Below are 72,089 nucleotides of genomic sequence, written 5' to 3'. Positions count from 1 at the left end.
GGCTTCTTCAATTAAATATGAGATAAAAAATTATTTAATATTATTTTAACTGTGCTTTTAACAATCTACACTATATCCCCTCAAAAAAAAAATCTACACTATATCATCTTGACGCATATAATTTCACTGATCAGATCTAGCAAGGATAGGAGATCCTCATATGCCCCTCAAAGGGGATAGTTATGATGGAATATATAGAATTGAAAAATGTTGGCAAGTAGCAGGACAATAGGTAAATAGATATGTGATATTTTTTGATGACTTAGTAAACTCAGAAATAGTAAACATTACAAATGTCCCAAAATCATAGGCAATTACTCTAATACTCGTCTGTTTTGCTGGTAAAATCTTTGATTCATTTTATGATTACTTAGAGGCTGATACACTTGTTTGTTGTTTTAATATTTCGTATTACCCATTTTTGGCCGACTTACACTCAGTTTTTATGTAATTTTCCCCCTTTTATAATAATATATATGAGCAATTGATAATAGATTAGAGTAGGGTACCAACTTCATTGGACACTATTCTTTTTTATGTCATTTTTCTCATGACTTATAAAAAAAAATGATTTTTGTTTGATACAAATTTTGTAATTTATTAATTTAACCATTTATTAAATTTAGAAGATAATAATACCGAAAGAACAAGTTGATTTGTAGCTATTGCTAGACTCTATGTTTACCAAAGCTCAAATTCAATAGGTCTAATATATGCTTATTGCAAGACTCTAAGTTCACCAAAGCACAAATTCAATAAGTCTAAAATATGTCTAAACTCAAAACCGTCAATCATGCCACCTTTACAAATTATCATGTCAATCCATAATATAATTGGCTATCTATGCAGATGAACAATCTTGATCTGTAGAAGTAACATCTGTCTTTAGACGAGTGCATCCAAGACCTATCTCATTACATAAAGTTGTTCATTTTATCAAACAACAAACTATTATCAGGAGATTATTTATTTTCTTCTTTCTCAGATTCCCATAGAATGAGAAGCTTTTGTTGAAACGCATCCATTGGTGTCAGTGTATCCATTGGTGTCGGCGTCTCCATTGGTGTCGAATCTACACTCAGTGGAGGCCTCTCTACAAGTGAACGCTTCTTTTGAGAGATTTTGATGTTCCATTTATATGTATTACCATAATGAAGCGTTCAGTTGTAGAGAGGCCTCTACCGAGTGTGGATCTGACACCATTGGATACAGTGACACCAATGGATTAGTTTCAACAAATGCTTCTCAATATATGGGAATATGAGAGAGAAGAAAATAAATCATCTCCGACCTAAATTTTGTTGTTTGATAAAATGAACAACTTTATATCAAGCAATGAGATAGGTCTTGCATGCATTCGTCTAAAGACAAATGTTACTTCTATAGATCAAGATGGTTCACCGGCATAGATAGCCAATTATATTATGGATTGACATGATAGTTTGTTAGGGTGACATGATTGAGGGTTTTGAGTTTAGACATATAAACATAGTTTACACTTATTGAATTTCTGCTTTGGTGAACTTAGAGTCTTGCAATAAACATATTTTAAACTTATTGAATTTGAGCTTTGGTAAACTTAGAGTCTAGCAATAGCTACAACTGAACTCGTTCTTTTGTATTATTATCTTCTAAATTTAATAAATGGTGTAAATAATAAATTACAAAATGCGTATCAAACAAAAATCATTTTTTTTATAAGTCAAGAGTAAAATGACATAAAAAAGAATAGTGCCCAATGAAGTTGGTACCCTACTCTAATCTATTATCAATTGCTCATATATATTACTAAAAAAAAGGGAAAAAACTACATAAAAACTAAGTGTAAGTCGACCCCAAATGGGTAATACGAAAAATTTAAACAACACACAAGTGTATCAGCCTCTAACTAATCATAAAACTAATTAAAGGTCTTCGATGCGGTGATTAAACCCTCTGTCAACACGTAATCGGTTCATGTAGCATCAACTACCTGCAACATTGACAACAAGCTAAATGACTGACGACAGGTCATCTTACGTTATTCTTATTATGTTTTTCAGTCTTTTTTAGTAGGTTTTATCAGCAAAACATAGGAGTATTAGAGCAATTGACTATGATTTTGGGACATTTGTAATGTTTTCTATATTTGACAACAAGTAAATATGGACTTTGTAGAAATTTAATGGGTAGTGAATAAATTTCATTACATAAATTTGTTTAATTATGAATCTGAGGGTTTTGGCCTTGTCCTCCATCTTGTACATATTATTTTCTCCTTTTTTAATAATATTTATAGAGTAGAAGGTAGAGGTGACAGTTGGGTGCTAACTTGGTTGGGATTTTTCTGTCTCATCTTGATACCCTCCCTACTTCTTTGCCTATCAAATTTTTTTTAATAATATTTGAACTACTATTATTTATAATGGAAAAATGAAAAATTTATTATAATTTTACGATGTATTAAAAAAATAGATATTAAATAAATTTTATCTCAAAAATATATTTCTTAAATAAATTTTTAGCCTATAAAAAGATATAAACTTTTATGTAGTTTGAAAATATTTATTATTGAATATGAACAAATAAAATAATTTAAAGCTAATTTGGAAAGTATTTATTAGTCGAAGAAAATTCAAAGAATATTGATTATATTGCATTAAATAATTTAATTTCTTTTAAAAGAAAATATTAAATAATTATTATAATTTATAATTAATTAGGGAAAATTATTATTTAATTACATTAAAATAATATTTATTTATTATATAAATCATTATTCAAACAAGTAAGTATGACCATTGTAGCTCAACTCCATTTTCATCATATCTCTCTCACTCTTATTCCCTATTTCTCCAGCTATGGGCCAACAATTTCCGTGTGACATAGATGGTAACTGTTTGGCATGCCAGACTCATCCTAGAGAAGAAGAGAAGCTACAATGTGTTAAGTGCGTCACCTTGTGGCATATGTCGTGTCTCTCCGTGGACCTGCCAACGACTCTAGATGACACAATGAATTGGATCTGCTCTGATTGTTTAAACATGGGGAGATCGTTTGTGCATCAAGTACATAACAATGTCAACGCAGATCCGAAGGACGCAATGTTGGTGTCGGAGAAAGGAAGTAATACTAATATTGCTGAGACTAACATGTTCTTGTCTAACACTCTCACCAGAGATCTCCAATGTTTCAGATGCTTTGAAATATATGAGAGGTCTATCACAGTATCATCTTCTACTTTGTATCTCAAAAACATGTCCTTTTTTTCAATCCATTTCTTTCTCTCCTTCTATAATCCTTTCATATAAATTATTTGGTTTTTTTATTTATCTATTTAGTTTGATTAATGTAATAAAAATTAATGTTAACTTTGTGAGTGTTTCATTTTCTTTAACAATACACAGTGGTGCTGAGGATCTTCATGGAAACAAACGCACGAACAAGAAACAATCTTCTGACCAAGAGTTTGAAGATTACAATCTTGCCCTTGGAGTTAGCTGTCTGGAGGGTTATCCATTTCGAGTTTTCAGGTATGGTATATTCCTCTTACAATATTGGCATGCTTATTTCTCAACCTAATCACAAGTTGTTTATTTAATTTACTCCATTGGACAACAAAATCATGTGCATGCCAATTAATTAAACTTATATATGGTATAGCTTGAAGGTAATATTCGAATGCAAAAGATTTAGAAGTAGTTGTTAAATTGCTAATGTGAATGTAACTACATGTTAATTTCTGATGGATAAGGTAGCAGATTTACTATCAGATTAAGATTGAGGCCTTGGAAAAATCCACTATATCATATGATTGGCTTCTTCAATTAAATATGAGATAAAAAATTATTTAATATTATTTTAACTGTGCTTTTAACAATCTACACTATATCCCCTCAAAAAAAAATCTACACTATATCATCTTGACGCATATAATTTCACTGATCAGATCTAGCAAGGATAAGAGATCCTCACATGCCCCTCAAAGGGGATAGTTATGATGGAATATATAGAATTGAAAAATGTTGGCAAGTAGCAGGACAATAGGTAAATAGATATGTGATATTTTTAGATGACTTAGTAAACTCAGAAATAGTAAACATTACAAATGTCCCAAAATCATAGGCAATTACTCTAATACTCGTCTGTTTTGCTGGTAAAATCTTTGATTCATTTTATGATTACTTAGAGGCTGATACACTTGTTTGTTGTTTTAATATTTCGTATTACCCATTTTTGGCCGACTTACACTCAGTTTTTATGTAATTTTCGCCCTTTTATAATAATATATATGAGCAATTGATAATAGATTAGAGTAGGGTACCAACTTCATTGGACACTATTCTTTTTTATGTCATTTTTCTCATGACTTATAAAAAAAAATGATTTTTGTTTGATACAAATTTTGTAATTTATTAATTTAACCATTTATTAAATTTAGAAGATAATAATACCGAAAGAACAAGTTGATTTGTAGCTATTGCTAGACTCTATGTTTACCAAAGCTCAAATTCAATAGGTCTAATATATGCTTATTGCAAGACTCTAAGTTCACCAAAGCACAAATTCAATAAGTCTAAAATATGTCTAAACTCAAAACCGTCAATCATGCCACCTTTACAAATTATCATGTCAATCCATAATATAATTGGCTATCTATGCAGATGAACAATCTTGATCTGTAGAAGTAACATATGTCTTTAGACGAGTGCATCCAAGACCTATCTCATTACATAAAGTTGTTCATTTTATCAAACAACAAACTATTATCAGGAGATTATTTATTTTCTTCTTTCTCAGATTCCCATAGAATGAGAAGCTTTTGTTGAAACGCATCCATTGGTGTCAGTGTATCCATTGGTGTCGGCGTCTCCATTGGTGTCGAATCTACACTCAGTGGAGGCCTCTCTACAAGTGAACGCTTCTTTTGAGAGATTTTGATGTTCCATTTATTTGTATTACCATAATGAAGCGTTCAGTTGTAGAGAGGCCTCTACCGAGTGTGGATCTGACACCATTGGATACAGTGACACCAATGGATTAGTTTCAACAAATGCTTCTCAATATATGGGAATATGAGAGAGAAGAAAATAAATCATCTCCGAACTAAATTTTGTTGTTTGGTAAAATGAACAACTTTATATCAAGCAATGAGATAGGTCTTGCATGCATTCGTCTAAAGACAAATGTTACTTCTATAGATCAAGATGGTTCACCGGCATAGATAGCCAATTATATTATGGATTGACATGATAGTTTGTTAGGGTGACATGATTGAGGGTTTTGAGTTTAGACATATAAACATAGTTTACACTTATTGAATTTCTGCTTTGGTGAACTTAGAGTCTTGCAATAAACATATTTTAAACTTATTGAATTTGAGCTTTGGTAAACTTAGAGTCTAGCAATAGCTACAACTGAACTCGTTCTTTTGTATTATTATCTTCTAAATTTAATAAATGGTGTAAATAATAAATTACAAAATGCGTATCAAACAAAAATATTTTTTTTTATAAGTCAAGAGTAAAATGACATAAAAAAGAATAGTGCCCAATGAAGTTGGTACCCTACTCTAATCTATTATCAATTGCTCATATATATTACTAAAAAAAAGGGAAAAAACTACATAAAAACTAAGTGTAAGTCGACCCCAAATGGGTAATACGAAAAATTTAAACAACACACAAGTGTATCAGCCTCTAACTAATCATAAAACTAATTAAAGGTCTTCGATGCGGTGATTAAACCCTCTGTCAACACGTAAGCGGTTCATGTAGCATCAACTACCTGCAACATTGACAACAAGCTAAATGACTGACGACAGGTCATCTTACGTTATTCTTATTATGTTTTTCAGTCTTTTTTAGTAGGTTTTATCAGCAAAACATAGGAGTATTAGAGCAATTGACTATGATTTTGGGACATTTGTAATGTTTTCTATATTTGACAACAAGTAAATATGGACTTTGTAGAAATTTAATGGGTAGTGAATAAATTTCATTACATAAATTTGTTTAATTATGAATCTGAGGGTTTTGGCCTTGTCCTCCATCTTGTACATATTATTTTCTCCTTTTTTAATAATATTTATAGAGTAGAAGGTAGAGGTGACAGTTGGGTGCTAACTTGGTTGGGATTTTTCTGTCTCATCTTGATACCCTCCCTACTTCTTTGCCTATCAAATTTTTTTTAATAATATTTGAACTACTATTATTTATAATGGAAAAATGAAAAATTTATTATAATTTTACGATGTATTAAAAAAATAGATATTAAATAAATTTTATCTCAAAAATATATTTCTTAAATAAATTTTTAGCCTATAAAAAGATATAAACTTTTATGTAGTTTGAAAATATTTATTATTGAATATGAACAAATAAAATAATTTAAAGCTAATTTGGAAAGTATTTATTAGTCGAAGAAAATTCAAAGAATATTGATTATATTGCATTAAATAATTTAATTTCTTTTAAAAGAAAATATTAAATAATTATTATAATTTATAATTAATTAGGGAAAATTATTATTTAATTACATTAAAATAATATTTATTTATTATATAAATCATTATTCAAACAAGTAAGTATGACCATTGTAGCTCAACTCCATTTTCATCATATCTCTCTCACTCTTATTCCCTATTTCTCCAGCTATGGCCCAACAATTTCCATGTGACATAGATGGTAACTGTTTGGCATGCCAGACTCATCCTAGAGAAGAAGAGAAGCTACAATGTGTTAAGTGCGTCACCTTGTGGCATATGTCGTGTCTCTCCGTGGACCTGCCAACGACTCTAGATGACACAATGAATTGGATCTGCTCTGATTGTTTAAACATGGGGAGATCGTTTGTGCATCAAGTACATAACAATGTCAACGCAGATCCGAAGGACGCAATGTTGGTGTCGGAGAAAGGAAGTAATACTAACATTGCTGAGACTAACATGTTCTTGTCTAACACTCTCACCAGAGATCTCCAATGTTTCAGATGCTTTGAAATATATGAGAGGTCTATCACAGTATCATCTTCTACTTTGTATCTCAAAAACATGTCCTTTTTTTCAATCCATTTCTTTCTCTCCTTCTATAATCCTTTCATATAAATTATTTGGTTTTTTTTAATTATCTATTTAGTTTGATTAATGTAATAAAAATTAATGTTAACTTTGTGAGTGTTTCATTTTCTTTAACAATACACAGTGGTGCTGAGGATCTTCATGGAAACAAACGCACGAACAAGAAACAATCTTCTGACCAAGAGTTTGAAGATTACAATCTTGCCCTTGGAGTTAGCTGTCTGGAGGGTTATCCATTTCGAGTTTTCAGGTATGGTATATTCCTCTTACAATATTGGCATGCTTATTTCTCAACCTAATCACAAGTTGTTTATTTAATTTACTCCATTGGACAACAAAATCATGTGCATGCCAATTAATTAAACTTATATATGGTATAGCTTGAAGGTAATATTCGAATGCAAAAGATTTAGAAGTAGTTGTTAAATTGCTAATGTGAATGTAACTACATGTTAATTTCTGATGGATAAGGTAGCAGATTTACTATCAGATTAAGATTGAGGCCTTGGAAAAATCCACTATATCATATGATTGGCTTCTTCAATTAAATATGAGATAAAAAATTATTTAATATTATTTTAACTGTGCTTTTAACAATGTACACTATATCCCCTCAAAAAAAAATCTACACTATATCATCTTGACGCATATAATTTCACTGATCAGATCTAGCAAGGATAAGAGATCCTCATATGCCCCTCAAAGGGGATAGTTATGATGGAATATATAGAATTGAAAAATGTTGGCAAGTAGCAGGACAATAGGTAAATAGATATGTGATATTTTTAGATGACTTAGTAAACTCAGAAATAGTAAACATTACAAATGTCCCAAAATCATAGGCAATTACTCTAATACTCGTCTGTTTTGCTGGTAAAATCTTTGATTCATTTTATGATTACTTAGAGGCTGATACACTTGTTTGTTGTTTTAATATTTCGTATTACCCATTTTTGGCCGACTTACACTCAGTTTTTATGTAATTTTCCCCCTTTTATAATAATATATATGAGCAATTGATAATAGATTAGAGTAGGGTACCAACTTCATTGGACACTATTCTTTTTTATGTCATTTTTCTCATGACTTATAAAAAAAAATGATTTTTGTTTGATACAAATTTTGTAATTTATTAATTTAACCATTTATTAAATTTAGAAGATAATAATACCGAAAGAACAAGTTGATTTGTAGCTATTGCTAGACTCTATGTTTACCAAAGCTCAAATTCAATAGGTCTAATATATGCTTATTGCAAGACTCTAAGTTCACCAAAGCACAAATTCAATAAGTCTAAAATATGTCTAAACTCAAAACCGTCAATCATGCCACCTTTACAAATTATCATGTCAATCCATAATATAATTGGCTATCTATGCAGATGAACAATCTTGATCTGTAGAAGTAACATCTGTCTTTAGACGAGTGCATCCAAGACCTATCTCATTACATAAAGTTGTTCATATTATCAAACAACAAACTATTATCAGGAGATTATTTATTTTCTTCTTTCTCAGATTCCCATAGAATGAGAAGCTTTTGTTGAAACGCATCCATTGGTGTCAGTGTATCCATTGGTGTCGGCGTCTCCATTGGTGTCGAATCTACACTCAGTGGAGGCCTCTCTACAAGTGAACGCTTCTTTTGAGAGATTTTGATGTTCCATTTATTTGTATTACCATAATGAAGCGTTCAGTTGTAGAGAGGCCTCTACCGAGTGTGGATCTGACACCATTTTATACAGTGACACCAATGGATTAGTTTCAACAAATGCTTCTCAATATATGGGAATATGAGAGAGAAGAAAATAAATCATCTCCGAGCTAAATTTTGTTGTTTGATAAAATGAACAACTTTATATCAAGCAATGAGATAGGTCTTGCATGCATTCGTCTAAAGACAAATGTTACTTCTATAGATCAAGATGGTTCACCGGCATAGATAGCCAATTATATTATGGATTGACATGATAGTTTGTTAGGGTGACATGATTGAGGGTTTTGAGTTTAGACATATAAACATAGTTTACACTTATTGAATTTCTGCTTTGGTGAACTTAGAGTCTTGCAATAAACATATTTTAAACTTATTGAATTTGAGCTTTGGTAAACTTAGAGTCTAGCAATAGCTACAACTGAACTCGTTCTTTTGTATTATTATCTTCTAAATTTAATAAATGGTGTAAATAATAAATTACAAAATGCGTATCAAACAAAAATAATTTTTTTTATAAGTCAAGAGTAAAATGACATAAAAAAGAATAGTGCCCAATGAAGTTGGTACCCTACTCTAATCTATTATCAATTGCTCATATATATTACTAAAAAAAAGGGAAAAAACTACATAAAAACTAAGTGTAAGTCGACCCCAAATGGGTAATACGAAAAATTTAAACAACACACAAGTGTATCAGCCTCTAACTAATCATAAAACTAATTAAAGGTCTTCGATGCGGTGATTAAACCCTCTGTCAACACGTAATCGGTTCATGTAGCATCAACTACCTGCAACATTGACAACAAGCTAAATGACTGACGACAGGTCATCTTACGTTATTCTTATTATGTTTTTCAGTCTTTTTTAGTAGGTTTTATCAGCAAAACATAGGAGTATTAGAGCAATTGACTATGATTTTGGGACATTTGTAATGTTTTCTATATTTGACAACAAGTAAATATGGACTTTGTAGAAATTTAATGGGTAGTGAATAAATTTCATTACATAAATTTGTTTAATTATGAATCTGAGGGTTTTGGCCTTGTCCTCCATCTTGTACATATTATTTTCTCCTTTTTTAATAATATTTATAGAGTAGAAGGTAGAGGTGACAGTTGGGTGCTAACTTGGTTGGGATTTTTCTGTCTCATCTTGATACCTTCCCTACTTCTTTGCCTATCAAATTTTTTTTAATAATATTTGAACTACTATTATTTATAATGGAAAAATGAAAAATTTATTATAATTTTACGATGTATTACAAAAATAGATATTAAATAAATTTTATCTCAAAAATATATTTCTTAAATAAATTTTTAGCCTATAAAAAGATATAAACTTTTATGTAGTTTGAAAATATTTATTATTGAATATGAACAAATAAAATAATTTAAAGCTAATTTGGAAAGTATTTATTAGTCGAAGAAAATTCAAAGAATATTGATTATATTCCATTAAATAATTTAATTTTTTTTTTAAGCAAAGTAGATTACAGCGGCTGCTGCAACCCCAAAATATATATATATAGGAAAAAGAAAGATACAAAACAAGAAAGAGGGGGGACAAAAAACCAAAACCCTCAAGGTTAAGCAATTCTAAAGTTAGGTAAACCTAGCTTATTAGTCACTAAGTCTGCCCTAATATTATCAGGAGGTTGAGAAAACCAAACATGAGAAGCAGTAGATAGACCAATGTTTGCAAGTATGTCAGCACATTTGTTTCCTTCCCTATAAATATGAGTGACAAAGAAATGCATGGAAGAGATGAGATGAATACAATTGTTCCATCTGTTTTTTAAATGCCAAGGGACCACTTTGGAAGACTTGAAAGCCGAGGAAACTAACATTGAATCAGTTTCTAACCAAAGATACCGCCAATTCATCTTGTGAGCTATCTCAATGGCCAACATAGCACCTATAAGTTCTGAGCATAAAGCATTAGAGATTCCAAGATTAACTGCAAAAGCTCCTAGAAAGTCTGAATTGGAGTTTCTAAAAACTCCTCCACAGGCCGCAGCTCCAGGACAACCTATAGATGCACCATCTGAGTTACACTTCACCCAGTTTGCAATAGGGGGGCCCAAATTACTTCTTTGATGATTTGAGGTTTAGGAGGTTTAACTTTAACATCAAAATGCTTTAGAATGACAAATTCAGACATGGAGGCTCGTGAAGAAAGAGTAGTAAGATTACCAGCCATGTTCGTGCTAGATATAATCAAATTCTTTGCGGTTCTGATGTTGATGATCTTGTCTTGATATCTTTTTTGGTTTCTGCAGAACCAAATGGTGTTGTAACAACTGATAATGGCCGCTAGAATGACCACCTTGCATTGAGGGGACCAATTTCTATCAATAGCTTTCATAGGATCCAAAAAAGAGGTAAGGTTGAAGTTGATATTCAGAATGGATCTCAACCAATTCCAAATTTGCTGAGCAAAGTTACATTCCAGAAAAAGATGAACTGAAGATTCTAAAGCCAAGGCACACATACTGCAGATAGAGGGAATTTGACATCCTCTTTGAATGAGATGCTCGTCCGTTGGCATTTTTTCATGAAGAATTCTCCAAGTAAGGAGAGATTTTGATGGTGGAATAGCGACATTCCAAATAATTTTAGACCAGCTGGGATGTTGATGATTGGAAGCACTCTGAAATAGATAAGCATCTTTGAATGATAAATTCCCATCATGAGATTTCTGCCAAATGAGCTTGTCCTCTTTTTGAATCAAAGGTATAGTGACCAAGTTTAGACTTTGTTGCAGATTAGGGAAAACCTGAAGGATATCTTGAGGGACACACCAATTGTTGTTGTTGATGAATTGAGAAACTGTTGACTGTAAAGAACTGTGAAGAAGTGGTGGAATATTGAATAAATCAACGAAAGGGATCTTACACCAATTGTCGCACCAAAAATTTATCGATTCCCCATTGCCTAGCTGCCAAGATGTGTTGTTGAGAATGGTGGGCAGCTTGTGTTTAGCACTACTCCAAATTGAGGAAGATATATGATATCTAATAGGATTCTTATTTCGAAGGACCCTGCTTCTAACAAAAGATGCCCAAGGCAAGCCAGATTGAACAATTTCCCAACACAATTTGAGATTACCTGCTTCATTAATATCAGAGAGATTCCTGATTCCAAGACCTCCCTCCTTCAGAGGTTTGCAAGATTTGTGCCAAGCAACAGTTACTAACTTCTTTTTATTGATGTCACCACTCCAAAGGAAATTTCTCATCCATTTTTCCATATCTTTAATCAGACTGACAGGCCAAGAATAGATAGATAAACAATGAAGGAGCATGCTCTGAGCAACACTCTTAATTAGTTGCACTCTACCTGCCATGGAGAGGAGAGAGGCTTTCCAAGCTGCAAGCTTCAATTTTACTTTATCAGCAATTGGTTGAAAATATGATTTTTTAGGTTTGCCTTTGAAGATTGGAACTCCTAAATATGTAAATGGGAAGGAGCCAATTTTAAAACCACTAATATTAGCAATATGATTCAGCCTATGATTGGAAATAGAGCCACCATAAATTGAAGACTTCTGAGGATTAACCATCTGTCCAGATGTTTCAGCATAAGCAAGAAAAATGTTCTTCAGGCAGTTAAGGTTTGAAGTAGTACCTTTGCAAAATATCATCATGTCATCAGCATAAAGGATGTGAGAAGGAATTGCACTGTCTCTAGTACCTTGCATCAGTTTCAGCTTGCCATTCACAACATGTCTAGTCAAACTTCTGCTAATAACTTCTTCAGCAAGGCAGAAGAGAAGAGGGGATAAGGGATCTCCTTGTCTCACTCCTCTAGAGCAAGAGAAGTAACCATGTAATTTACCATTGACAGAGACTGAAAGTTTTGCGGATAAGAGAATGGAATGGATCCATTTGCAGAATCTCTCATTAAAACCAAACTTCTTTAGAACATTAAGAAGGAAGTTCCAATCAAGAGTATCAAAGGCCTTAGCAATATCTATTTTCATAGCCAAATTGCCTCCATGGGATCTTTTGTTCAGTAAGTTGATGGCTTCAGATGTGAGACAGATGCAATCTTTAATAGATCTCCCTTTGATAAAACCTCTCTGTTGAATAGATGTAATTGCTGGCATAATCTTTGCAAGCCTGTCTGCAATGATTTTAGAGATGATTTTGAACTTGAAATTAGCAATTGCAATTGGTCTATAATCACCTACAGAAGCTGCATTGTTAGTTTTAGGAATAAGCACAATGTTGTTAGCATTAAAATTTGGCAAAATCCAACCAGTTGTAAAAAATTGTAAAATAGCCTTTGAAACATCATTTTTGACAATGTTCCAAAAAGTTTGAAAAAATAGTGCTCCAAATCCATCAGGACCAGGGGCACTATCTTTATTTAATGAAAAAACTGCTTGATGGATTTCCTCATCAGAGGGAATAAGAGTAAGCATGTTGTTAATTCTATCTGTGATCAAAGATGGGATCACTTCATTCACTAAACCATTATCTATAGTATGTGTAGTATTGTTGAAGATGGAAGAGAAGTGATTGACAATATGCTCAGAGATATCTTTAGGGTCAGTTAACACAGTATCACCATTGGAAATGGAGGTAATAAGGCTGGAGGCATTTTTGATCTTGGCCACTCTATGGAAGTATGCTGTATTACGGTCACCTTCACTATGCCATTTGATTTTGGATTTTTGTTGCCAAAATATCTCTTCAATATTCAAAGCTTGCTCTAAACCAATCTGCGCATTCTTTTCAGCAAGCATGAGATCATCAGAATGACCTACACTGTCTATTTCTTCTTGAATTTTGTCTACTTTGTCTTTGGCATTCTTCACTTGATTGTGCACATTTCCAAAAGTGTTGACATTCCATAACTTTAGAGCTTGTTTCAAGTGTTTGAGTTTTTCAGATAGTATATACATAGGACAACCTACAAAGGGAGTATTCCAACTGTTTTTGACCACATTAATACAATCCTCACGAGCAATCCATATTTTCAAGAATTTGAATTGAGAGACATAATGAATATCATCATTTTTGAATTCAAATAACAGTGGAAAATGATCGGATCTGAGTTTGGTAAGAGTAGAGCAGCTAACCGAATTGCATACATTGAACCATTCTTGATTACAAATGACTCTGTCTAAACGTCTTTGAATATGGTATCTTCCTCTTCTACCATTGGACCAAGTGAATGCTGCACCTCTAGTTTGGATATGGATGAGGTTGTTTAAGTCGGACCAAGTTTGAAAGTCATTGATGGGGGTTGCAAGAGGCCTAAAGTTACTTCTTTGTTCATGAGTGCCTAATATGGTATTGAAATCCCCTATCATGCACCAAGGGAGGGGATGGCTAGTTAGGAGGTGGGTGAGGGTATCCCATAGGATTCTTCTTTTTATGTGACAAGTTGATGCATATATGGCAGCAATAGCAAAAGTTTTACCATTGTGGACAATTTGAAAAGAGACAAGCTGCTCATCAATGTGAATGATAACAGGGTTCAGGTTTATGGAACAAAAACACCAAAGGTTAGGGGAGATATTACCTCTATTGTTGACACTAAACAATTTTTAACCAAGTCTGTGAAGCCAAAAAGTGGAAAATTTTGAAATATCAAGCCAAGGTTCGGACACAAAAATAAAGTCAGGTTTATTAGTAACTATAAGTTTCTTAAGAGCCAACCTAGTTGGGGAGTTGGCAATCCCCCTGAGGTTCCAGTAGAGACACTTCATTTCAAGGATTTGGATGCACCAACCCTTGATCTAATTGGGTAGTTATTCTTAATACCAGAAGCTTTCTGTACTACAGTAACTTTATTCAATTTTTTGGAATTTCTAGATATGACCTGTTGAAAACCAACTGTATCTAACTGTGTATTGGTAGTATGTTCAGCATGGATGTCATTAGGTTCAACATTAGGGTTTAAAATGGGAACAACTTGCCTGTTATCATGAGCTGAAGGTGCAGACTCTTGTAAATCATCATTATCTGCGGTTTCTGCCAAGTTTGCCCAAGAAGCTTTGAGAAATTCCATGTTCTGTTGGACAACCTCTTCAGTGGTTTTTGAACTAGAACCAGCGCTGCTTTCAGAATCAAAGTTTTGTTGCGTGGCCTCCACAAACTCAGAATCATCGCTACTTTGAGATTCATCATCAACACAAGCATTCACGACATTAGTTGCATCCTTGTTCTGTTTTTCAAGCTGTGCTTCTAGTATTCCATTCACTTCAATCTCTAGATCAACATCATCCTTGCTTCTAGTATGTAACTCTCCAGGCACCACTTCTGCCGGTTTAGTCTTCTGAACAAATTCCTGCCGAGGCTTAGAGTTAGACACCAAAGGTTGTTTACCCTTATTATCTTTCAATCTTTTGCAATTTTCCAAGGAGTGGCCAGAGAAATTACAATGTGTACAGAAATCCGGAAGATTCTCATACTCAAAATCCACAAAAAACGCATAACCTTTTCTTTCGACAAGAACCCTGTATCTCAGTTCCTGACTCAGGTCTAAATCAACCAACACACGTGCAAAGTGTCCGAATGATCTCTTCATTCTAGGCTTACTAGTGATTGAGTCCGTGCATATCGGCGTACCTACACTGGATGCAATAGCAAATAGAATTTTTTTCCTCCAGTATTCTTGCGACAAACCGTAAATACGCAACCAAACCTGTGCAGTTGTCTGTTGTTGTAAATTAGGGTTAAACTCTTTTGACCAAGCAAAAAGCTTTAAAATACCTGGATTCAAAGACCAAGAGCCTACTGACCTAACCCTTTTCATGTCCTCAAGGGTTGAAAACGTGAACTCATAAAAACCTTTGCCAATAGATGTGATTCCCCACCTACCAATGGATTTCCACAACACAGACAACTTACTGCGCAAGTTTTCAATGGTGATTGGACTTGACCCTTTTGGCCAGATGATTCTCCCTTGTAAGCCGAATTTGCAGTCTTCAACTCCTGCTAAGTACTCATCTTCAGGGATCTCAATTGCTAGCTGATCGCCCTTCAAACATGGTTGAGGAAGCTGGCTCAGTGGTATATCACAAACATTGGTTAGGGCTTGGGCAAAAGTTTTTTGCTGCATGGTTGTATTGGTGGTGCTGATGGTGGCTTTGGTGATTGGTTTGGGTGAAGGGATATCATATGCTTGCATACAAGGCCAAGGAACAACAAATTTTTGTGGGTTGGGATCAGAATTTGGGGCGGTGGTCATGGTGAGTGGAGGCGGTTTGGTGGTGGTGGGTGGTTTTCTTTGAAAGTGGGTTTCCTAAAGTGAACAGTGTTAAAATTGCATAAAAAATTTCCAGAGCATATTTTCAATCCTCCTCAGCATCGTTTTCATGAAAAATGAATAAATAATTTAATTTCTTTTAAAAGAAAATATTAAATAATTATTATAATTTATAATTAATTAGGGAAAATTATTATTTAATTACATTAAAATAATATTTATTTATTATATAAATCATTATTCAAACAAGTAAGGATGACCATTGTAGCTCAACTCCATTTTCATCATATCTCTCTCACTCTTATTCCCTATTTCTCCAGCTATGGCCCAACAATTTCCATGTGACATAGATGGTAACTGTTTGGCATGCCAGACTCATCCTAGAGAAGAAGAGAAGCTACAATGTGTTAAGTGCGTCACCTTGTGGCATATGTCGTGTCTCTCCGTGGAACTGCCAACGACTCTAGATGACACAATGAATTGAATCTGCTCTGATTGTTTAAACATGGGGAGATCGTTTGTGCATCAAGTACATAACAATGTCAACGCAGATCCGAAAGACGCAATATTGGTGTCGGAGAAAGGAAGTAATACTAACATTGCTGAGACTAACATGTTCTTGTCTAACACTCTCACCAGAGATCTCCAATGTTTCAGATGCTTTGAAATATATGAGAGGTCTGTCACAGTATCATCTTCTACTTTGTATCTCAAAAACATGTCCTTTTTTTCAATCCATTTCTTTCTCTCTTTCTATAATCCTTTCATATAAATTATTTGGTTTTTTTATTTATCTATTTAGTTTGATTAATATAATAAAAATTAATGTTAACTTTGTGAGTGTTTCATTTTCTTTAACAATACACAGTGGTGCTGAGGATCTTCATGGAAACAAACGCACGAACAAGAAACAATCTTCTGACCAAGAGTTTGAAGATTACAATCTTGCCCTTGGAGTTAGCTGTCTGGAGGGTTATCCATTTCGAGTTTTCAGGTATGGTATATTCCTCTTACAATATTGGCATGCTTATTTCTCAACCTAATCACAAGATGTTTATTTAATTTACTCCATTGGACAACAAAATCATGTGCATGCCAATTAATTAAACTTATATATGGTATAGCTTGAAGGTAATATTCGAATGCAAAAGATTTAGAAGTAGTTGTTAAATTGCTAATGTGAATGTAACTACATGTTAATTTCTGATGGATAAGGTAGCAGATTTACTATCAGATTAAGATTGAGGCCTTGGAAAAATCCATTATATCATATGATTGGCTTCTTCAATTAAATATGAGATAAAAAATTATTTAATATTATTTTAACTGTGCTTTTAACAATCTACACTATATCCCCTCAAAAAAAAATCTACACTATATCATCTTGACGCATATAATTTCACTGATCAGATCTAGCAAGGATAAGAGATCCTCATATGCCCCTCAAAGGGGATAGTTATGATGGAATATATAGAATTGAAAAATGTTGGCAAGTAGCAGGACAATAGGTAAATAGATATGTGATATTTTTTGATGACTTAGTAAACTCAGAAATAGTAAACATTACAAATGTCCCAAAATCATAGGCAATTACTCTAATATTCGTCTGTTTTGCTGGTAAAATCTTTGATTCATTTTATGATTACTTAGAGGCTGATACACTTGTTTGTTGTTTTAATATTTCGTATTACCCATTTTTGGCCGACTTACACTCAGTTTTTATGTAATTTTCCCCCTTTTATAATAATATATATGAGCAATTGATAATAGATTAGAGTAGGGTACCAACTTCATTGGACACTATTCTTTTTTATGTCATTTTTCTCATGACTTATAAAAAAAATGATTTTTGTTTGATACAAATTTTGTAATTTATTAATTTAACCATTTATTAAATTTAGAAGATAATAATACCGAAAGAACAAGTTGATTTGTAGCTATTGCTAGACTCTATGTTTACCAAAGCTCAAATTCAATAGGTCTAATATATGCTTATTGCAAGACTCTAAGTTCACCAAAGCACAAATTCAATAAGTCTAAAATATGTCTAAACTCAAAACCGTCAATCATGCCACCTTTACAAATTATCATGTCAATCCATAATATAATTGGCTATCTATGCAGATGAACAATCTTGATCTGTAGAAGTAACATCTGTCTTTAGACGAGTGCATCCAAGACCTATCTCATTACATAAAGTTGTTCATTTTATCAAACAACAAACTATTATCAGGAGATTATTTATTTTCTTCTTTCTCAGATTCCCAAAGAATGAGAAGCTTTTGTTGAAACGCATCCATTGGTGTCAGTGTATCCATTGGTGTCGGCGTCTCCATTGGTGTCGAATCTACACTCAGTGGAGGCCTCTCTACAAGTGAACGCTTCTTTTGAGAGATTTTGATGTTCCATTTATTTGTATTACCGTAATGAAGCGTTCAGTTGTAGAGAGGCCTCTACCGAGTGTGGATCTGACACCATTGGATACAGTGACACCAATGGATTAGTTTCAACAAATGCTTCTCAATATATGGGAATATGAGAGAGAAGAAAATAAATCATCTCCGAACTAAATTTTGTTGTTTGATAAAATGAACAACTTTATATCAAGCAATGAGATAGGTCTTGCATGCATTCGTCTAAAGACAAATGTTACTTCTATAGATCAAGATGGTTCATCGGCATAGATAGCCAATTATATTATGGATTGACATGATAGTTTGTTAGGGTGACATGATTGAGGGTTTTGAGTTTAGACATATAAACATAGTTTACACTTATTGAATTTCTGCTTTGGTGAACTTAGAGTCTTGCAATAAACATATTTTAAACTTATTGAATTTGAGCTTTGGTAAACTTAGAGTCTAGCAATAGCTACAACTGAACTCGTTCTTTTGTATTATTATCTTCTAAATTTAATAAATGGTGTAAATAATAAATTACAAAATGCGTATCAAACAAAAATCATTTTTTTTATAAGTCAAGAGTAAAATGACATAAAAAAGAATAGTGCCCAATGAAGTTGGTACCCTACTCTAATCTATTATCAATTGCTCATATATATTACTAAAAAAAAAGGGAAAAAACTACATAAAAACTAAGTGTAAGTCGACCCCAAATGGGTAATACGAAAAATTTAAACAACACACAAGTGTATCAGCCTCTAACTAATCATAAAACTAATTAAAGGTCTTCGATGCGGTGATTAAACCCTCTGTCAACACGTAAGCGGTTCATGTAGCATCAACTACCTGCAACATTGACAACAAGCTAAATGACTGACGACAGGTCATCTTACATTATTCTTATTATGTTTTTCAGTCTTTTTTAGTAGGTTTTATCAGCAAAACATAGGAGTATTAGAGCAATTGACTATGATTTTGGGACATTTGTAATGTTTTCTATATTTGACAACAAGTAAATATGGACTTTGTAGAAATTTAATGGGTAGTGAATAAATTCATTACATTAATTTGTTTAATTATGAATCTGAGGGTTTTGGCCTTGTCCTCCATCTTGTACATATTATTTTCTCCTTTTTTAATAATATTTATAGAGTAGAAGGTAGAGGTGACAGTTGGGTGCTAACTTGGTTGGGATTTTTCTGTCTCATCTTGATACCCTCCCAACTTCTTTGCTTATCAATTTGTTTTTAATAATATTTAAACTACTATTATTTATGATGGAAAAATGAAATATTTATTATAATTTTACGATGTATTACAAAAATAGATATTAAATAAATTTTATATCAAAAATATACTTCTTAAATAAATTTTTAGCCTATAAAAAGATATAAACTTTTATGTAATTTGAAAATATTTATTATTAAATATGAACAAATAAAATAATTTAACACTAATTTGGAAAGTATTTATTAGTCGAAGAAAATTCAAAGAATATTGATTATATTCCAATAAATAATTTAATTTCTTTCAAAAGAAAATATTAAATAATTATTATAATTTATAATTAATTAGGGAATATTATTATTTAATTACATAAAAGTAATATTTATTTATTATATAAATCATTATTTAAACAAGTAAGGATGAAAATTGTAGCTCAATTCACTTTTCATCATATCTCTCTCACTCTTATTCCCTATTTCTCCAGCTATGGCCCAACAATTTCCATGTGACATAGATGATAACTGTTTGGCATGCCAGACTCATCCTAGAGAATAAGAGAAGCTACAATGTGTTAAGTGCGTCACCTTGTGGCATATGTCGTGTCTCTCCGTGGACCTGCCAACGACACTAGATGACACAATGAATTGGATCTGCTCCGATTGTTTAAACATGGGGAGATCGTTTGTGCATCAAGTACATAACAATGTCAACGCAGATCCGAAGGACGCAATGTTGGTGTCGGAGAAAGGAAGTAATACTAACATTGCTGAGACTAACATGTTCTTGTCTAACACTCTCACCAGAGATCTCCAATGTTTCAGCTGCTTTGAAATATATGAGAGGTCTGTCACAGTATCATCTTCTACTTTGTATCTCAAAAACATGTCCTTTTTTTCAATCCATTTCTTTCTCTCCTTCTATAATCCTTTTATATAAATTATTTGGTTTTTTTATTTATCTATTTAGTTTGATTAATGTAATAAAGATTAATGTTAACTTTGTGAGTGTTTCATTTTCTTTAACAATACACAGTGGTGCTGAGGATCTTCATGGAAACAAACGCACGAACAAGAAACAATCTTCTGACCAAGAGTTTGAAGATTACAATCTTGCCCTTGGAGTTAGCTGTCTGGAGGGTTATCCATTTCGAGTTTTCAGGTATGGTATATTCCTCTTACAATATTGGCATGCTTATTTCTCAACCTAATCACAAGATGTTTATTTAATTTACTCCATTGGACAACAAAATCATGTGCATGCCAATTAATTAAACTTATATATGGTATAGCTTGAAGGTAATATTCGAATGCAAAAGATTTAGAAGTAGTTGTTAAATTGCTAATGTGAATGTAACTACATGTTAATTTCTGATGGATAAGGTAGCAGATTTACTATCAGATTAAGATTGAGGCCTTGGAAAAATCCACTATATCATATGATTGGCTTCTTCAATTAAATATGAGATAAAAAATTATTTAATATTATATTAACTGTGCTTTTAACAATCTACACTATAGCCCCTCAAAAAAAAAAATCTACACTATATCATCTTGACGCATATAATTTCACTGATCAGATCTAGCAAGGATAAGAGATCCTCATATGCCCCTCAAAGGGGATAGTTATGATGGAATATATAGAATTGAAAAATGTTGGCAAGTAGCAGGACAATAGGTAAATAGATATGTGATATTTTTTGACGACTTAGTAAACTCAGAAATAGTAAACATTACAAATGTCCCAAAATCATAGGCAATTACTCTAATACTCGTCTGTTTTGCTGGTAAAATCTTTGATTCATTTTATGATTACTTAGAGGCTGATACACTTGTTTGTTGTTTTAATATTTCGTATTACCCATTTTTGGCCGACTTACACTCAGTTTTTATGTAATTTTCCCCCTTTTATAATAATATATATGAGCAATTGATAATAGATTAGAGTAGGGTACCAACTTCATTGGACACTATTCTTTTTTATGTCATTTTTCTCATGACTTATAAAAAAAATGATTTTTGTTTGATACAAATTTTGTAATTTATTAATTTAACCATTTATTAAATTTAGAAGATAATAATACCGAAAGAACAAGTTGATTTGTAGCTATTGCTAGACTCTATGTTTACCAAAGCTCAAATTCAATAGGTCTAATATATGCTTATTGCAAGACTCTAAGTTCACCAAAGCACAAATTCAATAAGTCTAAAATATGTCTAAACTCAAAACCGTCAATCATGCCACCTTTACAAATTATCATGTCAATCCATAATATAATTGGCTATCTATGCAGATGAACAATCTTGATCTGTAGAAGTAACATCTGTCTTTAGACGAGTGCGTCCAAGACCTATCTCATTACATAAAGTTGTTCATTTTATCAAACAACAAACTATTATCAGGAGATTATTTATTTTCTTCTTTCTCAGATTCCCATAGAATGAGAAGCTTTTGTTGAAACTCATCCATTGGTGTCAGTGTATCCATTGGTGTCGGCGTCTCCATTGGTGTCGAAGCTACACTCAGTGGAGGCCTCTCTACAAGTGAACGCTTCTTTTGAGAGATTTTGATGTTCCATTTATTTGTATTACCATAATGAAGCGTTCAGTTGTAGAGAGGCCTCTACCGAGTGTGGATCTGACACCATTGGATACAGTGACACCAATGGATTAGTTTCAACAAATGCTTCTCAATATATGGGAATATGAGAGAGAAGAAAATAAATCATCTCCGAACTAAATTTTGTTGTTTGATAAAATGAACAACTTTATATCAAGCAATGAGATAGGTCTTGCATGCATTCGTCTAAAGACAAATGTTACTTCTATAGATCAAGATGGTTCACCGGCATAGATAGCCAATTATATTATGGATTGACATGATAGTTTGTTAGGGTGACATGATTGAGGGTTTTGAGTTTAGACATATAAACATAGTTTACACTTATTGAATTTCTGCTTTGATGAACTTAGAGTCTTGCAATAAACATATTTTAAACTTATTGAATTTGAGCTTTGGTAAACTTAGAGTCTAGCAATAGCTACGACTGAACTCGTTCTTTTGTATTATTATTTTCTAAATTTAATAAATGGTGTAAATAATAAATTATAAAATGTGTATCAAACAAAAATCAATTTTTTTTTTATAAGTCAAGAGCAAAATGACGTAAAAAAGAATAGTGCCCAATGAAGTTAATACCCTACTCTAATCTATTATCAATTGCTCATATATATTATTAAAAAAGGAAAAAAAGTACATAAAATTTAAGTGTAAGTCGACCCCAAATGGGTAATACGAAAAATTTAAACAACACACAAGTGTATCAGCCTCTAACTAATAATAAAACTAATTAAAGGTCTTCGATGCGGTGATTAAACCCTCTGTCAACACGTAAGCGATTCATGTACCATCAACTACCTGCAACACCGACAGCAGGCTAAATGACTGATGACAGGTCATCTTACGTTATTCTTGACATGTTTTCCAGTATTTTTTAGTAGGTTTTATCAGCAAAACATAGGAGTATTAGAGCAATTGACTATGATTTTGGGACATTTGTAATGTTTTCTACATTTGACAACAAGTAAATATGGACTTTGTAGAAATTTAATGGGCAGTGAATAAATTTCATTATATAAATTTGATTAATTATGAATCTGAGGGTTTTTGCCTAGTCCTCCATCTTGTACATATTATTTTCTCCCTTTTTAATAATATTTATAGAGTAGGAGGTAGACGATGGAGGTGACAGTTGGGTGCTAACCTGGTTGGGATGTTTATGTCTCCTCTTGATACCCTCCCAACTTCTTTGCTTATCAATTTGTTTTTAATAATATTTAAACTACTATTATTTATAATGGAAAAATGAAATATTTTTTTATAATTTTACGATGTATTACAAAAATAGATATTAAATAAATTTTATATCAAAAATATATTTCTTAAATAAATTTTTAGCCTATAAAAAGATATAAACTTTTATGTAATTTGAAAATATTTATTATTAAATATGAACAAATAAAATAATTTAACACTAATTTGGAAAGTATTTATTAGTCGAAGAAAATTCAAAGAATATTGATTATATTCCAATAAATAATTTAATTTCTTTCAAAAGAAAATATTAAATAATTATTATAATTTATAATTAATTAGGGAATATTATTATTTAATTACATAAAAATAATATTTATTTATTATATAAATCATTATTTAAACAAGTAAGGATGACAATTGTAGCTCAATTCACTTTTCATCATATCTCTCTCACTCTTATTCCCTATTTCTCCAGCTATGGCCCAACAATTTCCATGTGACATAGATGATAACTGTTTGGCATGCCAGAATCATCCTAGAGAAGAAGAGAAGCTACAATGTGTCAAGTGCGTCACCTTGTGGCATATATCGTGTCTCTCCGTGGACCTGCCAACGACTCTAGATGACACAGTTAATTGGATCTGATCCGATTGTTTAAACATGGAGAGATCATTTGTGCATCAAGTACATAACAATGTCAACATATATTCGAAGGACGCAATGTTGGTGTCGTAGAAAGGAAGTAATACTAACATTGCTGAGACTAACATGTTCTTGTCTAACACTCTCACCAGAGATCTCCAATGTTTCAGCTGTTTTGAAATATATGAGAGGTCTGTCACGGTATTATCTTCTACTTTGTATCTCAAAAACATGCCCTTTTTTTCAATCCATTTCTTTCTCTCCTTCTATAATCCTTTTATATAAATTATTTGGTTTTTTATTTATCTATTTAGTTTGATTAATGTAATAAAAATTAATGTTAACTTTGTGAGTATTTCATTTTCTTTAACAATACACAGTGGTGCTGAGGATCTTCATGGAAACAAACGCACGAACAAGAAACAATCTTCTGACCAAGAGTTTGAAGATTGCAATCTTTCCCTTGGAGTTTGCTGTCTGAAGGGTTATCCATTTCAAGTTTTCAGGTATGATATATTCCTCTTACAATATTGGCATGCTTATTTCTCAACCTAATCACAAGATGTTTATTTAATTTACTCCATTGGACAACAAAATCATGTGCATGCCAATTAATTAAACTTATATATGGTATAGCTTGAAGGTAATATTCGAATGCAAAAGATTTAGAAGTAGTTGTTAAATTGCTAATGTGAATGTAACTACATGTTAATTTCTAATGGATAAGGTAGCAGATTTACTATCACATTAAGATTGAGGCCTTGGATAAATCCACTATATCATATGATTGGCTTCTTCAATTAAACATGAGATAAAAAATTATTTAATATTGTATTAACTGTGCTTTTAACAATCTACACTATATCATCTTGACACATATAATTTCACTGATCAGATCTAGCAAGGATAAGAGATCCTCATATGCCCCTCGAAGTGGATACCGTTATGATGGAATATATAGAATTGAAAAATGTTGGCAAGTAGCAGGACAACAGGTAAATAGTTATGTGATATTTTTTGACGACTTAGTAAACTCAAAAATAGAAAACATTACAAATGTCCCGAAATCATAGGCAATTATTCTAATACTCGTCTGTTTTGCTGGTAAAATCTTTGATTCATTTTATGATTACTTAGAGGCTGATACACTTGTTTGTTGTTTTAATATTTCGTATTACCCATTTTTGGCCGACTTACACTCAGTTTTTATGTAATTTTCCCCCTTTTATAATAATATATATGAGCAATTGTAACGCCCAAATTGAAAGAGTCTAGAATATACACTGTTTTATCTTGGTTTTCGGGTGTCAAACATTGATTACGTTTGAACCTTTTTAACCGGTGATATCTCATTTTTTCTTGGGAAGGGAAAAAATAAGCAAAACCCTTGAGAATCGAGGTCCGGGAATTGTTTTCGCTACGGGAAGGTGTTAGGCACCCATAACGACTATAGTATCCTATAGGAACCGTCTTTATTTTCTACGCGCGCGCTTTATTTTTAAATGCTATTTTGAAAGTGTTTATTTACACCTAAGGTTTACTAGGTTAAGAATTGGAGGGAGGAGAAAGTGTTTGAATTTTTATTTTATTTGAATTGAAGGAATTTTGGTTCCTTGCCTACGTACCCTTTTAAGGGATCAAATCCACCGTAGTTTTCTTCCAAAAAATGTTTTTGTTTTTGTTGGTTGATTTTAAGTTTGAAAAAATTGGAATTTTGAAGAATGAGAGAGAGAGGCCTCAAGGGCATAAGATTGTGAAATTGTGAGATTTGATTAGTGATTTTGGAAAAAAGGTCAAGTATGATTAATTTTCATTGAAATTTGATTAAGAAAATAAAAAGGAAAATACAATGGGATTTTGATCCCAAGGTTTATTTAGAAAATGATTTGAGTGATATTATTCATGTTTGTTTAAAAAATGATTTTTTTCTCTAAGTGTAAATCCTAGGCATTCATCTAAACATTCAATCCTAAACATACATCTAAACATGCAAAACCTAAGCATATACCTAAAGATATCTATGTGATGTTGTGCATGTGTCGGTGCTTGTGTCGGTGTACATCATTAGAGTCCATTGTCCTTTACATCATTGGCCTAGATACATTCTACGGTCTTGCAAGAAATTAAAAGCATAAGGAAAATGTTACAAAATCCCTAAGTTTTTTACATACTAAGTTCTTGTAAGAAATATAAATTGCAAGAAAGTTAAACTAGAATATGAAATGAGATGAGCTTATGGAATGCATGAGACATGAAGTAAGAAGGGTTAGTAGCACAAATGATGTAATAGCAAAAGATGAAACAAGTAAAGCAAGCAAAAAAAAGACACATTGAAACTTGACACTTTTTTAGACATTTTGGAAAGGGTAAAGATCATAGAAAAGATAGGGCAATGACATAGAAATAGCCAAGGGATTATGAGCATATATTTTGACACACTTTGAAACCAAGAATTTACCAAAAGCTAAAGAAAGATTAAAATGCAAGAAATCAACATAACAAATATGCTTAAAATAAATCATTATGAATTTTGTAAAATATGAATCCAATGATCCAATACCATAGCCAAATTTTCAGTCATGATACAAGAATCAAAGGATTAATATCTCACAAAATGCACAATGATTCCTACAAGCATAGTTATCACATTTATTTCCACATTTTTTTTTATCAAGATTCAAGTACACCCTTAACAAGCAAGCAAGAATGAAACTCACATACATTTTCCATGTTTTGGAAGTAAGATTTAACATGCACCAATTTAAGAAACACACACAAGAAAGACTAGGCAAGAAATACATGATTAATTTGGAGTTTTTTCCTTTTAAAACACTTTAACCAAAAACGAAGATTGATGGATTAACAAAGAGGTCAATATATTTTCCACATATTTCTAAAATCCAAATTAAACACATATTAATGCTAAAAACAACTTAGAATTATCAAGAAACAAACATTACAAATTGTTAGAAAATTTTGGTGCAAAATTCAATCAAGCAGGGGTGCAGTGAGCAAGAATTTCAATACACATGCAGGAATGGGGGGTGCGCGTAGCAGGCTAGTATGCAGGCAGGTTTGGGCTTCAGGGGAACAGGCTGGGTAGGTTTGAACCGTATCCAACTGGATCGGATCTGCAGGCTTATAAAAGCCTGAACACGGTTCAAACCTTCACTTTCCCCATCTCTCTCTCTCTCTCTCTCTCTCTCTCTCTCTCTCTCTCTCTCTCTCTATACAAACCTAGTGAGAGAAGGTCTGCAAATGCAGCCTTCTTCTCAGACTCACCTTCACTGTTCCGGCGCGGTGGCCGGCCACCCTGGGGTGGCGGCGCCGCCGCCGGAATTCTTTTTTTTTCACCTTTTTCGAACTTTTTAGTGTTTTCAAATCCTCTCTTTATGGTGAAGGTGAATTTGAACTCACTTTTCCCAAACCTCTAACCAAACGGTCTAGATCTAAGTTTTTTGATTCGAAATTTTTGACATTCAAAGAAGGAAAAAAAATGATAGAAGGTTTACCTCAGTTTGGATTGATTTATGACGGCGTTGTCGAGCTCAGATTCGCTTGAAAACGGTTGCGGCTCCTCTTTTCTTTCACATGATTTTCGAACTTACTGTTGATGTTGTTGCTGGTTGTTGTAGGTTGGTATGAGGAACGAATTCGTTCTTCTTCTTCTTGACTGTTTCGGATTCAGTTTTACAAACTCAGTGTTCTTGTGATTTTTGTTGAGGATTTGCGTGAATCTCTGGAAAATGATGATGAATTGAACGAAATTTGGAGTTTGTTACAATTTGTAACTAACTCAGATTGCGTTTATTTTTTCTGGAATTGGCGAAATTGTTGTTGGATTCAGACGAATTCAATTTGTTACTGAGAAATCTGTGATTATTTTGGATGAATTTGGTTCGGATTGTGATGATTTTGGGAAATTTTATGGATTAGGGTTCAAGGATGAAGATGAATCTTCATCTTTGTTCTTGAGAAATTTCGGTTTTGATTCTGTTTTGGTGGAGAGAGAAATTGTGACTGTGTTTGTGGTGAGTTGGCAAAAAATGAATGGGTCCTTGTGACTTTGACTGATGACTGGCTTTTATAGCTGAGGTGTATGATGACTGGACCAATGGCCTGATGACACGTGGCATAACTAACTTTCTGGACAAATTGCAATTGACCAAAAGATAAGGACTATTCTGCAATTAACAAGAAATAATGGACCAAAATGCAAAATGACAAAAAGGACTAAAACTGTAATTAAAATAAAATTGGTAAAAAATGCAATTTGAAAATAACGTAAAGTGAAACGATTAAAAATGACAAAATGGACTAAAACGAACCAATTACTTAAATGAGGTACTTTAAAGTAACCTCTCTCTGCCAAAATTTCGTGTGAAATGACCAAAATGCCCCTGGGGACCGAAACGACTCAAAAATGACTCAGATGCAATTTTAAAATGGATTTTATCATGAAATTAAAGCAAGAGTTTATTCAAACCAATTGAAAAGACTCAGAGACAATTTTAAGAGATTAAACAGAGCTTTGGCACATGAAAAGACTAAAATGCCCCTAGGGGCTAAACTGACTCAAAATGACTTCAGATGCAATTTTTGAAATGGATTTTGACATGGAATTGAAATAAAGACTTATTCAAACCAATTGAAAAGACTCAAACAATTTTTTAAGGACTAAAATGAGTTTGGATACAGGAAATGACTAAAATACCCTTTTTCATGAATTTTGCAAACAATATTGAAATAAGATGCAGAGAAAGATGCAATTGATCAGAGACAAATTCAAATGACTTGAAGTGCAAGAAAAGAAGAATTGAGCTAGTATTTTTAGGTCCAAAATTAGGGTATAACACTAAGTGCGTTAAAACTGATATTGGATACATTAATTATACAATACGGAAACGACATCAGTCGAGAGTTTTAGATACAAAGCCAACATGAGTCTTATGTTACATTATTTTGACAAGGATAGTCGAACGAAGCTTAACTACGAAGTTCATTTCAACACATCTCATAATATAACATATGCATAAACTAGTAAGACACAAAGTTGGATCCACGAAAAGCACGATCAATCCAAAGCTTTCTCTTTACCTTTTCCACGTGAAACCTGTGAACCTGAACAAAGAGGGAGAAGGATGAGACATAATGTCTCAATGAGCTCAACCTAATCCTAAGCTATAGGTAACCTCAGGGGAATCCTACGGTTACCACGTGTCTACAATACTACCTGACGGTTGATTATACGTGTGTGGACATGCTTGCCTAGATAGTGGTGCATTCTAGAACCATCGTAGTGTCTTCATATAAAACAAAGGTTTAGCTTACATCTTACGTGTCAAGGCGATTGAGGGAAACTAAGATCTCTATACCGAGATACACTAGTGCATCAAGGCCTAATACTTAACTTATTCATGACACGATTCTAAACCGGACGATTAGGAAAAACCTAAGATCGTCATCGGTGATCTTCATAACTTACTCATGTCTAACATCATAACATACATAGTCGTATACATTAAGTTAGAGGTTAGTGTTGAACAATTACATAATCTGAGTTCAATTTTTATGGAAAGCCCCAGGGTGGAGTAAACCCGAGCACAATCCCTATCTAACCGATGGAAACCTATCTAAGGTAACATCGGAACTCCCTCAGTGTCGTACGAGTCCCTCATGCGAAGCTTATCCCGTTTCACCTAATGGAAACCTCTTGAGATCCAACCTATTGTGAACCACAAGAGACACGACACCTACGTCTTACTTATACTTTCTAAGTGAATAGATTAAACTAATCGCTTCACAACTCATCATACATAGGTTCTATGATTCTATTCTCGACAAGCTATGCTGAGGCTCTATGTTCATTCCCCAATGCCTAGAGATCATATGCTACCCAAGTGCATTAATTATCATCTTATCCTCATGTGTCATGCCTCACTAATCTATCTTAATACTTGCTTCCCAATTCCTTTTAATATGGCTTGATACATTGACAAGGAACCATTGGAATGGAGGGACTTATATTTATAAGTAATCCTTGAAAATGTAACAGAAAACTGCCGCTGTTTGCTTAGAATAATTCAATTTCACGTCTCTGTTCTGTAATTGTTACCGTAGCAACACATTTCCCGCCGTAGCGACAAGTTGGCAGAAAGACATACTTTCTGTTTTTCAGCTTGTCGTCGTGGCGACACATTTCCCGCCATGGCGACAGAATGGCGGAAAGGTATGTTTTCTATTTTTTAGCTTGTCGCCATGGCGACAAATGGCGTGCCCGACAGGGCATGACAGAACAGAACTTGTAAAACAACCATTTACTTCAAAAAAAACCTCCAATTTCAATGACCCAAAGCATATTTCAACTCTAAAAATCATATAGACACTTAAAATAACATTAAGGAGGCAAAAGGATTAACAAGATTAGTGGACATGGCATGAGAAAGGGGAGAAATCATAAACTAGAATCTCATGTTTTCTTTCTTAAGTAATCACAAAACCCTAAGGTAGGTAATCTAATCTAAGAACTCACCTTGATTAAGCTAAAGATAAGCTCAAAATCTCTGGACCTTGACACCATAACCCTAGCAAGAATTTCTCTAGATGTGAGAAAACTATTTGAAGAAGCTTGCTTCAAAACTTCCTAGCCAAACACTCTAAGTTGGACTCATCTCTTGCTTAGATTCTAGCGTGATAAGGATTAAGTGAAGATTGGGTGTGGAGAGGGAAAGAGTGAACCGATTTCTAGAGAGAAGGAGGAGAAAAATTTTGCTTCAAACCCTAGAGAGAGAAGGTGAAGGAAATTATGAAGAATTTTGGACTTAAAGTCCTTATATACTCCTTTCATGTTAACATGTATTACAACGCAACATGGAAGAGCGGGATATTACAGCAATTGATAATAGATTAGAGTAGAGTACCAACTTCATTGGACACTATTCTTTTTTATGTCATTTTTCTCTTGACTTATAAAAAAATATGATTTTTGTTTGATACAAATTTTGTAATTTATTAATTACACCATTTATTAAATTTACAAGATAATAATACCGAAAGAACAAGTTGATTTGTAGCTATTGCTAGACTCTATGTTTACCAAAGCTCAAATTCAATAAGTCTAATATATGCTTATTGCAAGACTCTAAGATCACCAAAGCACAAATTCAATAACTCTAAAATATGTCTAAACTCAAAACCCTCAATAATGCCACCATTACAAATTATCATGTCAATCCGTAATATAATTAGCTATCTATGCAGATGAACAATCTTGATCTGTAGAATTAACATCTGTCTTTAGACGAGTGCATCCAAGACCTATCTCATTACATGGTATAAAGTTGTTCATTTTATCAAACAACAAACTATTGTCAGGAGATGAATTATTTTCTTCATTCTCAGATTCCCATAGATTGAGAATCTTTTGTTGAAACTCATCCATTGGTGTCAGTGTATCCATTGGTGTCGGTGTCTCCATTGGTGTCGAATCGACACTCGGTGGAGGCCTCTCTACAAGTGAATGCTTCTTTTGAGAGATTTTGATGTTCCATTTATTTGTATTACCATAATGAAGCATTCAGTTGTAGAGAGGCCTCCATCGAGTGTGGATCTGACACCAATGGAAAGAGTGACACCAATGGATGAGTTTCAACAAAAGCTTCTCAATATATGGGAATATGAGAGAGAAGAAAATAAATCATCTCCGAACACTACAAAAAAACTGGTAAATAGCGGCATGTTTATTACGGCGGTCTACTCAAACCGCCACTTTAAACCGTATGTTACGGCAGTTTTTTAAGCCGCCACTATTTACCGTATATTACGGCGGTTTGACCCGCCACTATAGACAAAATTTTGTTTAACAATTCACATAGCGCATTCTGGCAGTTTCGCCTGCCAGTATTCTGCAGATTATATTTGTTAGATTCACGATCTAATAATTCAGTTTCCCTCTTCCCCTTTTTGGTGAAATTTGTCCCTCTCTTTTCTTCCCTCTCTTTTTCTTGAATTCATTCATTAATTTTTTTCCCCCTAATTTTTTCACAAACCCTCCAAATTTGCAATTTCCTCTCTCTCTCTCTCTCACATACACAAACCCTCGACCTCTTCACTCACATGCCCACAAACCCTCAACCATCACCCCCTCAAACGAACGACTCTATTTGCCTTTTCCTGTTCATGGATCCAAGCACCTTCTCTCGCCGCCATCTATGCATGTCATACATCCTCTGTCGCAGATCTAATCAGGGGTGTGCAATTTCTAAAATATATAATTTATATCTCATATCTATATCTATTTCTGAAATTTGTTTTATTCTTTATCTCTTCCTTATATTTGAAATTTGTTCTTGTTAATTGGTTTGTTTAATTTCTAAATCAGGTTGGGGCTTTTGTTCACTCTGCTCTCTACCATTGAATAAGTTTACTTCAATTAACTTCATGGCCATCTCCACCAGATACGGTACTTCAGTTTCTTTTTATGATTTTTTTTGTTTGCTTATTCAGCTAAACCTGAAAGATTTATCAGTTTTGAGTTCCTGGGCTGTGCAATATTTTGGGTTTAATATTTATATTCTAAATGCACGGTGTTCTTTCCATTTTGGAAAAAAGGCCTTTGCAATTAAAACTTTGGTGATGTGTTTACTTTGTACTAACTTTGAATTGTATGCTATTTTTGTAATTTTGGGTTTTGCTAATTGAAAGCTCCTGTATTTATTTTATTTATTGGGGTTTTGCAATTGTGAATGGTGGACTGTTTTATGCTTCAGATGTATCTTGAATCTTAATTATGGTTTATTGGTCTTAGGTTTCAATAGCACTATTGACCTTTTGTCCACTTTATTTGCAACTCTTCCTAGCTGAAACTGTGAAATTGACTTCAGCAATGAACAAGGCTTCTGTACTAGAGTTTTTTATGTTCATAATCAAAGACACAAATCTATAAGGAATGCCGCGGAAATATTAATCTTCAGGTTGTTTTCTCATGTTAAGCATCAATACTTTTTTGGAACTTGTATTGATGAGTCGTAAACGCTGTCATATTTTTTGTGAAATTGATATGTACTTATGGTACATATCAATTAAACTCTTATTGTCTTGATTTTTGTTATTTCTTATTTTCAAAGCTTGTATGTAATTGACTAATTTCTTTTACCTTAATTCCATAGTTTAATTAACAGTCCCATAATTCCTATGCAGTACTATTTGAAAGCTGTTTTTGGTTTTAACAAAAATCAGTTCTTAGAACTTCTGATGATGGTTGAAATTGGTTCAATCTTTTATGAGGTATAACAATTCTCAGACGAAATTTCTTCCTTTGATCCTTCCACGCTAATGATTATAGTTAAAGAAAGCTAGCTAGTTTGTTCTGCGATTCTTCTTTATAAGGATAAGTGTTAACAGAATTTACTCATAGTAAATCTAGGTTGAATGGAATGTACCTTTCTTTCCATAATCATATTGGTCTCTTTTTCTTTGCTCTATATCAGTTTTTTCATTTCTATAACTTCAGAGTTTAATCTGGCTTCTTTTAATGTTTTATAAGCTGATTATGGATAGGTTGAGTTTCTAGTTTGAAGTACCTACTATAATAAGCTGGCTTCCAGATTGTGTTGCTTCCAATACTTAATCCTTTGGTTGGAGAGAAAGTGATTCTATGCTCAGACTGACTTGCATCAACAACATATGTAAGTTCTCTTTCTTTTACTTCTTATTACATACTTCCTAATATGATATCTATAAGCTCTCTTCATAATATATTTTGATTTAGGCTTGGCGTTCTGGATTAGCATGGGCACCTTGGGTAAGTAAAATTGATAACTTTCTATATCAAATTTTACTATCACTATTCATCATGTTCTTTTACAATGCCCTTATACAAATCTATATGCTTCTATGGCTTGCTTAAAATTTCATTACCTGCATTTCCATGATAAAAGTTCACTATTGTAGGTACCATACTTAGGTGGCTCATTTGGCATTATCTATTTTCTTGAGAAACCTGATGTGAGTGTTAGATTAGTTTTCCTCATATATGATAAAATTATGATCCACTTTTATAGTTAGAATCAATGGTCCTGACCCCTGATATTTCCATTAAATATTTTATTGTCATGTAGACATATGCTATATTTCAAAAGCATCAAGCTCAACCATCCTGTTATATAATCTCTATAGTTTTGCATTTCTTTCCTTTTGGGGAGATATTGATAGACTGATTTTGAAACTCAAGTTCCTCTTTTAATGCTTTTTTTTATCAAGTTGCTATTGTTGTTTTGTGAATTAGCATTATGTGAACTTTATTTGATCTATATGTATGTGCTTGTGCATGTACCAGGGAAGTTGAAGGAGTGCATAAAATTAGGGAAATAAGGAGGACCATACATGGAAGAGATCAGATATAAACTCTACAACATAATTAAAGAGCTTAAATTTATTTTATAAACGTTCACGAGGTTGCTGGACTCTTACACATTGTAATATTACAATTTATGTATAAAAATAATTTATACTAGTTCTAATAATTGTTATTTAGGTGATTTGTGCAGGTATTTTTTATTTTTTTTTAAAATGACAATTGCGGCGGTTCAAACTGCCACTATTTGTACTTTTTTTTAAATTAAAAAATGGCTGTTACGGCAGTTGAAACTGCCACTATGCGCACTTTCGTTTTTACTGAAAAGTGTATATTACGGCGGCTTCAACTGCCACTTTAACCAACTAATTAGCCGCCGGTTTATTCAATGTGTATTTCGGCAGTCTGCATGGCGGTTAATTTTAAGCTGCCGTTTTAAACTTTGTGGCAGGAAAAATTACGGCAGTTTTGAAACCGCCAGTGTGGTATATAGCGGAGGCTAAAACCGCCGGAATAAGCCATTTTTAGCCGCCGCAATTCACGCGATTTTTTGTAGTGGAACTATATTTTGTTGTTTGATAAAATGAACAACTTTATATCAAGCAATGAGATAGGTCTTGGATGCATTCGTCTAAAGACAAATGTTACTTCTATTGTAACATCCCGCTCGTCTGCTAATGGAAAGTTTATCTGACAAACGTATCAGAGGACTAAGAGTCATAGAAAACGAGTATGGTGAAGAATGTTATGTACGATGGAGGATATTATTAAGTGATATTAGTAAAGTATGGACTTATGTATCAGAGTCAATCGAACACGCTTAAGGCAAGGGCATAATGGTAATTGCTCGCAAAAGGGGTATTTAAGTGATTTTGGCTCAAAATATTCATTCTTCACTTGTCTTTCTCTCTCTAGGTTTTGGAAAACCTTTCTCTCCCCCTTCTCTCTAAGAATTTCGCCCCCTCTCCTCTCTAATTCATCCAAGGCTTTTCAAATCATGCAATTGGTAACCAAACACGAATTATAGAAGCTTCAAGTACAAGAATTAGCAAAGACAAAGGATTGAGCAAGGATTCTTGGGTTAGGGTTGAGCTTGGGCAAGATGGATCAAAGCTTGTTGATGCTTCAAGATTATTAATAGGTGAGTTCTATAGATAGTTTACCTACCTTTGGTTGTGTAAATTCATGTTAGAACGGATTGAATTATGTTTATGTGAGGTTTAGAACCTTAATGTTCTCTAGACCAATTCTTGTGATTTATATGTTAAAATTGCCATGAGATATGTTTAAATAAGTCTATGTATGTTGTTGGATGGATTTGGTGCATTACAGGGTCGAATTGGACGAGTTTTGGGTCGAAAATGGCGAAAACCCGCGGCCGGAACACGCGAAAACGCAGAATTCGCAGCGCTGCGCCTGACCAAGGGCGCTAGGCGCCCACAAGTCAGGGAGCCAGCGCTAGGCGCCCTCCCTCTGGCGCCAGGCGCCCCAGACAGGACAACGTTCGCGTTGTTCTGCGCTCGGGTGTTTGGGGGCAGTCGCGTGGGGGTCCGTAGCGATCGTTTCGAAGTGTTCTTTCACTGTTTTACTTATCTTTCTACTGGAACAAGTTTGGCTTTATCAAATCATGAAATTTATAAACGGCTCGTAACTTGGGTTTATGGCATTTTCGGTCTTTAGAAAGTATTGAAAATTTGCACGCATCGTCAATTGATCCTTGCATCCTTAATCGTGGCAATCTTAGCATGTAACACGAGGGTGGCTCAAGAGAGCTTAAGTATGATGGGGTAGTAATAAGCTAAGAAGGGAATGTATGTAGAGCCTCGGCTTAGCTAGTCGAGAACTAGTATGTTTAGCAAGAATCCCTAGAAAGATAAGACGCGAAGTGTAATCTCTTCGCACAAGAGCTAGTATGATTTAGCAAGTACGTAAGCCGTGGTTTGACTAGTTAGTCTCTTCACCATGATTAGGTATGTTTATGAACAAGTATAGGTTACCAATAATCGGATCGATCAAGGTTCCGAGGTAAACATGTATGTATGATTATGTTTAACTTATGCACGACAAGACTATGACTAATAAGTGTAGGTGACATGTCTCTTGATATCCACATCAGGGGGATACAAGGGGTTCTCTTTATGAGAACGATTCAAGCCGTAAGGGACCCGCATGTCACTGAGTAACAAGACGTAGGTGCTCGTGTCTCTTGTTATCCACGCCAGGGGGATACGGGAGGTTCTCGACCTAAGGGGAACGGTTTAAGCCGCAAGGGACCCGCACGACACCGAGGGAGTCCGATGTATGTACATCGGTCATGTATGGGATTGATTTCGGGGTTACTCCACCCGGGACTATCCGTAAAATGAACCAAGATAATAATGTTTGTTCAACGCTAACCCAAATGAACTTAGATACGTTTATGCAAGTTATGGCTATGATTATGTTTAAGAATATATTCATGTACGATATGTTAGGCATAAGGGCATGAGATGATATAAGATAAGTTCAAGTTATGTATAGAACAAGTAAAGAATATGATACCGATGACGGTCTTAGGATTCCCCTAATCGTCCGGTTTAGAATCGTGTCATGATTATGTTATGCTTAGGCCTCGATACTTAGCATGTATTCTTGGCAATGCGGTTTTAGGTTCCCCCTCGACCGCCATGACACGTATAGGAAGTGAAGCCTATAACAAGTGAGATATGACTATGACGGCCCTAGTATGCACTACCGTCTAAGTATGCATGTCCCCACACACGTATAATCAACCGTCAGGTTGTAATGTAGACACGTGGTGACCGTAGGTTTCCCCTTGAGGTTGCCTATAGCCTAGGATTTAGGGGAACTCACTGAGACATTATGTCTCATCCCAATACTTATTTGTTTCAGATAGGCAGGATGATTATGTATGTGCGGAGCCGGATGGATATTACTTCAAGAGTTCGTTCGTAAAGCTGCAGGACATTATGGACATCGAGGATGTATTTTTATGTATGGATGAGTTGTATTGTATTATGATTTAAACGAACGGAACTTGATGTAATTATTATTCATTCGAAGTTTTTAATTGTTGTATATTTTAATGTATCCAGTACTAATATTAACGCACGTGCCAGACTTTCTAGATACGTCTGGTATGGGTGTTACAATTGGTATCAGAGCAGGTCGATTCAGACCGTGCCTTGGGTCATTAAATTACAAATAAGGTAGTGGGACCATTGGGTTCCGGGTAAATGTTCTAGTTGTTGATGTTAGTTGAGCCTGATCAACTCAATTTAACATTCAGTGATTAGAATGGATGCCTGAGAGCTGAATAGGACCCAGGAGGAATGAAGTATATGATGAAGTAGTTTGATCGTGCCAAAAGGTGGCCGGTGAACTAATCAAGTAGAAGTGTGAATCCTCTGGGAATGTAAAGCATGTTAAGAAGAAACGTTCCGACAATGTCAGGTAAGATGATAACGATACTTAATGTACCCGTAAGTGAAGAAGTTGGATATGTGTATCTAACCATGACCGAAAGTTTTGGTAAGAGTTGTTGTTGGATCGGGTTTAAGATATTCTAGAATGTCCGAACAAGGCTACAAGGTAGTAAGAGGTCGGTGTATGTTGGCGGAGTCAGCAGGCTCTCAAGAATAGCATTATATGAATGAAGTTAACTATATGTATGTTTGGAAGTTGCATAAGTAGCAACGTAATGAAGTAAGCCGTTCTTAGCAGATGAAGTTAAGGTTTATGTGGAAATTTTATGTTAGGAAAACGTGATGACAAGATATCAGTTTCTAATGTGCCTTGAATGGAACCGAATGATGTTAATGCTTGCCATGCAAATGTTATAGAATTGTTTTAAGATGTTTGGAAGGAATGATATGCATTGGGATACTTGAGGAAATAAAATTTTTATGTAAAATACGATTTTCCTTTTGGAAAGCTGAGTTGAAGAAAATACGCCAATAGCGAACCTGGATCGAATTTTTTTCAGTTTTTCTTCGAAAACTGTTATTTCGACTCTAGGGTCAATAGTAGCTATTGGGGGTTGTTTTCACAATCTTTTATATAACCAACACTCTCTATAACATCAAGTATTGAATGCACATCACATCCTATGATTTCTGAGGAAGAAAATGCATGGACAAGTATTAACGGAAATCAATCCGGTTTAAGGTAGCTTTGGAGGTTAATGTGTCAAGAGCCAAGATTAATAGTACAAAGTTCCGGCATATGACTGGATAAAGTGAATGCGTATGCATGAGGTATGAAGCGAGAAATTTAAATTGGTGCAAAGTTATAAGACATCACAAAGTTTTCAGATTATGTGGAATTATAGCGTAACTCTCGAACTTATGTTTTGCTTAACGAACATGCTAGGGCTCGATATGATGTTGGATCATTAAGTTTACGCGTATGGGTGATTGAAGTTGACATTTTGGAAATTCACGAGATTTTTCTAGGAACCGGTTTGCTACGACACTCGTAGAGCGAGCTAGACTCATTAGAATCTAGAATTGATGACACGTATGTGTTATCAACTCGTTCTATGATTTTATAGTAACAGCCGGGGCCAAAACTCAATATATTTATAAAGTAGAAAATTATGAACGTCAATGATCTGTGCGCTAGTTTACGAAGTTTTCTTTAAAAGGAAAAAAATTAATGAGCAAGCATTGGTATGATTAAGCAAAATATAGTCCGCGGGAATGCGAAGGTACAAGGATTAGATGTTCAAGAAAGTTATGTTCAAGTGCTAGATGGGTTGTTAATGGAAATTGAGTTTACTCAAAAATAAGTTCAGATATGATATGTATGGTAAGTGCAACCAGCAAGAAAGTAAGGTTGTGATGTTGGTTACAACATGGAAGATCTTGAGAATAATTCAAGAAGTAAATAATCAAGTGATAAGCATGAATGGAAGTCTCAATTGCTCTAACGGATTAGAGTATTAGTTTGAGCCAACCAGTGGGAATCAGAGTAGCGCTACGGAAGTTAATGGTAATCATGAAACGTGGAATTTTAGTATGTCTGAATCTTCGTGAAGAATGTTCGGTTGGAAACACAAGTTTAACAAGAATGCATCATAAGATATGCAAGGAGTTCTCGATGTGATAAATAAGGATGAATTCTTATTCAAGCATTGTTGGCTAAGGTATAAGTTTAAGTATGTGTCGTCATCTAGGTAAGATGAAAAGGGCAAGAATTGTCGTATGATAATTAGTCAAGATGCATGAATGATGATAATAAAAACATGTAAGGATCAGAAGGTTACGTTCTGTGACTTAGGTAAAGAATCAAAGCATCAAGAGCGATAACCGAATGAGATAATGCGGAGAATCAAGTTTAGTGTTTCGAAGAAGAGAAATAAGTTTATGTTAAGAGGTCCAAGGATTTCCTATGGATATGAAAGCGGTATGGCAAGTATGTATATCGGTTGAATAAGAAAAGAATTTATCTTCGAAGTTAAGTATGTTATCATGAAAGGAGGTGCAACTCTCGAGTTGATGCAAGGAGAATCATACTCTCGTATGCAATACTTGTTGAGTGAAAACGATACTTGTTAAGACATGTTAAGTTATGATTTTAAAACTTTTAAAAGTTAAGATTGGTATTATGGAACTTGGGAACGATGTTTTTATTTAAACTTATGGAATTATACATTTTTGAAACTTATGAGGTCCGTTGTAAGTGGACTCACTTACGACGTACAAACTTCAGGACCAACTTGTCGTGGACAAGTTTTGGGCGAATTGTTAAAATCTTTTCCAAAAATATCGAAACTCGTCCGGTGGTTCTGTGGCACCTTTATATAATCAGTTTTAGAAATGATGAAATCTTTTTAGTCATGTATAAATTCGTTCCAAGAACCCGAATACCAAAATTTAAGAAAGATTCTTTTAAAGAAGATTTTAGAACACGTATCGTTATCAGTTAACAAGAGGAGGCACTTGAAAGTATGTACATGTTATGGAAACGACAAGGTTTGTATGAAGCCAATGTCAAGTAGGATACACAGAAATGTTTCAAGAATGTTGACGTAAGTACAAGTGGAATTTCTAGCAAGTTTCAAGAGCATGTGAACAGCAACGTTGGCTATTAGATTGTCAGATGACGTGGCTAATCGATATCACTTTTTCATGTCAAGCAATATGAGTTATTCCTTAGTACAGGTGATAAGATGCAATGAGACCGAAAGATTTCCTAAGACTCGGAAGGGATAAGTGATAAGTGGAATTGTTTATATGAGTAATACAAGTAAGCATTGCAGGGCAAACCTGGGCTCTGGTAGGATTCCAGTTAAAAGGCAAACCCTGAGTGTTCATGTCTATGACAAGATACCATTAGGCATGGATTATGTTAAGCGGGTAAGATCTGAGTCTGGGACAATAAGTTTATGTCTAGCAAGGTAAGTTCTGAGTCATGATATGCTAAGAAGACTCTAATTTTGAGTGATATTAAGATCAAGAAGGTTATGTTCAGTTACATGTGGGTTAAGAACAAGAGGAGGACATGATGCGTTAAACCCTTTGGATATGTATGAATGGAAAGATGTTTGATACAGACTATAGATGATAAGATTTTTGTCATGGGGTTTGGTAGTTGGTCTCTAAATTTCGAGGACGAAATTTCTTTAAGGGGGGTAGAGTGTAACATCCCGCTCGTCTGCTAATGGAAAGTTTATCTGACAAACGTATCAGAGGACTAAGAGTCATAGAAAACGAGTATGGTGAAGAATGTTATGTACGATGGAGGATATTATTAAGTGATATTAGTAAAGTATGGACTTATGTATCAGAGTCAATCGAACACGCTTAAGGCAAGGGCATAATGGTAATTGCTCGCAAAAGGGGTATTTAAGTGATTTTGGCTCAAAATATTCATTCTTCACTTGTCTTTCTCTCTCTAGGTTTTGGAAAACCTTTCTCTCCCCCTTCTCTCTAAGAATTTCGCCCCCTCTCCTCTCTAATTCATCCAAGGCTTTTCAAATCATGCAATTGGTAACCAAACACGAATTATAGAAGCTTCAAGTACAAGAATTAGCAAAGACAAAGGATTGAGCAAGGATTCTTGGGTTAGGGTTGAGCTTGGGCAAGATGGATCAAAGCTTGTTGATGCTTCAAGATTATTAATAGGTGAGTTCCATAGATAGTTTACCTACCTTTGGTTGTGTAAATTCATGTTAGAACGGATTGAATTATGTTTATGTGAGGTTTAGAACCTTAATGTTCTCTAGACCAATTCTTGTGATTTATATGTTAAAATTGCCATGAGATATGTTTAAATAAGTCTATGTATGTTGTTGGATGGATTTGGTGCATTACAGGGTCGAATTGGACGAGTTTTGGGTCGAAAATGGCGAAAACCCGCGGCCGGAACACGCGAAAACGCAGAATTCGCAGCGCTGCGCCTGACCAAGGGCGCTAGGCGCCCACAAGTCAGGGAGCCAGCGCTAGGCGCCCTCCCTCTGGCGCCAGGCGCCCCAGACAGGACAACGTTCGCGTTGTTCTGCGCTCGGGTGCTTGGGGGCAGTCGCGTGGGGGTCCGTAGCGATCGTTTCGAAGTGTTCTTTCACTGTTTTTACTTATCTTTCTACTGGAACAAGTTTGGCTTTATCAAATCATGAAATTTATAAACGGCTCGTAACTTGGGTTTATGGCATTTTCGGTCTTTAGAAAGTATTGAAAATTTGCACGCATCGTCAATTGATCCTTGCATCCTTAATCGTGGCAATCTTAGCATGTAACACGAGGGTGGCTCAAGAGAGCTTAAGTATGATGGGGTAGTAATAAGCTAAGAAGGGAATGTATGTAGAGCCTCGGCTTAGCTAGTCGAGAACTAGTATGTTTAGCAAGAATCCCTAGAAAGATAAGACGCGAAGTGTAATCTCTTCGCACAAGAGCTAGTATGATTTAGCAAGTACGTAAGCCGTGGTTTGACTAGTTAGTCTCTTCACCATGATTAGGTATGTTTATGAACAAGTATAGGTTACCAATAATCGGATCGATCAAGGTTCCGAGGTAAACATGTATGTATGATTATGTTTAACTTATGCACGACAAGACTATGACTAATAAGTGTAGGTGACATGTCTCTTGATATCCACATCAGGGGGATACAAGGGGTTCTCTTTATGAGAACGATTCAAACCGTAAGGGACCCGCATGTCACTGAGTAACAAGACGTAGGTGCTCGTGTCTATTGTTATCCACGCCAGGGGGATACGGGAGGTTCTCGACCTAAGGGGAACAGTTTAAGCCGCAAGGGACCCGCACGACACCGAGGGAGTCCGATGTATGTACATCGGTCATGTATGGGATTGATTTTGGGGTTACTCCACCCGGGACTATCCGTAAAATGAATCAAGATAATAATGTTTGTTCAACGCTAACCCAAATGAACTTAGATACGTTTATGCAAGTTATGGCTATGATTATGTTTAAGAATGTATTCATGTACGATATGTTAGGCATAAGGGCATGAGATGATATAAGATAAGTTCAAGTTATGTATAGAACAAGTAAAGAATATGATACCGATGACGGTCTTATGATTCCCCTAATCGTCCGGTTTAGAATCGTGTCATGATTATGTTATGCTTAGGCCTCGATACTTAGCGTGTATTCTTGGCAATGCGGTTTTAGGTTCCCCCTCGACCGCCATGACACGTATAGGAAGTGAAGCCTATAACAAGTGAGATATGACTATGACGGCCCTAGTATGCACTACCGTCTAAGTATGCATGTCCCCACACACGTATAATCAACCGTCAGGTTGTAATGTAGACACGTGGTGACCGTAGGTTTCCCCTTGAGGTTGTCTATAGCCTTGGATTTAGGGGAACTCACTGAGACATTATGTCTCATCCCAATACTTATTTGTTTCAGATAGGCAGGATGATTATGTATGTGCGGAGCCGGATGGATATTACTTCAAGAGTTCGTTCGTAAAGCTGCAGGACATTATGGACATCGAGGATGTATTTTTATGTATGGATGAGTTGTATTGTATTATGATTTAAACGAACGGAACTTGATGTAATTATTATTCATTCGAAGTTTTTAATTGTTGTATATTTTAATGTATCCGGTACTAATATTAACGCACGTGCCAGACTTTCTAGATACGTCTGGTATGGGTGTTACATCTATAGATCAAGATGGTTCATCGGCATAGATAGCCAATTATATTATGGATTGATATGATAGTTTGATAGAATGACGTGATTGAGGGTTTTGAGTTTAGACATATAAACATAGTTTACACTTATTGAATTTCTGCTTTGGTGAACTTAGAGTTTTGCAATAAACATATTTTAAACTTATTGAATTTGAGCTTTGGTATACTTAGAGTCTAGAAATAGCTACAACTGAACTTGTTCTTTTGTATTATTATCTTCCAAATTTAATAAATGATGTAAATAATAAATTACAAAATGTGTATCAAACAAAAATCATTTTTTTTACAAGTCAAGAGCAAAATGACATAAAAAAGAATAGTGCCCAATGAAGTTGGTACCCTACTCTAATCTATTATCAATTGCTCATATATATTATTAAAAAAAGGGTAAAAAGTACATAAAAATAAAGTGTAAGTTGACCCCAAATGGGTAATACGAAAAATGTAAACAACACACAATTGTATCAGCCTCTAACTAATCATAAAACTAATTAAAGGTCTTCGACGCGGTGATTAAACCCTCTCTCAACACGTAAGCGGTTCATGTACCTTCAACTACCTGCAACACTGACAGCAGGCTAAATGACTGATGACAGGTAATCTTACGTTATTCTTAGCATGTTTTTCAGTCTTTTTTAGTTGGTTTTATCAGCAAAACATAGGAGTATTAGAGCAATTGAGTATGATTTTGGGACATTTGTAATGTTTTCTATATTTGACAAAAAGTGAATATGGACTTTGTAGAAATTTAATGGGTAGTGAATAAATTTCATTATATAAATTTGATTAATTATGAATCTGCGGGTTTTGGCCTAGTCCTCCATCTTGTACATATTATTTTCTCCTTTTTTAATAATATTTATAGAGTAGGAGGTAGATGATGGAGGTGACAATTGGGTGCTAACCTGGTTGGGATATTTCTGTCTCCTCTTGATACTCTCCCTACTTCTTTGCCTATCAATTTGTTTTTAATAATATTTAAACTACTATTATTTATAATGGAAAAATGAAATATTTTTTATAATTTTACGATGTATTACAAAAATAGATATTAAATAAATTTTATCTCAAAAATATATTTCTTAAAAAAAAAAATAGCCTATAGAAAGATATAAACTTTTATGTAGTTTGAAAATATTTATTATTGAATATGAACAAATAAAATAATTTAAAACTAATTTGGAAAGTATTTATTAGTCGAAGAAAATTCAAAGAATATTGATTATATTCCATTAGATAATTTAATTTCTTTTAAAAGAAACTATTAAATAATTATTATAATTTATAATTAATTAGGGAATATCTCTCTCACTCTTATTCCCTATTTCTCCAGCTATGGCCCAACAATTTCCATGTGACATAGATGATAATTGTTTGGCATGCCAGACTCATCCTAGAGAAGAAGAGAAGCTACAATGTGTCAACTGCGTCACCTTGTGGCATATGTCGTGTCTCTCCGTGGACCTGCCAACGACTCTAGATGACACAGTGAATTGGATCTGATTCGATTGTTTAAACATGGAGAGATCGTTTGTGCATCAAGTACATAACAATGTCAACGCAGATCCGAAGGACGCAATGTTGGTATCGGAGAAAGGAAGTAATACTAACATTGCTGAGACTAACATGTTCTTGTCTAAAACTCTCACCAGAGATCTCCAATGTTTCAGCTGCTTTGAAATATATGAGAGGTCTGTCACGGTATCATCTTCTACTTTGTATCTCAAAAACATGTCCTTTTTTTCAGTCCATTTCTTTCTCTCCTTCTATAATCCTTTTATATAAATTATTTGGTTTTTTATTTATCTATTCAGTTTGATAAATGTAATAAAAATTAATGTTAACTTTGTGAGTATTTCATTTTCTTTAACAATACACAGTGGTGCTGAGGATCTTCATGGAAACAAACGCACGAACAAGAAACAATCTTCTGACCAAGAGTTTGAAGATTATAATCATGGCGTTGGAGTTGGCTGTCTGAAGGGTTATCCATTTCGAGTTTTCAGGTATGATATATTCCTCTTACAATATTGGCATGCTTATTTCTCAACCTAATCACAAGATGTTTATTTAATGGGTCATGTTAACTTGTGCCCTTAGGGCACATGTTAAGCAACCTAAATAGAGCAATTTTGCATTGACAAACACAATATATCAACTTTTAAGAAGTTGAATGCACGTCTTTTGATATGTGTATTTCTATATTAAGTATCTTAACATGTGCCTTGAGGGCACAGCACAAGTTAACATTAGCCTTATTTAATTTACTCCATTGGACAACAAAATCATGTGCATGCCAATTAATTAAACTTATATATGGTATAGCTTGAAGGTAATATCTGAATGCAAAAGATTTAGTAGTAGTTGTTAAATTGCTAATGTGAATGTAACTACATGTTAATTTCTGATGGATAAGGTAGCAGATTCACTATCACATTAAGATTGAGGCCTTGGAAAAATCCACTATATCATATGATTGGCTTCTTCAATTAAACATTAGATAAAAAATTATGTAATATTGTATTAACTGTGCTTTTAATAATCTACACTATATCATCTTGACGCATATAATTTCACTGATCAGATCTAGCAAGGATAAGAGATCCTCATATGCCCCTCGAAGGGGATACCGTTATGATGGAATATATAGAATTGAAAAATGTTGGCAAGTAGCAGGACAACAGGTAAATAGATATGTGATATTTTTTGACGACTTAGTAAACTCAAAAATAGAAAACATTACAAATGTCCCGAAATCATAGGCAATTACTCTAATACTCGTCTGTTTTGCTGGTAAAATCTTTGATTCATTTTATGATTACATATAGGCTGATACACTTGTGTGGTGTTTTAATATTTCGTATTACCCATTTTGGGCCGACTTACACTCAGTTTTTATGTAATTTTCCCCCTTTTGTAATAATATTTATGTTGGCTGCATTATTGCTAAAACAAATATCCCCGTTTTGTAAGTTGGAACCAATGTTCTAACATGTGGATAGGCATCTCTGCAAGATGCTGGATAATGTGCTGGATGATGATACAACATGTCCATTTTGCAGTTGTGTTACTTTTCTTCGTGGTTGCGGATTGAAGAAATGTATGTTTGGTATCTCTCTACCTTGTCTGAATGGCCTCATGTTGTTTTAACAACAAATAAATCCAAAGGGGGAGATTGTTGGGTATTTGGGTATTGGCTTCATTATTGCTAAAACAAATACTCGTGTATGTTGGATACGATGTTCCAACATCTTGGCACGGTTCAGTGTGCCCTGTTTATGTGGCTTGGTTTACGTAATCTTTATCTCAGTAAGGAAACCACACCCTATTTCTTGTTCACCAAGCAGCGCGTTATTGCCCATAATTAGCTGGAATATTTGTTTCTAAAATATAAACAATATTTTAGGATTCCTTGATGGTGTGTGTGGCGGTTCCTAAAAATGTTCCTACTTTTTAAGAGTTACCATACTTGTAAAATATATTTTCAAAAGAGATTTTGGAAAATCTATTTTCTAAAGAATATTTGTTTCAACATATTTCTGAAGAGAATATTTGATACAAATATATGTTTAGCCTATGACGAAAATGCCCATGCTTTGAAAGGCTATATAAGGAAGACTCGTACCCTAGTTTTATTCACCAATTCAATAATATTGGATTGAGTCATTAGGGTTTCAACTCGTGCTTTATTTGTGAGCCTCTCTTTGTATCATCTTGATGCACTGAGCAGGACCTTTAGTTGAGTTGTAAGGTATAAAAACCATCGATTTGTAAAAGAATAGAATTTTAGGGTTTTGAGTCGTCTTCCTTGTATTTTGCTCTTGTATCATGTTGATGCAAGTATAGAATCTTTACTGTGTGCCTTTCTTGTATCGCCTGTGATACTTGTTTAGGACTGTGTGTATGAGTTTGATACTCTTGTGCACTACACCGAAGTTGTGAAACAAGGTGCTAGTTGTTTGTGTTGGAAGGTAACTTCTACTTTTGTTTGGTTGAGGTCTGATAGGTCACTTGGGCAGTGACTGACCATTAGGATAGTGAGATGGGATCTCAGATCTAGGAGTTCCTAGGTTGAAGTCTATACGGGTAGGTCCTAGGTCATATAGTGTAAACGAGGAGTTTGCTGAGAGCTATTGAATAAGGACTACTCTAGTGGATTTCCTTCCTGGCTTGGTAGCCCCCAGATGTAGGTGAGTTGTGCCGAACTGGGTGAACAAACTCTCTGTGCCATTTACATTCTTGTCTTTTATTTTGCTGTTTGTTTATGCTTACTGCCAGCACGATGTTGGAACATTAAACAGAACATCTGCTTTCTACGCATCTGGAATTGAAACATCACATAAAAACAGCTTTTAATTAACGCGCTAAAATTCTACATCTGTTATATTTTCCTTGATTAGTCTGTTTTCTGCTAGCTCGATGTTAAAACATCTTACTTGACATTCTGTTCGTAACATCATATAAAACACATGAAAGCTAGCCTGCCGGAATTTCAGTAATGATAGTTGGATTTCTTTTTGGGACCGAACAAGTTGTTGTTCATTAGTTCGACACCAATATGATCATCACCATCTCTTACTTTCAGTTGATGTGGCTTCAATTAAGCATGTTGTACCTTTCAAATTCTTTAGGACCTGGACCACTCATGAAGATTGTCGGGAGCTGGTTAGTAGTAACTGGTCGAAGCCGGTCAGAGGCAGTGGTATGCTTCGGTTGTAGTTGCAGCTTAAGAGTATGAAACATGTTTTCAAGGTTTGGAACCGCACCATGTTTGGGTATGTGGATAGACAGGTTTGGTTGGCGATAGATGAGGTTAACCGTATCAGATTTTAATTGACACCGAAGGTTTATCAAATGATCTTTATGCATCAGATTTGAATGCTCAATTAATTCTTACAAAGGCGTTAAATTACCAGGATCTTTTATGGAAAGAGAAGGCTAGAGACCAAAATTTTATCAATGGGGACTGTAATACATCATATTTTCATAAGATAGCAAAGTTCTAGGCAGCAACCAAACCGATTACTCTTCTCTATGATGGTCACACATCAATTACCAAGCCAACTGAAATTGAGCAACATGTGCTTCATTATTTTCAAAACATTTTCAGTGTTGACAACAACTGTGTTACTAGCAACTTGGTGGCTCGTACTATTCCATCTGCGGTCTCAGAGGAAGACAATAATGCATTGATGCGTCTTCCCTTGAGTGAGGAAATTAAGACCTCGATATTTGGTCTCAATGGTGACGAGGCACCGGCCCTGATGGTTTTGAAGGATATTTTTTCAGACATTTTGGGACATTATTGCATCCAATGTTATTCAGTCTGTTCACTGGTATTTTAGCTCCTAATATGAATTCTAATCTTATTGTTCTGATTCCCAAGGTGATAAGGGCGCAGGTTATGGGCGACTTCCGGCCTATAGCTTTGACAAATTTTCAGTTTAAAATCATCACTAAAATTTTAGCTGACAGACTTGCTCTCATTACTATGCGGATTATCTCCATTGAGCAGAGGGGCTTCATTCGGGATCGTAACATTTCTGAATGTGTTATACTGGCATCTGAAGCTATTAATGTTATTGATAAGGGACAATTTGGTGGCGATGTGGCTCTGAAAGTCGATATTAAGAAGGCTTTTGATACGTTGGATTTGAATTTCCTAATTGCGGTTTTACGACAGTTTGGTTTTGCTTCTGTCTTCACTGATTGGATTCTAACTATTTTGCAATCTGCCCGTCTCTCCATTCTTGTTAATGGTAAAGCGGTGGGGTTTTTTCCTTGCTCTCGTGGTGTCTGTCAGGGGGATCCCCTTTTCCCATTTTTATTTTGCATTGCAGAGGAGGTTCTTAGCAGGGCTCTTTCTTTGGCTCGCAAAACCGGAAAAATTGTGCCTATGTCATACTCCCGTGGTGTTTCTATTCCCACTCACATTTTGTATAAGGATGATGTGATGATTTTATGTGCAGGTACGAAGCAAAACATTCGTTGTCTACTTCAGATATTTGGGGACTATTCAGCGGTTTTGAGACAACTCATTAACAACATTAAGAGTCGTTTCTATTTTGGAGCTATGACAACCGCTCGCTCTCAGATGATTGCGGGTTTGCTGGGTTTCAGTGAAGGTAACATTCCTTTCAATTACCTAGGGTGCCCTGTTTTAAAGGGGAAACCGAAGTGTATTTATTTCCAGGCAATCGCAGACAGAATCAAAGTGAAACTTGCAACTTGGAAGGGAGCGATGCTTTCTATCATGGGGAGGGTTCAACTTGTTAAATCAATCATTCACGGAATGTTGGTTTATTGTTTCCATATTTACATGTGGCCTAGAAAACTTCTTCAAAAAATAGACTCTTGGATCAAGAATTTTATTTGGAGTGGGGACATTCTTACTCGTAAGGTTTGTACAGTTTCTTGGAAAATTATGTGTCAGCCTTGGGCAGCGGGTGGTCTTGATCTTAAGTCTACGCGCTTTATAAACGAGTCTTTAATGTTATAATTAGCTTGGAAGTTCATGTCGAAGAACTCTCAGGGGTCTTAGTTGCTTAGACAACGGTATTTATCTCATGGTCATCCGATTCAACACTAAGTAAAATTTTCGGTGTGGTGTGGTATTAAGGAACATATGGGTATGGTTGCTGCTAATTCATTATGGATTGTTGGCACAGGAGTAAATATTCACTTTTGGTCGGACAATTGGCTAGGTGAGCCGTTGCTTGATTTGTTGCAAGTAGCGCCTCACTTCCATGATAATTTTGATGGAACAGTTGCAAATGTTATTTTTAATGGAAGATGGAACATTCCTCGAGAGTTGTTGGACGTCCTCCAAGTGGTTGCACACATTGGTACCGTGGCGTTGCCAACTAGTAACCTCTCTAACTTACTGGTTTGGTTACACTCTTCTGACGGCAAATTATCCGTAAAGCATGCCCTTTCTGTCTTAAGGCCGGTTGCTACCTCTCTTCCTTGGGATGATATTATATGGACGAGTTGTATTCCCCTGTCACATTAATTCATCTTTTGGCGCTTAATGCACGGTAAAATGCCCACGGACGAAAATCTTCGTCGTCGGGGATGTATTATTGTATCTGTTTGTTGCTTCTGTTTGTTTCATAATGAAACTTCTGAGCACTTATTCCTCCGCTGCTCCTTTGCTCTGGAAATATGGAATTGGATTGGGGGTAAATTAAATTTTGTGTTTGACTGCACTTCTTTTGAGTTGCTACTGCTTTCTTTACCTCAAAACCGATTATCTCAGGTTCGTGATATTTTTTTGGCTGCTGTTGTGCATACTCTCCATTCGATTTGGTCAGCAAGAAATATCGTGCGCTTCTCTTCGAATGCTTCTTCTCTTCAGGCGGTGCAGCTGCGTGTTTAGGCAGCCACCTTTATGACTGGTAATCTCTCCGTCGGTAAATGTGTTGCTTCGGATGCTACTGTTCTTGATACTTTCTCTATCTGTCCCCATAACTGTCACATTAGATATATTATTATGGTCACTTGGAAGGCACCTTCAGCACGTTGGTTAAAAGTTCACACGGATGGCTCGGTGGTTGGGTCCTTAGGCGCTTGCGGTGGTTTGTTTCGTGACCACTCTGCGCTTTTCTTGGAGGCTTTGCATCTAATATTGGAACGTCCTATGTTTTCTTTGCTGAAGTTTATGGTTAAATTCAGGCTATGGAGTATGCAGCCAGTAATGGTTGGAGAAACATCTAGTTAGAAAGTGATTCCACCATTGCTTTAGCAATTTTCAAGAACAGGTCACTTGTTCCAGTGATCCTCAGAAATCGTTGGCATAATGCTTGCAATCAAGGGATACAAGTCATTTCCTCTCACATCTACAGGGAAGGTAATTGTTGCACCGATTTGCTAGCTAATATGGGCCATGATAGAGTCAAACCGCAAGTGCACGGTCTATCGAAGTAATAGTAGTAAAAGAGTATCGTTCCGCTAGGGAGTTATGAATTCGATTAACTTTTAGAGAATGATTAGAGGAGAAGAAAGATTATAAAAAGGGAGGTTTAGTTGCTGTAGGTAAATAACAATAATAATAATAAAAGAGCCTTGGGATTATTGGTTCATCATAACAACGAATCTTTTCACAAGCAAGCCTTAAACTTATAATTATGCGTTAATCTTAATTTCTAAGGACAAGTTTCTCTTTAGCATATCACAGCTTCTCTCGAAGTCCGTGAGTGTATCCCTCCAACAACCACACCTATTCTCATGGGTGATTGCCTTTGGGACCCTTGAAGATCAAAACTTTATGTGTCCCAAGGTTTGCTAGACTATTCTCATGTTTCGCAAACCTTGTCTAAATTCACTTGTTCGGATATCAAAGCTCCGCGTTCGCTTTATGAATTGATATCTGTGATGATGAATTAACCATTATTAAACCCTCCGCGTTCGCTTGCACAGTTTGATAATAATTAATTCATGTTAAAACGGTGAATTTAGATTAGGAATTAAGGTAACATATAATTAGGGTTTAAGGCTTGGCTTGATCCGGATTACGTCATTAGACTTATCCAAGAATCCCAAGACAAAGAAGAGTCTACTCACTAACGTTCATTGTAGACATGGGGGAAGAAGAGAGAAAGCAATAAAGTAAAAGAACAATAATATAAAAGTGAACTTTTATTCCAAGAACAAAAGATGAATGTTTATGATGGAGTACTACTCTATTTATAGCTTTACAATTGACTTAGAAACTAAGCAACTAAAAGGGTAAAACAGTAAAGCTGCAACAGGGTAACTTGGGCCCGAAGAAAAAGCAGCAAAAGGCCTTCTGTGAGGTGGCACGGCCGTGCCACATATTGGCACGGGCCGTGCCAAGCTTCTGACTTGGGGGCTTTATATTTTTGTTCCGAATCTTTCGTATTTTTGCTCCAAATCAGCTCCAGACTCCTTTCTTTTGCTCCAAGACACCTTTCATCATATATTCGTTCCTAAAATATAAAATATGCAATTGTAGTAAAAAGATTCAAAAAGGAAATATTATTTTTTTTTTGAGAGAAAAAAGGAAATATTATTGTAATAAAATAAATTCAAATCTAAATAAAACTAAACTAAATAATGCATAAAAATAGACTAAATATAGACTCAAGGTAGGGAAAAGCTTCCTAGATTCTTAAGCTTAGGTGGCAATTTGTTTGGAAGTATTTCAATAAGATTCATAAACTTCTCATCTAACTTGGACTCATCAAACCTTTGTGTTAATGGAATTTCAGGCTCATGAGATGGTGAAACAAATGACTTTTCATTCTCTCCTATGGCTTTCTCACTTTGAGGCTCATCACACCCTATCTCTCCTTCATTGTTATTAGCTTTCACAATGGGGTCCTCTAATTGTTTACCATCCCTAAGGGTAATGACACTTATATGGTTATTGGGGTTGGTTTCGGTTTGGTCTAGGAGGACTTCGGAGGATTGAGAGGGAGTAGCCACTTGAGATGTTTGAGTCTCTAGCATCTCACGGTGAGTAACTATGGAGTCTACTTTCGATGTAAGTTTGGCAAGAGAGTCCTTCAAAAATTCAGTTTGATATTCAAGCTCTTGGAGCTGCTCGGATTGATTTATACAATAATTTTCTAAAAAAAGTTCCAAGCTGGATTTTTGAGGGACTCTTTTGTTGTTTGCATAACTAGGTGTTGTTGTTTGTTGTCCAAAAAGATTTTGAGGGGTTTGAGAAAAAATTTGGTTGTTTCTAAACCCTTGATTATATTGAGCATAGTTTACTTGCTCAGGACTTCTAACAACACTACCTAGTTGGCAATCAATGCCAATATGGCCAAATACACCACAAATTTCACAAGAAGGAGATGCAGAAGAAGAAGAAGAAGAGATGACACTAACATTTATTTTTTCAAATTTTTGGGTTAATGCATCAATCTTAACGGCAAGGTGATCATAGTTAGAGACTTCATACATACCTGCCTCCTTTTTGGAGGGTGAAGAATTAGTGATGGCTCTCTCGTCGGTCCACTTGTAATGATTTTGAGCCATGTCTTCAATCAAGGCGTATGCTTCTGTGTAATTCTTGTTCATTAAAGCTCCACCTGCAGCTGCATCAACATAAATTTTTGTGGTATACAAAAGACCATTATAAAAAATGTGAATAATAAGCCAATTCTCTAAACCATGATGGGGACAAAGTCTAAGCATTTCTTTGAAACGCTCCCATGCATCGTAAAGAGATTCTCCATCTTTTTGAGTGAATTGTGTGATTTGATTCCTTAATTGGACGGTTTTAGAATAGGGAAAGAATCGTGCAAGAAAAACTTGCTTCATTTGTTGCCATGAAAAGATAGAACCAATTTCCAATGAATGAAACCAAGCACTAGCCCTACCCCCTAAGGAGAAAGGAAAGAGGTGCAGCCTTACGGCCTCTTGGTTTGCATTCAAGGTTCCACTGAGTCTTAAAAAGGTTGAAATATGAAAATTCGGATCCTCAGTGGGTGATCCGAAAAATTGATTTTGCTGCACTAAGTGAACAAGTGCAGGTTCTATTTCAAAATTGTCCTCAACCGTTGGGTACACAATAGCATCGTATGACTCATTTGAAGATGGGATTGCATACTCTTTGAGGGAGCGTTCCTTAGTCATATCATTATTATCTTCCCAAGAAGTTAAAGGAAAAAGAAGAAATAGAGAAAGAAAGAAATAAAATAAAATAAGATAAAGCAAAAGATTTTTTTTTTTTTTTATGGAGAGAGAGAGAGATTTTTTTTTTCTCAAATAAAAGTAAAATAATAATAAAAGAGGAAATAATATATTTTATTTATATATATGTTTTTTTTTTTGGAAAGAAATATAAAAAGAAACACAATAAAATAGAATAGGATAAAATAACGAAAAAGATTTTTTTTTTTTAGTCTAATCGTTAAAAAAAAGTTAACCAAATTGCAATAACTCCCCGGCAACGGTGCCAAAAACTTGATAGAGCCAAACCGCAAGTGCACGGTCTATCGAAGTAATAGTAGTAAAAGAGTATCGTTCCGCTAGGGAGTTATGAATTCGATTAACTTTTAACTTTTAGAGAATGATTAGAGGAGAAGAAAGATTATAAAAAGGGAGGTTTAGTTGTTGTAGGTAAATAACAATAATAATAATAATAAAAGAGCCTTGGGATTATTGGTGCATCATAACAACGAATCTTTTCACAAGCAAGCCTTAAACTTATAATTATGCGTTAATCTTAATTTCTAAGGACAAGTTTCTCTTTAGCATATCACAGCTTCTCTCGAAGTCAGTGAGTGTATCCCTCCAACAACCACACCTATTCTCATGGGTGATTGCCTTTGGGACCTTGAAGATCGAAACTTTATGTGTCCCAAGGTTTGCTAGACTATTCTCATGTTTCGCAAACCTTGTCTAAATTCACTTGTTCGGATATCAAAGCTCCGCGTTCGCTTTATGAATTGATATCTGTGATGATGAATTAACCATTATTAAACCCTCCGCGTTCGCTTCCACAGTTTGATAATAATTAATTCATGTTAAAACGGTGAATTTAGATTAGGAATTAAGGTAACATATAATTAGGGTTTAAGGCTTGGCTTGATCCGGATTACGTCATTAGACTTATCCAACAATCCCAAGACAAAGAAGAGTCTACTCACTAACGTTCATTATAGACATGGGGGAAGAAGAGAGAAAGCAATAAAGTAAAAGAACAATAATATAAAAGTGAACTTTTATTCCAAGAACAAAAGATGAATGTTTATGATGGAGTGCTACTCTATTTATAGCTTTACAATTGACTTAGAAACTAAGCAACTAAAAGGGTAAAACAGTAAAGCTGCAACAGGGTAACTTGGGCCCGAAGAAAAAGCAGCAAAAGGCCTTCTGTGAGGTGGCACGACCGTGCCACATATTGGCACGGGCCGTGCCAAGCTTCTGACTTGGGGGCTTTATATTTTTGTTCCGAATCTTTCGTATTTTTGCTCCAAATCAGCTCCAGACTCCTTTCTTTTGCTCCAAGACACCTTTCATCATATATTCGTTCCTAAAATATAAAATATGCAATTGTAGTAAAAAGATTCAAAAAGGAAATATTATTGTAATAAAATAAATTCAAATTTAAATAAAACTAAACTAAATAATGCATAAAAATAGACTAAATATAAACTCATCAGGCCACTCTGTTCATGATTCAGTGTGATACTCGGTGATGCCACATGCTTTGCTTCCGCATTTCTTTAGGGACCGTCATGCCTTGCCTAACATCCGATTTCCTTATATGGTGTTATTTATTTTTTCGAAGAATATTTGTTTCAACATATTTCTGAAGAGAATATTTGATACAAATATATGTTTAGCCAATGACGAAAATGCCCATGCTTTGAAAGGCTATATAAGGAAGACTTGTACCCTAGTTTTATTCACCAATTCAATAGTATTGGATTGAGTCATTAGGGTTTCAACTCGTGCTTTATTTGTGAGCCTCTCTTTGTATCATCTTGATGAACTGAGCAGGACCTTTAGTTGAGTTGTAATGTATCAAAACCATCGATTTGTAAAAGAATAGAATTTTAGGGTTTTGAGTCGTCTTCCCTGTATTTTGCTCTTGTATCATGTTGATGCAAGTATAGAATCTTTACTGTGTGCCTTTCTTGTATCGCCTGTGATACTTGTTTAGGACTATGTGTGTGAGTTTGATACTCTTGTGCACTACACCGAAGTTGTGAAACAAGGTGCTAGTTGTTTGTGTTGGAAGGTAACTTCTACTTTTGTTTGGTTGAGGTCGGATAGGTCATTGGGGCAGTGACTGCCATTAGGATAGTGAGATGGGATCTCAGATCTAGGAGTTCCTAGGTTGAAGTCTATACGGGTAGGTCCTAGGTCATATAATGTAAACGAGGAGTTTGCTGAGAGCTATTGAATAAGGACTACACTAGTGGATTTCCTTCCTGGCTTGGTAGCCCCCAGATGTAGGTGAGTTGTGCCGAACTGGGTGAACAAACTCTCTGTGCCATTTACATTCTTGTCTTTTATTTTGCTGTTTGTTTATGCTTACTGCCAGCACGATGTTGGAACATTAAACAGAACATCTGCTTTCTACGCATCTGGGATTGAAACATCACATAAAAACAGCTTTTAATTAACGCGCTAAAATTCTACATCTGTTATATTTTCCTTGATTAGTCTGTTTTCTGCTAGCTCGATGTTAAAACATCTTACTTGACATTCTGTTCGTAACATCATATAAAACACATGAAAGCTAGCCTGCCGGAATTTCAGTAATGATAGTTGGATTTCTTTTTGGGACCGAACAAGTTGTTGTTCATTAGTTCGACACCAATATGATCATCACCATCTCTTACTTTCAGTTGACGTGGCTTCAATTAAGCATGTTGTACCTTTCAAATTCTTTAGGACCTGGACCACTCATGAAGATTGTCGGGAGCTGGTTAGTAGTAACTGGTCGAAGCCGGTCAGAGGCAGTGGTATGCTTCGGTTGTAGTTGAAGCTTAAGAGTATGAAACAGGTTTTCAAGGTTTGGAACCGCACCGTGTTTGGGGATGTGGATAGACATGTTTGGTTGACACCAAAGGTTTTCAGATTTTAATTGACACCAAAGGTTTTTCAAATGATCTTTATGGATAAGATTTGAATGCTCAATTAATTCTTACAAAGGCGTTAAATTACCATAATCTTTTATGGAAAGAGAAGGCTAGAGACCAAAATTTTATCAATGGGGACCGTAATACATCATACTTTCATAAGATAGCAAAGTCCCAGGCAGCAACCAAACCGATTACTCTTCTCTATGACAGTCAAACATCAATTACCGAGCCAACTGAAATTGAGCAACATGTGCTTCATTGTTTTCAAAACATTTTCAGTGTTGACAACAAATGTGTTACTAGCAACTTGGTGGCTCGTACTATTCCATCTGCGGTCTCGGAGGAAGACAATAATGCATTGATGCGTCTTCCCTTGAGAGAGGAAATTAAGACCACGATATTTGGTCTCAATGGTGACGGGGCACCGACCCTGATGGTTTTGGAGGACATTTTTTCAGACATTTTGGGACATTGTTGCATCCGATGTTATTCAGTATGTTCAGGATTTTTTTTATCACTGGTATTTTAGCTCCTAGTATGAATTCTAATCTTATTATTCTGATCCCCAAGGTGATAAGGGTGCAGGTTATGGGCGACTTCCGGCCTATAGCTTTGAAAAATTTTCAGTTTAAAATCATCACTAAAATTTTAGCTGACAGACTTGCTCTCATTACTATGCGGATTATCTCCATTGAGCAGAGGGGCTTCATTCGGGATCGTAACATTTCTGAATGTGTTATACTGGCATCTGAAGCTATTAATGTTATTGATAAGGGGCAATTTGGTGGCGATGTGGCTCTGAAAGTCGATATTAAGAAGGCTTTTGATACGTTGGATTGGAATTTCCTAATTGCGGTTTTATGACAGTTTGGTTTTGCTTCTGTCTTCACTGATTGGATTCTAACTATTTTGCAATCTGCCTCTCTCTCCATTCTTGTTAATGGTAAAGCGGTGGGGTTTTTTCCTTGCTCTCGTGGTGTCTGTCAGGGGGATCCCCTTTTCCCACTTTTATTTTGCATTGCAGAGGAGGTTCTTAGCAGGGCTCTTTCTTTGGCTCGCAAAACCGGAAAAATTGTGCCTATGTCATACTCCCGTGGTGTTTCTATTCCCACTCACATTTTGTATAAGGATGATGTGATGATTTTATGTGCAGGTACGAAGCAAAACATTCGTTGTCTACTTCAGATATTTGAGGACTATTCAGTGGTTTTGGGACAACTCATTAACAACATTAAGAGTCGTTTCTATTCTGGAGCTATGACAACCACTCGCTCTCAGATGATTGCGGGTTTGCTGGGTTTCAGTGAAGGTAACATTCCTTTCAATTACCTAGGGTGCCCTGTTTTAAAGGGGAAACCGAAGTGTATTTATTTCCAGGCAATCACAGACAGAATCAAAGTGAAACTTGCAACTTGGAAGGGAGCGATGCTTTCTATCATGGGGAGGGTTCAACTTGTTAAATCAATCATTCACGGCATGTTGGTTTATTGTTTCCATATTTACATGTGGCCTAGAAAACTTCTTCAAAAAATAGACTCTTGGATCAAGAATTTTATTTGGAGTGGGGACATTCTTACTCGTAAGGTTTGTACAGTTTCTTGGAAAATTATGTGTCAGCCTTGGGCAGCGGGTGGTCTTGATCTTAAGTCTACGCGCTTTATAAACGAGTCTTTATTGTTATAATTAGCTTGGAAGCTCATGTCGGAGAACTCTCAGGGGTCTTAGTTGCTTAGACAGCGGTATTTATCTCATGGTCATCTGATTCAACACTAAGTAAAATCTTCGGTGTGGTGTGGTATTAAGGAACATACGGGTATGGTTGCTGCTAATTCATTATGGATTGTTGGCACATGAGCAAATATTCACTTTTGGTCGGACAATTGGCTAGGTGAGTCGTTGCTTGATTTGTTGCAAGTAGCGCCTCACTTCCATGATAATTTTGATGTAACAGTTGCAAATGTTATTTTGAATGGAAGATGGAACATTCCTCAAGAGTTGTTGGACGTCCCCCAAGTGATTGCACACATTGGTACCGTGGTGTTGCCAACTAGTAACCTCTCTAACTTACTGGTTTGGTTACACTCTTCTGACGACAAATTATCCGCAAAGCATCCCCTTTCTGTCTTAAGGTCGGTTGCTACCTCTCTTCCTTGGGCTGATATTATATGGACGAGTTGTATTCCCCTGTCGCATTAATTCATCTTTTGGCGCTTAATGCACGGTAAAATGCCTACGGACGAAAATCTTCGTCGTCGGGGATGTATTATTGTATCTGTTTGTTTCATGATGAAAATTCTGAGCACTTATTCCTCCGATGCTCCTTTGCTATGGAAATATGGAATTGGATTGGGGGAAAATTAAATTTTGTGTTTGACTGCACTTCTTTTGAGTTGCTGCTGCTTTCTTTACCTCAAAACCGATCATCTCAGGTTCGTGATATTTTTTTTGGCTGCTATTGTGCATACTCTCCATTCGATTTGGTTAGCAAGAAATACCGTTGGCATAATGCTTGCAATCAAGGGATACAGGTCATTTCCTCTCACATCTGCAGGGAAGGTAATTGTTGCGCCGATTTGCTAGCTAATATGGACCACTCTGTTCATGATTCAATGTGATACTCGGTGATGCCACATGCTTTGCTTCCGCATTTCTTTAGGGACCGTCATGCCTTGCCTAACATCCGGTTTCCTTAGATGGTGTTATTTATATTTCCGCCTTTTCTTTTCCTTTTTTTTCTGTTCTTTTCTTTGAGGGTTTTGGCCTAGTCCCCCTTCTTGTACATCTTTTCCCTTTTTTTAATAAAATTTTCTTTGAGCTGGCCGGCATAGGATGGGGGTTCTGCGGGGTGCCAACCTAGTTGGGATGTCGCTGCTTCCCTTTGATGTCGATCCACGCTCCTGGCTTAGCAAAAAAATAAAATAAATTAGGGAATATTATTATTTAATTACATCAAAATAATATTTATTAATTATATAAACCATTATTTAAACAAGTAAGGATAACCATGTAGCTCTACTCCCTTTTCATCATATCTCTCTCACTCTTATTTCCTTTTTCTCCAGCTATGGCCCAACAACTTCCATGTGACATAGATGGTAACTGTTTGGCATGCTAGACTCATCCTAGAGAAGAAGAGAAGCTAAAATGTGTCAAGTGCGTCACCTTGTGGCATATGTCGTGTCTCTCCGTGGACCTGCCAACAACTCTAGATGACACAATGAACTGGATCTGATCTGATTGGTTAAACATGTAGATATCATTTGTGCATCAAGTACATAACAATGTCTACGCAGATCCAATGGACGCAATGTTGGTGTCGGAGAAAGGAAGTAATACTAACATTGGTGAGACTAACATGTACTTGTCTAACATTCTCACCAGAGATCTCCAATGTTTCAGCTGCTTTGAAATATATGAGAAGTCTGTCACAGTATCGTCTTCTTTGTATCTCAAAAACATGTCCTTTTTTTCAATCCATTTCTTTCTCTCCTTCTGTAATCCTTTTATATAAGTTATTTGGTTTTTTATTTATCTATTTAGTTTGATTAATGTGATAAAAATGAATGTTAACTTTGTGAGTATTTCATTTTCTTTAACAAATCACATTGGTGCTGAGGATCTTCATGGAAATAAACGCACGAACAAGATAGAATATCTTCAGACCAAGAGTTTGAAAATTATAATCCCACCCATTGAGTTAGCTGTCTGAAGGGTTATCCAGTTCGAGTTTTCAGGTATGATATATTCCTCTTACAATATTGCCATACTTATTTCTCAACCTAATCACAAGATGTTTATTTAATTTACTCAATTGGACAAAAAAATCTTGCACAACAAAATCATGTGCATGCAAATTAATTAAACTTATATATGGTATAGCTTGAAGGTAATATCCAAATGCAAAAGATTTAGAAGTAAATGTTAAATCGCTAATGTGAACATAACTACATGTTAATTTTTGATGGATAAGGTAGCAGATTTACTATCACATTAAGATTGATGCCTTGGATGAATCCACTATATCATATGATTGGCTTCTTCTTTTAAACATGAGATCAAAAATTATTTAATATTGTATTAACTATGCTTTTAACAATCTACACAATATCATTTTGACGCATATAATTTCACTGATCAGATCTAGCAAGGATAAGAGATTCTCATATCCCCCTCAAATTGGATACCATTATCATGGAATATATAGAATTGAAAAATGTTGGCAAGTAGCAGGACAACAGGTAAATAGATATGTGATATTTTTTGATGACTTAGTAAACTCAAAAATAGAAAACATTACAAATGTCCCGAAATCATAGGCAGTTACTCTAATACTCGTCTGTTTTGCTGGTAAAAACTTTGATTCATTTTATGATTACTTAGAGGCTTATACACTTGTGTGTTGTTTTAATATTTCGTATTACCCATTTTGGGCCGACTTACACTCATTTTTTATGTAATTTTCCCCCTTTTATAATAATATATATGAGCAATTTATAATAGATTAGAGTAGGACACTATTCTTTTTTAGGTCATTTTTCTATTGGCTTATAAAAAAATGATTTTTGTTTGATACAAATTTTGTAATTTATTAATTACACCATTTATTAAATTTAGAAGATAATAATACCGAAAGAACAAGTTGATTTGTAGCTATTACTAGAATCTAAGTTTACCAAAGCTCAAATTCAATAAGTCTAATATATGTTTATTGCAAGACTCTAAGTTCACCAAAGCACAAATTCAATAAGTCTAAAATATGTTTATATGTCTAAACTCAAAACTATCAATCATGCCACCGTTACAAATTATCATGTCAATCCATAATATAATTAGCTATCTATGCAGATGAAGCACCTTGACCTGTAGAAGTAACATCTGTCTTTAGACGAATGCATCCAAGACCTATCTCATTACATGGTATAAAGTTGTTCATTTTATCACACAACAAACTATTGTCAAAAGATGATTTATTTTCTTCTTTTTCAGATTCCCATAGATTGAGAAGCTTTTGTTGAAACTCATCCATTGGTGTCAGTGTATCCATTGGTGTCAGCGTCTCCATTAGTGTCGGATCCAAACTCGGTGGAGGCCTCTCTACAAGTGAATGCTTCATTTGAGAGATTTTGATGTTCCATTTATTTGTATTACCATAATGAAGGACCTGAGGGAATGAAAGATGTTAATGCAACTTTAGTTTGGTTTTGTTGAATCTAATTTGGTTTCTCATACAGTTTGTAGTTTCTTTTGACTATTATATTGTTCTTTTAAGCTTTTTTATGTTGAGTGCATTTCATTTTGTGTACTTTTAACTCCCAGCACTTTGGGTTTAATGTGTGTGTTATGAACTAGTATTTGAATCCGGGAACGGAAATATTGATAGAAATATGATCAACTCTTTCAAATGATTTGTTTTTTGTTATTTGGTAAATTGCATCTATTCTCTATAACTATTCTTTTAGTGTTGCAACAAATTAGAAAAATAACTATGATCAATCTTTAGACTCAGAGTTCTCTCTTAATGTTACTACCCCTAATCTTTTAGGTGTGTCCATAACCATCAAACATTTTACTTGAAATTTAATTTATAAGTCACAACCTAACATCCCAAAATCTTTGAAGCAATCAGATAGATTGAACATAACTACTAGGTCAAGTTCAACAGCTATGAATAGTAGTCAATTGAGATTTAAGTTCATTTATATTTGATTAAGATACATAAAGCATTAACCTCAAGTAATCCTGAACAAAAACTAGATTTATAATTTAATTGAATAGAGTTTATACAATCACATGGTTTAAACAACTTGATATAGAAATTCATTTAAGACCTAATCATTGGAACATAGCTAATCATGGCAAAAGCACAATTAACTAAATTAAAAGAAGGTAACATAACATAAAATAGAACGATCTATGAGTTGGTAGACGTTGATGTTGATTTTTTATTTCTTTTCAAAATTGTAGGAAATGCATAGAATGCCTTTTAATATGCTATTTTCTAAAGAAAAAAAATTGTGATTTTGTAAACAATTATAGTGATTTTTTTTTTTTTTAAGAAAATAGAGATTTTTCTAGAAGTAAAAAAAGATTTTGTTTCTTAAAAAAGTTGTAACAAACGGTCTCATAGGGTCAGTTTTTTGCGGATTAAATACATGTGATTTTGTTTTTTTAGTGATTTTATAGAAAAATCAAAATCTATTTTGTTGTTTATTGTAATTGTAATAAAAAAAATAGCCCCCTTAAAAAATAATTTTTTTCCTTAATATAACTATATAAAAAGATTTTTTGTTAAAAAATTACCTCAATTTTTTGATCTGTTGATTTTAGGCATGGCAATGGGGCGGGGTGGGGACGGGTTTTACCTTCCCTGTCCCCATATCCGATTCTCATATACTTACCCGTTACCCTACCCATATCCAACGGGGATGAGAAATTGAATCTCATCCCCGTCCCCGACCCATCCCCGTCTCCGCATTGAATAATTTTTTTTTAAATAAAAATAGAAGTTTGTTTGCATCCCAAGAGCAACGTTGTAATACATTATCAAACAATACGCTTACTTTAACATTTGTTAGACGAAATGATTTAGTTGATCCTTTAAATATCAATGGTAGTTTTATTAACATGACAATTATCAAACAAAATAACATGACATATCAACATAAAGTATTTTTTTACATTTGGGACGGGTTTGGGTATGGGTTCAGGGTGGGTACCAATATACCTGTTACCCGTCCCATACCCGTGTTTTGAAATCGGGGAAAACCCATACCCATATCCAAACCCAGTCAAAACGGGGAAAACACGTCAAATTGGGTTTGGTTCGGGCGGGTAACCAAGGGTGTGAGTTTTGTTGCCATGCCTAGTTGATTTCACTCCTCTCTTGGTGGAAATTTTTTAGTTGCAAAAAGACATAAGACACAAAGGGATATAATTTAGACTCTAAATATTTAGAAGTTGAAACAGGGCGAGGATAAAACAAAATATATAATTTTGATGATGTATCAAATAATTAAAATGAGTTAACATTGAATGTTGGTAGTCAATAATTTTCATAAGTATTCCTTCAAAAAAAAAAGTTTCTTAAGCATTTTCTTTCAAAAAAAGTTTTATAAGTATTTTGTAAAAAAAAGATCAACTTTTTTTTTTCCTTCAAACAAAGTTGATTTTATTTTATTGGTAAAATGAATATTGATTTGAAAGAGCCCTAAGCCCATTATTATCACACTACTTTATTGGTAAAAACGAATTTTGTTCTTCATCTTCACGGTACTAATAATCCAACATAATAAATAGAATTTGTTACCCTTTCTTACTAAACCTAACTTGCTCCAAAAAAAAAAAAGTTCTAAACCCTAAACAAATCGTGTATTCAATATGAAAACAAGAAACACTCTCAATTCTGAACAACCACAACAATTATCGCTCTCTCAATCAAAATCAGCTGCAGCGATTGCAACAACAGATCTATATTTACCTGATGAGTGTTGGGAATGTGTCGTCAGATTCCTCGACAACGACGACGACCACAACAACAGCTCCTTAAAGTCTTTCTCCGCTGTCTCAAAGCAGTTCCTCTCCATCACCAACCGTCTTCGATTCTCAATAACTATCCGTGACCCAACCCGGATTTGCCCTAATGGACTCTTCCAAAGATTCCCTAACATCATCTCCCTCCGCCTCACTCACTACTATGGTGGTGACATATTTTGTTGGCTTTGTTCCATCGCCTCTTCCGTTAGAATAAAAAACACGCAAACAAATAATAGTGCAGACAATTCTAATTCCTTTGTTGCAAGTCCTCAGTTAATGTCTCTCCATTTGATTTCGAGTACATGGTTACAAGATGAAAGCATCAAAAGGATTGCTTCCGTTTTCGCCAATTTGCAATTGCTTGATTTGAGTTTTTGCTATAACATATCTGAAGAAGGTATTTTCCAAGTCTTAAGGACATGTTCGGATATTAAGCATTTGAACTTAACCGGCTGTTTAGGAAGGAAGCTGTGTCGAATGAACTTTGAAGTTCCCAAACTAGAAGTGTTGAACTTGTCATATACAAATGTTGATGATGAAACACTCTTCGTAATCTCAAAGTGTTGCCGTGGGCTTTTGCAACTCTTACTGGAGTGGTGTATTGTTGTCACAGAGTTGGAGTGAAGCATGTGGTAGAAAAATGCACACAACTAAGAGATCGATTTGAAATATTGTCTAGATCAAGTGCATTGTGATGTTCTTGCCTCATTGATATTTTCAAGGCCATCATTGAGAAAGTTTACAACTCCAGATCGTTATCGTTTCAGCAACAAGGAGATGGAACTCATATCACGTCAAGGATGCATTGTTTGCTAGTATTCTAAAAGTGCTTTCTAAAAATATCTTTAATGTAAGATATTTTTTTTCAAATTTACTTCTATGCATGATAATTCCCTAAGTAAAGCAAGTGTTATATTACGTGCAATTTTAAATTGTATTGTTTTTCATCACTTTGCCTCATTAGTAGCATTTATTTTGTTTTGCATACTTTTGTAGCATAGTTTTCTCTGCTCTCACTTTTGATTTTTCCATAGGTCCTAGTACCAACTTTCAAAAACTAACTTATGTTATCTTTTTTGAACAAAACTTATAATAATTAACTTATATACTTTCCGTTCCTACTTTTTCCTGGTCATAATATGTAAGTGCACGCTCAAACGGGCTTAGTACATCGGTTGCCATTATGCTCATGTGGTAGATAGAAATGATTTGTGTAACTGTAAGGGTGTTACGTTGTAGTGGTACGGGGAGTTAGGATAGAGAGATATGTGGAATTTTGGTTTGCATCATAATATAATATGTGGATTATATATTTCACTTAAGACTAAGGGTTTATTGACCTGTTTTCGTATATGCAAGATAATTTTCTGTTTTTATAAGTGGATGTCCGTTGTTAATTCTATCGGCAACATCAGGGTGTTAAAATAAATTGATGGTTTGCCAATGTAGGCATGATGGTTTGCCATGTATTGTTCGTTGTGCTGAAATTTTTATGGAAAATTATCATCTTTCTACTGATGCCTACATCTTTGATGTTATTGGCCAATCATGAGAAGGGTGGTGGTTTTAGTTGGCCAATCACATTCATTCGCTATGTATTCGCGGTAGTTTTATTCGCTGTATATAGCATTCAATCACATGTTGTTTATATTTTGACTTTGATGTTGTTGGGTTATTCTGCTTGTGATGGCTTGATTGTTATGGTCTCTCATTTTATCTATTATGTTCGTTATTCATCGCCTGTCTGTAGTGATGTTTAAAATGCTTCTGATTTATGTTGCTGCTGATTCTGATTATTGGTGTTTCTCATTTTACTATTTTTGTCTGCACTTATTTCGTGCTAGTGCTGACGATTGGTCCAGCATTGTTGATACTGTAATTGTATGTTATTAGATGTTTTTCATAATTTGTATTATGAACTAAATCAAATTTTTTGACTCCTTTGACAGGAATTTAAAATCCAATGGAATGGAAGACATTTGAAGATGTAAATGCAAATTGTGATTCCTGTTGAATTATGGGAATATTGTTGATGTGAATGTCAAAGAATTTAGAAGGCCGTTAAAATCAGCATTTATTGGATTTAACTTTGTTTCTCACGTTGTTTGATGATTCATGCTACTTTCTCACGTTAAAATCAGCATTTCGAAGGCTCGAGAAATCTCTAATCTCTAGTACACATTATATGAAAGTTATAGCATTTCTAGATCTTAGGCATAGGCATTCCTATTCTAAACATGCGCATTGTTTCTCGTAAGTAATATCTCAACCCCCATTTTCAGATTTTGTTTGCATGCATATTAATAACAAAAGAAAAAAAACCATCCCACGTTGGCTGATAAAAAGAAACCACTACACAAGGTTTGGCTATATAAAAGATAGTTCTTTCACTTAACAAAGAAAATGGTTTTTGTATTGAACCATAGCAGACCCGTTGACTTCTGGTTTCGTCTGGTTTTACTTGTTTTTTGGCTGATTTTCTGCCGTAGTGTTTATTGGTACTATCTGAACTGGATGTAGATCCAGTTCCTGATTCACCCAGTCGAATCGGCAGATCTGATCAGGAGTTGATTATATTATGGAGTAGTAATGACTTGGTGAAAATTTTTGTACGTCCTTTAGTCTAAAATGTCAATATGATTGAAGAGCGGTGAAACATAGATCTCTTTAAACAAAGTAGGTGGCGCTTTTAAGGGGGATCAAATTTTGCAACCTTTAGAACCTGAAACAAAACTATAAGAGCAACAATCATTAACAAATTAGCAATACCCTTGACAATATCTACAAGTAATTATAAAACTCATCAATTGCAATCTAATAAACAGCTTCCAAAGAAAGAAGACAATCAAACTGAAACTGAGTTTTACAACATTGTCAACACAATAAGATCACAAACTGAAAGACACTTTGCACATGATTAATCATCAACTGAATTCAACAGTATTAGAGAACATCAGATAAAACTTTACATTCTCAAAATTACGGTTACCGACAACCATTGAAGAGAAAGATTGCTCGATTCAAATGAGTGTTTTATATTTTTGTGAGAGTGATCATTGAGAAGGAGTCGGTCCCATTTACATATACTAGTTGTGACCTCAAAAAAGGTGGAACTGCCTCCACATGTGAGCTACTAGCTCATCCTATTTCCTTGCCAACCACATGCCTAAAAGAGGGGATGCAGGTGCCGTTTTTCCAGATAGTTGGAGCAAGGATTCGATGGGTCAATGTGTCCATTGACCCTATCCGAGATATTTCATGCCTTTACCCTGACTTTGCCTATGTGGCCAATATATATATATATATATATATATATATATATATATATATATATATATAGACACCTTTTATGAAGGTGTCTTTTATCAAGTTACTCTATGAGCATTTGTTAAAAGACACCAACTACTTTTTATGAATGTGTCTTTTATCAAAGTTATAACTAAAAAGTGAAAATCACACCTTGAGGTGTGACTTGATAAAAGACACCACCAAAGGGTGGCTTGTAACATAACCCATATATATATATATATATATATATATATATATATATATATATATATACACATACACACAGATATATATATATATACACACACACACACACACACACACATACATACATACATACATACATACAAGAGACATGCTTCAAGTCAATACAAAGAAAGTATGGTGGTATACCACTCTAAGTTATCAGTGAGTGTGTATATATATATAATCCGCTATTAACATCACATAAGGGTGAATGGCTGTGTAGCATTGGCCACCCCAATTTTTGTTTTTCTTATATTGAATGAATAAGTGAATTAATATAGGTAGCTACCCCCAATAATTTGTAAAAAAATTAGCACAAATGAATAGACAATGATTTTGCAGTCTAAGAACATCAAATAAATCGGGTTAGTGACATACCATCTTAGATTATCTGGAACTTGACTCTAAGCGTTTTTGTTGACTGGTAGGTTCGGAGGGTTGATGTTGAAATGAGTTTGGAAACGATTCTGCATCGCATTCGAATAAGAAGTGAGCTGATCCACAACAGATGAATATTCATCCACATCCGATTGAAGATCAGTATTCTTTTCAGAAATTTTGGCTATCATATCCAGCAAGGTCTGCTTCAAATTATCAACCCTTTCAATGTCAACCATGACATTAGCATTATGACTTATTAAATTACGGACCATAGTTAACCATTCAGCGTAAAACCCATAAGCCTCGAGATCAGTAATCTTCTCAAGTACCTCTTCCTTCTTAGGAGAAACCAATAAATCCAAATATGTTGTTTCTTTCAGAGTTACTATGAACTTACTTAAAATGGAATAGCAGACGGATCTGTATTCACGGGAAAAATTTATGTTAGGAAGTGTTCTATCTAGAAAAAGTCCAGATCCGAATATACGGACGGTTCTGGCAACTTCAGGACCAGGATATGCTTTGAGGACCACACTTGCATAACCTAACTCCGCTTGATCAGCTTCAACAATTGCAGCATTGGCAACTCCGATGGCGGTATTGGCCGCAACGTAAGCCTTACTGGCCGCATCTTTGGCATCTTTTTCCTTCTCAAGGGCGAGATTAGCAGCTTTGTTGGCCTGTTCAATGGCAAGCTTCCCGGTTTTCACACCATCCCCTTTCAATTTCAAGTGATCTTGTGAAGTGTTTTCCTCATTCGTAGCTATTTTCATTGCTTCACGGTAGTCGTCGAAGGCCTTGATCGCTGCTTTTGAAGCCTCAACGGCAACATCATGAGCGGCCATGGCAGTAACGATGGATGTAATTTGAACTTCCGTAAGATGAGGCAAATTAGCAGCCGTTATCTGAGCTTGCGTAAAATTGGATGTAGTAAACGAAGCCATTGCTAGAATTGCTTTCCAGACGGGAGATTCCGCCTCCGCCGCCATCGTGTCAGATTCATTTAGGGTTTCTTTCAGGGGCGATTGGTTTTAGGGTTTCGGTAACACTTCCCCGTTTATGATCGTCAATTCCTCTTTATATATATTTTTTACCCACAATTTTTTATATATCATTATAAATTTAGAATTTTAATAGATTGTTGTAATAATTTATTTCTTTTTGGGTTAACATTTTTTAAATAGTCATCATTAGTATTTATTTATTTTTTTTAACAAAATCATTAGTATTTATTTTGTTCCTAAGAAAATATCAGTATTTATTTTCGAAAACAATTAAGTTTATTTTGTAGTTTAGACCTTTATGAAATAGTGTTTTTTATTGTAATTGTAATTCTTTTTTTTTTAAATCTGTTTTAATACACTAAAAAGAATTTAAGTAAACAATTTTTTTTTATCTTTTATCTTTATTTTCGAGTTCATGTTGGTCCCTAATTTAATAAAATATGAAAATTCGTATTTTAATTTGTTTAATTGACACCACATTAGTCATTTTTGTTCATAAAAAACTAACGATGTTAATCGCAATATATGTATCTTGTAAGTCAGCATCACCTTCTTCCTTTACAAATTTCCTTATAAATCAAAATTAGGGTTCATTTAAACCAGTGACATAATATTCTCAACCTTTTAATTCAAAACATAAATATCATTGAGAATTTTCTTTTATCGAAAAATAATTCAATTGAAAACTTCTTTGCATTCAATTGAAGGGGTTCACTTTGATGGTTTCTTCTTCTTCTTTCATTTTCATTTTTTTTAGTCTTTTGTTAAATTCATTGAGATTAGTGTTTTGAATTTATGATTTTTCAGGATTTTAATTCATCATTCTCTTTAAATTTCAGAACAAAGGGGTGAAAGACGATAACACTAAAAAGCAATGAAGTTCAACCCTTTGGGTTTCAAGCAGTCGTCACAAGAGCCTCAAGGCACAATTCACCACCTAATCAAGCGTATGTGGTGTGTTGATGAGCGCAACTCTCGCCGACAACCTCCGTTAAAAGTACAACATGCGTTTTCTCCCCGTTTGTAAAGACAATGAAGTTCAGGTTATGAGAGGAACATTCAAGGGATGTGAAGGGAAGGTTGTGCAAGTTTATCGTAGGAAATGTGTGATTCATTTCGAGAGGATAACTAGTGATTTGATTTTGTTCATGTTCATGTTAACACTTGATTTTGTTGGTGGTTTGAATGTTGTGGTTTCTATATGGATTATTTTTGGAATTTTGAGAAGTTTATGTTTTAGGATTTCTGGGTTTAGATATAAACTAATTTTGAGTGGTTTAGATATGAATTATTTTTTATTCATTGACTTTTTGAGTCAATGGGTGATCAGTGTTTTAAGTTGACGATGAAGCACTTTATGCAATCGCAAAAAGTTGTCGTGGGCTTTTGCAGTTATTTACTGGTATGTTCTTACGACGTCATATAGAAGAGAGTGAAGCAACAAGCAAGTTGTATAAAACTGCACATGAGAGTGATCAATTTGATTTTAGTACTGATATATACTTTATACTTCAACTAAATGCCTATTCTATTTCAAAGTCCGCCTCCTTCTATTTCTCAAATTTTATAGACGACTCCAATGAGGGTTCTTTTTGGAAGCTGTTCATGACCTATGGACATGTCACAGACGGTGCCGAGTATCCAATGCTGCATTTGGAGCATACAGATAACGAGCAGCACCATGCTGCAGCTCACTTGTTCGATCCTCATCTCAATATTTTCATCTCAATATTTTCCATCCACAAAGGATTAGAGGCTCAACTTGTTGCCCGCGCTTGCATTCCAACTCTATAAATTACATTTTGATGTAAAAAAATCAATTATAAAAAACAAAAATTAGCAACTGCACCCTATTTTATTTAGTAACGTTAATCTCCGAGAATCCAATACGTGCTCCATAGTGAATCTCCGAGAATCCAATTCGTGCTCCAACATTGAAGAAGATGGTGAAACAACTCCAAATCAACAGGAAAAGTTAATAAACAACTTAGAATCAAATCAAAAGTATCAAAAATCTGGAAGTACTTGGCATATCATACACTCACGTGTCCGTCTTTCCGCTTTTTTTACTGCGTTAACCGTGTTTTTTCAATGAAATTTTGATTTAGATTAAAACTAAAAATATAAATGTCTGTTTCTTTCAAGTTATAACAAATCAAACTAATCATGATTATTTATTTCAATGACAACAATAATATAACAAAAAAAAATCTAAATTCTTTTTTTTAATGACACCAACAACGATCTTTGTTATAGAAAAAAGTTGATTAAGGGTATAATTGAGATAATGAAAAAATAAGTATAAATATGCTCATATAATTTTTTACACTTTTTAAATGATAAAGGAAAAAAAATCAGACATATATATATATTCATATCGTGTTCGTTAATTTTTTTTAATATTTAAATTTAAATTTATCTATTTGTTACATGTGTTATTTGTATTCAAAATCGAGTGTATTTTTGG

General features: G+C 34.6%; 3 protein-coding genes, 3 long non-coding RNA genes and 1 other non-coding gene across 18 annotated transcripts; all 7 read left to right on the top strand.

Moving 5' to 3' along the window:
- The first annotated feature begins 20,130 nt into the window (after positions 1–20,130).
- LOC146927774 (uncharacterized) lies at positions 20,131–24,577 on the top strand. The gene is made up of 4 exons (XM_085708186.1): positions 20,131–20,464; positions 20,655–20,780; positions 23,911–24,268; positions 24,458–24,577. The coding sequence occupies exons 1-3, from the start codon at positions 20,217–20,219 to the stop codon at positions 23,933–23,935; spliced, it is 399 nt and encodes a 132-aa protein (XP_085564312.1). The 5' UTR covers positions 20,131–20,216; the 3' UTR covers positions 23,936–24,268; positions 24,458–24,577.
- Positions 24,578–31,789: 7,212 nt separating this feature from the next.
- On the top strand, positions 31,790–34,615 carry LOC146927773 (uncharacterized). Of its 12 annotated transcripts, none has more exons than XR_015005847.1 (7): positions 31,790–32,326; positions 32,458–32,538; positions 32,936–33,049; positions 33,276–33,362; positions 33,622–33,763; positions 33,847–33,879; positions 34,414–34,615. It is a non-coding gene; the product is annotated as an uncharacterized LOC146927773 (long non-coding RNA). The 12 variants fall into 12 exon arrangements; XR_015005842.1 differs by having other exon boundaries at positions 32,884–33,049; XR_015005840.1 differs by adding an exon at positions 34,029–34,082 and having other exon boundaries at positions 31,790–32,538; positions 32,884–33,049.
- Positions 34,616–35,089: 474 nt separating this feature from the next.
- On the top strand, positions 35,090–43,615 carry LOC146927772 (uncharacterized). The gene is made up of 3 exons (XR_015005835.1): positions 35,090–35,572; positions 37,324–41,558; positions 43,311–43,615. It is a non-coding gene; the product is annotated as an uncharacterized LOC146927772 (long non-coding RNA).
- A 1,323-nt stretch (positions 43,616–44,938) lies between these two features.
- LOC146927771 (E3 ubiquitin-protein ligase ORTHRUS 3-like) lies at positions 44,939–46,527 on the top strand. The gene is made up of 3 exons (XM_085708185.1): positions 44,939–45,293; positions 45,483–45,608; positions 46,187–46,527. Exons 1-3 carry the CDS (start codon positions 45,121–45,123, stop codon positions 46,362–46,364), a joined length of 477 nt encoding a protein of 158 aa, XP_085564311.1. The 5' UTR covers positions 44,939–45,120; the 3' UTR covers positions 46,365–46,527.
- A 7,210-nt stretch (positions 46,528–53,737) lies between these two features.
- On the top strand, positions 53,738–53,844 carry LOC146927770 (small nucleolar RNA R71). Its single transcript, XR_015009122.1, has one exon. It is a non-coding gene; the product is annotated as a small nucleolar RNA R71 (small nucleolar RNA).
- Positions 53,845–59,742: 5,898 nt separating this feature from the next.
- On the top strand, positions 59,743–62,440 carry LOC146927769 (uncharacterized). Its single transcript, XR_015008213.1, has 4 exons — positions 59,743–60,904; positions 61,309–61,408; positions 62,016–62,087; positions 62,157–62,440. It is a non-coding gene; the product is annotated as an uncharacterized LOC146927769 (long non-coding RNA).
- Positions 62,441–64,547: 2,107 nt separating this feature from the next.
- On the top strand, positions 64,548–65,327 carry LOC146927768 (F-box/LRR-repeat protein 12-like). Its single transcript, XM_085707119.1, has one exon. It carries the CDS (start codon positions 64,548–64,550, stop codon positions 65,325–65,327), a length of 780 nt encoding a protein of 259 aa, XP_085563245.1.
- Positions 65,328–72,089: the final 6,762 nt, after the last annotated feature.

This window comes from Medicago sativa, chromosome 4 (genome assembly GCF_051527215.1).
Source record: "Medicago sativa cultivar Bolivia chromosome 4, Bolivia_mono, whole genome shotgun sequence".
In the NCBI taxonomy this organism is placed as follows: Eukaryota; Viridiplantae; Streptophyta; class Magnoliopsida; order Fabales; family Fabaceae; genus Medicago; species Medicago sativa.
This window is presented reverse-complemented; position numbering and strand designations above follow the sequence as displayed.

Excerpts from the sequence above, each read along its gene's own strand:
- LOC146927771 (XM_085708185.1), top strand. The coding sequence starts at position 45,121 with ATGGAGAGATCGTTTGTGCATCAAGTACATAACAATGTCAACGCAGAT. Across the intron at positions 45,294-45,482 it reads TGCTTTGAAATATATGAGAG|TGGTGCTGAGGATCTTCATG; the intron begins GTCTGTCACGGT and ends AACAATACACAG. Across the intron at positions 45,609-46,186 it reads TATCCATTTCGAGTTTTCAG|ATCTAGCAAGGATAAGAGAT; the intron begins GTATGATATATT and ends TTCACTGATCAG.
- LOC146927768 (XM_085707119.1), top strand. The coding sequence starts at position 64,548 with ATGAAAACAAGAAACACTCTCAATTCTGAACAACCACAACAATTATCG.
- LOC146927774 (XM_085708186.1), top strand. The coding sequence starts at position 20,217 with ATGTCGTGTCTCTCCGTGGACCTGCCAACGACACTAGATGACACAATG. Across the intron at positions 20,465-20,654 it reads TGCTTTGAAATATATGAGAG|TGGTGCTGAGGATCTTCATG; the intron begins GTCTGTCACAGT and ends AACAATACACAG. Across the intron at positions 20,781-23,910 it reads TATCCATTTCGAGTTTTCAG|CTATGGCCCAACAATTTCCA; the intron begins GTATGGTATATT and ends CTATTTCTCCAG.